At 38.8% G+C, this 72089-nt stretch overlaps 2 protein-coding genes across 7 annotated transcripts; one reads left to right on the forward strand and one right to left on the reverse strand.

The window, feature by feature from the left end:
* Window positions 1-1554: 1554 nt before the first annotated feature.
* TRMT44 (tRNA methyltransferase 44 homolog) lies at window positions 1555-18755 on the reverse strand. The gene is made up of 11 exons (XM_058024591.1): window positions 18353-18755; window positions 16043-16160; window positions 14959-15178; window positions 13755-13823; window positions 11456-11563; window positions 9996-10067; window positions 7231-7337; window positions 6409-6592; window positions 5369-5759; window positions 4436-4552; window positions 1555-2006 (listed from the first exon to the last, which is right to left on the reverse strand). Exons 1-11 carry the CDS (start codon window positions 18753-18755, stop codon window positions 1774-1776), a joined length of 2022 nt encoding a protein of 673 aa, XP_057880574.1. The 3' UTR covers window positions 1555-1773.
* A 22-nt stretch (window positions 18756-18777) lies between these two features.
* On the forward strand, window positions 18778-54909 carry ACOX3 (acyl-CoA oxidase 3, pristanoyl). 6 transcript variants are annotated; one of them, XM_058024503.1, is made up of 18 exons: window positions 18778-18846; window positions 21046-21212; window positions 22631-22864; window positions 23860-23931; window positions 24673-24762; window positions 25221-25364; window positions 26227-26315; window positions 35948-36044; window positions 36451-36633; window positions 37925-38047; window positions 39683-39803; window positions 40270-40389; window positions 41375-41488; window positions 42844-42959; window positions 45534-45708; window positions 46191-46258; window positions 46932-47018; window positions 54709-54909. In XM_058024503.1, exons 2-18 carry the CDS (start codon window positions 21057-21059, stop codon window positions 54733-54735), a joined length of 2016 nt encoding a protein of 671 aa, XP_057880486.1. In that variant the 5' UTR covers window positions 18778-18846; window positions 21046-21056; the 3' UTR covers window positions 54736-54909. The 6 variants fall into 6 exon arrangements, with proteins under 6 accessions (XP_057880486.1, XP_057880487.1, XP_057880483.1 ...); XM_058024504.1 differs by having other exon boundaries at window positions 54712-54909; XM_058024500.1 differs by lacking the exon at window positions 54709-54909 and adding an exon at window positions 50193-50611.
* The last annotated feature ends 17180 nt before the right edge of the window (window positions 54910-72089 follow it).

Consider the following 72089-nt stretch of genomic DNA (forward strand, 5'->3'; position numbering starts at 1 on the left):
CCCTGTCCCTAAATGCCACACCTACATGTCTTTTAAACACCTCCAGGCATCGTAGAGTGATTCCACCCTTTCCCTGGGCAGCCTGTTGCAATGCTTGACAAGTCCTTTGGTTTTTCCTCATATCCAATCTAAACCTCCCCTGGCACAAATTGAAGTAATTTTCTTTCAAGCTGTCACTTGTTAGTTGGGAGTATGACCCCTACCTGGCTACAACCTCTTTTCAGGCTGTAGAGACTAATAAGAGCTCTCTGAGCTTCTTTTTCACCAGACTAACAAGCCTCAGTTTCTGAGTTGCCCCTCACAGGACATATTCTCTACACCCTTCATCAGCTTCAGTATTCTTCTTAGGATGTGCATTTAAAAGTTAAACCTTTTAAAGAACATATTCTACCAAAGGTGCTAAAAGTTGCTCAAGGTGCTAAGTATTCCTTTGATATCAGATACACAGAAACCTCATCATCCTAATATTATTAAACAGATTTTCTACTTTTACTCCTTACTTTGAAAATAAGTAAAGGCCAGGTTGGATGAGGCTTTGAGGAATCTGCGAAAGATGTTCCTGCCCATGGCAGGGGAGTAGATGATCTTTAAGGTTGCTTACAACACAACTCTTTCTATGCATCTATGACAGTGTGGCCTACAAACCTTTAATAACCTACATCTACATCTGAAGACTTCCACAGTAATTTCCCAGAAAATTCTTCTTGCAAACCAATTACTTTGAATCAAAATAAAATGCAAGGAAAGGACTATGAAGGGTATTCTATATTATTACTGCATAGTAATTTGGAAAGGAAGCTATCAAGCCATGAAAGAGTGAAATCTCTCTCATTTCTGATTCCCAGACTCCCAAGAGCCACTATGAATTATAAGAAACCATAAATCCTCCTGTTGAGGAACACATTCAGTGCAGGTAGCAAGGTGAGCAGCTGCAGTGTGAACTGCAGGCTGAGCTCTGAGTGGTGGGAGCCCCAGGCAAGAGGCTGAGAAATGCCACCCTCCACATAAGGAAGTGCCTGGGGACCTGTGGCAGCATTGGACACTCAGAGATGAGGCACGAGCTGAGGATCCCCAGACTTTGTGTGCTGAGCCTGTGAGGGTATAAAAACCCAGGAGTCCCTTTGTACAAAGTTCCTCATCAGAGGCAGCAGCTTGAGCTGTTTTGTTGTTGCACAAAGTTTAAATTATTTTAAGGATTGAGACCTGTGCCATGGGAATCCTGGGGCCAGGGAGTGAAGGAACCTTGTCTGACTGGGTGAGCGTGGGGGATGTAGGGAGACAAGCAGGACAACCCTGGGCTCACTGGAGCTGCCTGCTGTGAAGGGGCTTCAGCCCCAGCTCAGGTGCTGCAGGTGTGGCTGCCAGAGTGGCACTCTGGACAGAGAAGTTTCTCTAAGACTCTTTGAAAATGTGGAACAAAACAGGCTAATTTTCAGGGCTTGAAAATGCTGCATCATGTACTTTTGATCTGATTAGGGACCATGAGGAGTTTCCCAGGAAATTAAGTTTTTAAACTTTTCTACTTATATAAATGCAAGCTAGACAAGCTGTATATCCAAAAATATATATGTATTTTACTATACCTATTAGCTGTTAATAAAAAAAATAAAGAATTAGAAATACAGGAGAACTTGTAAACCAACTCCAAAATAAGATGCACAGAAATGAGGAAAATCCCTATATATTGTACAGATGTTCACACACTAGGCAGTCCCAAAGTCAATCATAGATTCTCTTATGTACATAAATCTAAACACAAGTTGCAACATTTTATTACTGTATATGTTTTTTCTTCTTCATCATCTGAGACTGCCTTAGCTCCTCAGTCCCATGGGCATATGGGCAAGCTTCAGAAGGTAAAGAACAACCATCAGGATGATGAATGAAGAACCAACAGAGGCGTGTTTTAAATGCTTCAGCTGAAAGGCGCCGCTTCACTTCAGGTTTAGTTTTACTTGGTGGTTTCTCTTTCCTCCAGTCACGAATATGAACTCTCCCATTCAGAACTAAGATTTAAAAACAAACAAAAATCCAGCTGTTAATAGACATCCATAGTAATTATACTGGAAAAAATTGTAGTGACATTCTGTGAATAAAAAACATTCTACAAATGGATCACTCAGGCAAAACCAGATGAGCCATTTGCACACAAACAGAAAAGTAACAACAAATCACTACAAAGACAATGCAGACACAGTAAAAAGAAGACTTGATTGATTTCCCTGAGAGATGTTTCACTGCAATGCTGAATAGTTTGAGGCACCTTTGCATCATCTTTGTAGACATTTTTTAGCTCATTTTAAATATAGCATTTGGGATCATTGAGAGTAAAAGCATCTGAACTTAGATTGCAAGTTCTAACAAAAGAAGTTTTAACTTCAAGAACTGTAATTCTTCCCATGTTTTAAACTTTATGATTCCACATCTAAAATGTGATTACCAGCAAGTGTCTTCTGCTACTTTCACAGTTCACTGACCCAAAAACACACTGCACCAAGGAGATGACAAGTCTAATCCTTCACGTGAACCAGCACTCAGTTATCACTGGTTAATAAGGATTCAGCACTTTGGGTTTTTTAAATTCATTTGCTGTGTTAGGACCATGAACTGCACACATACACACTTGTGAATCTCTGTCAACTCCTTAAATGAGTAAACAAAACAGATGAAAGGAAGTTAGCCAGACAGGAAGAAAACGACAGATGACAAACAACAGTAAAAATGAAGAGGGAAGAATCTGCCACTTTTAAGTTGCCATGTTCTACTTTCATATACTGCTTCAATCACACCTTCTCTCTCAGACACTTGTAGCTTGGGATAGTTAACCAATACCATTCTGCATTCTGATCATTGCTATTCAAAAAGTAACAAGTCCAGTGGAAGTTGAATATCACCCAGTCTGCCCTGGATGAATTAATGTCTCCAGGTTTCCTTGTGATACACAGACAGATCTGAACTCATACTAAGCCAATCAAGAAGCAATTTCAGCTGAGCTTCCTCACAAAAGAGGAAGAAAAATTAACAGGTATTTATTATCAAACATAATTTTTTCCTAGAAAATCAGTCTTGTATTGGACAAGATACCTGATCTAAAGAAACTGCCACTGATCAATTATTCTAAGACCCACTTTCTGTTTGGTGTGTGTGTACATCCATCCACTTCCATGTTTTAAAAGAAAAAAAAAATCAGTAAAGATGACAAAAGAGCTGTAGCTATGTTCTTCTCTGTCCTCCTGGGCAGGAGCAATGTCCTTGGAGACCACCAGAAGTTTCTTGTTATGGTGACATGCTACTAAGGGAGCAATCAAGTGGTCTCTCCCCAGGCCCTGTGACATAAATTACTGAGATGGTCTGACTTAATCCCAGTCTTTTCTTCATATGTAATGTGCACACAGCCTCCAAGGCAATTTAAGATGCTCATTCCATTTACAATGTAACACATTGCAAAACCTATTTCAGCTATTCCTAATGATAGGAAACCAAATTCAGACATACAAAAAACTCCATGTGACCAACTCTTTAATGGATGGTAACTCAGGAGGATTCTATCAGCCAAGTGTACACAAATATTTAGTGGATGCTAAACTTGCTTAAGCTGACCACTGGCAACAAACAGGTTGCATACTCAGGATTACTTTCCATGGATTACTTCATCAGTATTTTACAGGAGACATGGAACTCTTAGGACACAACACATTTTGAAATTTGAAGCAGCTTTAATACTGATAAAACCTTGAACATCTCATATTACTGCAAAGCTACATTTTAGTTTTGCAAAACTTCACACTCACAAAAAAGCCCCAAAGCACAAATGACACAAAGCACACTGTCACCACACATTACAACAGGGGAAAAAAAAGCCAAACCCAAAAAACTGCTATAAACAAACTCAGCCAGCCATGGAGACTTGCTACTGAGCTCTTTCTGCCATGCTACCACAAACTACACAAACAGGAGCTTTATAAACACATCAAGCCTCACAATTACAGGTTCTTAGGGAGGCTAATTTTGCTTCATGTCAGCATTTACACTTTGAGGCTTGGTGTGGTCAGACTAAGCCTCAGCTAAATGCTTTAGTAATATTGCTCTGTATTTGACAGCCTCAAAACCATCAATATTTCATAGGAAGAAACAAGAATAAAAGGTCAAAGAATAGCATCAAATCAGCCACCTAAACTAAAGGCTTGTCTTTTCAGATACAGTCAGTGCAGAACACTTTGCTGATAGATGCCTTACCAATCTCAATTCATAAGAGCTTTACTAACAATATCTTGGAGCAATGGGCACATAAAGAATATGCAGTTTTTTGCGAAGATACAAAAAGCAGTTAAAAAAACCACCACCATAGTAATTTTTCAGTTAAGTTTAACTGCATATAGAGGAGATAAAATAAATAATTAAGGAGAAAAATAACCAAAACTCAAAACTCCTTTACCTTCAAATACTTGATGATTGTTCTTGAGTAGTGTCTGCAGGCCTCCATATTCACTTTTCAGTTTTTTTAAAACCTCTTTGTCCAAGTGTTCTGCCACTTCTCTCAAGGAAAGGCTTTCTGCAATAAAAAGTGGTAGAATTATTAAAAACTTCTCTATAAAACCTTAATACAATTCAACTTCTATATAAGGTAATGATTATGAGCAGAGTGTCAGAATTATCTACCAGGACTGCAGCAACTTTTTTCTCACAATATGATGTAAGGAATATATTTTACATGCATATTGTAAAACAGCAGCTTTCATTTTACAGGACTCAGGTCAGAATTTCCACAGTAAGACACACTTTTTATTTGCTCTGCTTTTTTTACAGTAGCATGTAACCCTCATTGCAATAAGAAGTGTTTATAAGCATGTAGTTAGAAGACCCAGTCAGTAACATATGACATACTACAGTGAGTAAATTATAAAAACAGATAGAAGAAAATGGAAAGATGGTAGTAGTCAGATAACTGACTGCTTATACAATTAACAGCAGCTTAACATTCTTTTTGTTCCTAAAACTAAACAAAAAATTCCTAATCGTGTTGTAACCTAATGACTTCTTACAAACTCTTACAGAAGTATAGCAAATTATTATGTTAATATTCTAAACCATAATACTGTCCCTAAATAGGGTAGAGTTGTGGGTTTAGCTGGGTTTGGTTTAATAAAAATCGATTCTATAATAGTATTTAAGGGTAAACCAGGAAAAAAACTCAAACCAATCTCAAAATATTCTTCTACATGCAATAAAACATAGTGGGAAAAAAGCACCTTTGATTGCTACTGTATTGTTCCCAGTGTTTCCTAAAAATCTATTCAAAAACTTGTAAACTTGCTGGAAAAGACATGTTCTGCCATCTAAAGATAGTGTAAAGGAAAGATAACCTCACCTCCTTGATTCCAAGTATTCATATTTCCACCCTGTTTATCAGAACATGATTTCTGGGGGGCTGCATTTAACAGCAAGTTTGCCACATTGAGAACCACTTCATCTACAAAGTCCCGAGGGAGGGAAGCACAATTTCTGACTTGTTCTACTTTTCCTCTGGGTTGAAATCCAGGCATCCAAATTGTACCAGCTGTCTCAGTCTCATCTTCAGGAGGTTCTGAGCCTGCTTCTTTGCACAGACCACCAGAGTGATGCTCATGGTTGAATCCAAGCCTTCTGTCACACATGGCCGCAGCACAGGTCCGACGACTGTTAATAAACTGTGTTATCTGCTCGTCAACCAGAGCACGCTCTGCAGCTGGGTAGGTCCTGCTTTTCCCTACAAAACTGACCTGTTTTGGCAGAAACAAGTAAATCACTAGCAGAGTCCTGTACTTACACCCAGCCCCACGAACTCCACATGTTTATGCAAGCTTCTCACTACTAAAATAAAATCCAATACCAACTCAATGCTCAGTAACACCTGAGGGGTTTTTAATTCCAGTCTTTGAATATTGGTGTCCCAGAAGAAATCCAGTAAACAAATCATAATCCATCATGCTATAAAATCACACAGCAAAAATATTGTTCCTGACCCTCAGATTATTTAGAGCTGGACACCTCTTCCCACTCAGAACATTTCACTTTAAATTTCACTGGACAAGAAAAACAGTAATAAGTACAAAAAAGTAGGACAGGCAGCTAGAAAAATTAAGGCAAAAAATTAGGTTTTAAGTTTTCCATCATATAGAGTGACATAAGAGAAAATCATGAAACATTTCATTTTTTCCTGTTGTTTTTTTCTTTTTTATAGGGACTGTACCTTTAACATTAAGAGTGTAATTCCCAAGAAAACAATGAGTATTTTTAATCTCTTTTTAGAGCATATTGTATCAAGTAATGAAGCTGACTATAGTCTTATCTTACAACAATAACAATGAACAAACATCCATACGCTTCAAATAGAGCAGATTTAAGAAAAAAGACAGAGGCCAAAATTACCCTTTTTGTTGATGGAATTCTAAGGCAATCTTCTTCCACATGAAAGCCACATACAAATCCCACTTGGGCAACAAAATCAAGATATTCTCTGTACTGAGTTTTCTTGCATTGTCTTCGGCTGTATTTTCCATGGAAATCAAAGAAGCAGCATGGCAGCACGAAGTAACAACATGAATAGGAAGACCTACAAGAAAGATAACAAACTGCTGAAGAGTAAGTTACTTCAGAAAACACAAAAAATTTAACAAACAACCTATCAAGTGAAAGCAACAATGGAATTTTTATTAAATACAGAGCTTCATGCAGTAATATTTATAACTTCCTTTTTCAATCAAAAGATTAATTTAGTCACAAATACCATTTCACAAAGTATTTCATGCAGCAACCTACTTTGCCAACTTAGTTTGCAGAAGTAAAACTAAATTACTTTTGCTGGTCGTAAAGAGCACAACAGCACGAGGGAAGGCAGAACCATTAGCTTGTATTTACAAGAAAAAAAAAAACACAACAAAAAACAATCAACACTTTCACATAGGAGGAATAAAAAACAGTTTTGATTTTTGAATTTCAAAAGCAAAATACTGCACTGAATTCTATGAGAAAGTAAATACTGCATCTGCACTTCTCCACAGAAACACTTTGTAAAAATAATCAACTTGCATCAAAAGCAGCCAGTCTTAAAAGAACAACTGGTGTGGAACCAAAGCTGACAGTTTTTATCAAGCCTACATATGTAATTATGGGTGGGGAATGTTTGGGTTTTTTCTGCCTGTTTGTTTTTTTAATTCCTTCCATCCCACTCCCCTCCCTCTGCAAAAATACCTAGCTGCAATTACAGGTATCCACGGTGTTAATTCATCTGAATGGTTTCCTATGACCCAGTCAGTGTCTGGAAAGAGATGACTGTCACCTGGAATGATTGTAGCTTCCTAAAAAACAGAACAACACAGCAAGTGAATCCTCTTACAGGTTTCTTTAAAGCATTTTATTTAAAGCACTAAGCAATAATATCAAGTAATACCAGCTGACAAATACAAGGTGAGTGAGCACCACAGACACCAACAATGTTTTCCTCAGTTAGCAATTTTTTATAGCTACAGAGAAGCAATTAAGCAAAAAACACCCACAAAACATGGGTCAGCAAAACAGTAGAATAGCAACTCTAATTAAGATATCTGGTATTTAAATATATATAAACAAAATATCATACACTAAATTATGATTGCTTGCCAATCTCTTTCTATCACTTGTATGCCTGAACTCAGTTTTTCAGAGAGACACTTAATTTGCCGTCTTGCAGCCTGTAGGACTCACACAGCAATTAATTAAAACACAGCTTCATTGTTATTTTCTCCTCCTTCACAGATGCTGCCCAAATCAAATCCTAGTATACAGAACACCACTCTTCACATGCTATCATTCACATATAATAAAACAATAACAAACAAAAGAAACCAAGAGGATGAATTCTTCATACAGGCTAAATTCAAATGCTCTACACTGGCTATAATGTTTATGCCTCACAAATACATTTTCTCACTTTGAACTAAGTTCAGAAGAGAAAGTACTGGAAGATGTTGACACCATGAAAGTAGCCACTCTTTCCTAAAAATATGCATGAACATTAAAATAATTATTGGGCAAATTTGAAAAAGTTTTAGATTTGAATTTCCACAGTCCTTTAGGCAAAGTTCTAGAATATAGAAAAGATATGTTCTCTTTAAGTTCTCTTTATAAAGTTCTCTCTAAAAGTTCTCTTTATATAGAAAAGATATGTTTTAAGAGCTTAGAATTCACACGTAAATGTGAATTTCACATGTAAAGAATAAAATAAAACAAAACCACTAATTAGGTAATTTCAGACTATCTTGGTTACTTTCTAAATCCCTCTTAAGGACCAATATGGTGATTGTTCACTTAAAATTGTTCTCTTTAAATACTAAAGCTCATTTTTAGATATGTAAAAACATTTCTAGATAATGAATGTAACAAGTTTTTTTTGGCAGATTACTGGATGTTAAATTACCAAGGCTTTGGTAAGTGTTTTCTTAAGGTTGATTAAACACAATGCTCATACTTTACATTTCAGTTTTGATCATTCAATTTAGGCATAGCATGGATTATCAGTGCCCCACTGCCCATTCTGACAGCCACTCCTAATCACATTAGTATTCACCGTGTCTGACAGCAGTTTGGAAGCACAGAGTGCCACCTGTTACATCCATTTAGGTTGTTAGAACTGTACTGAACCACACAGGTGGCAACATCTACCCTGCAACTCTGCTGTAAGTAAAGATCAAAACAAAATTAGCTTCAGGGGTAACAACAGGCCGTGGGCAGGTGCTTTTTCCTTCTGTGGCTCCTGTGGCTACATGAGCCTTGCAAAATCCTTTCACCCTTCCTGTTCCTGGTCTATCTCCTTCCAGCATCAATCATCACTTTCTTCAGCATATATTTTATAGTTTCTTTCTTTCTAGGCAGAAATAGGAACATGTAACACAAAGAGACAATGCTGTTCATCATGATCAGATGTTACTTAGTAGAGTACAACAGGAATGATGGAGCACCCCAGATTGATGGTCTGGGTTGCCTGTTGAAGCTTTTCAGGAAGATCTGCTTGCAGACTGCAGTAAAGGAATATGGCAGTTTTGGCAACTTGTACCCAAAATAGCAGGGTGGCAAAGAGAAGGCTACACAACACTGAAATCTGTGACCTCCCATCTGTGAAAACTGAGGTTCTTTCCTAATTTAATGAGCTAGCATCCTCATTGTTGAATGAACAATTCATAATACATTGAATGAACTTTAAATAACACTACTAGAGAATAACTACAGATGGAAAATTATTTTACTATATTGGGAGATGGCAATTTTGACAGAACAGAGCAAGAAATTTTAGACCTGCAGAACAAAAACCAGGAACACCTCACCTCTCAAGGGCAACTGCTCATTGGCACCACACTTTAATGAGTATCATATTAATAATGCTTGGAATCAAAGTGAACGTTCCTGCGTTCAAATTGTTCATAAAAATGATAACATGAAACTTGAAATATAATCCCTTTTGCAGACACATTTTGTTCATTTTTGAAGGCTTTTATTGCAATTATTTATGTTGCCTCCTTTGAGGTTCAACAACAATTTTTCCCCCAAATCAGAACATAGTACTAGAAGGTGAGAATCCCTTTCAACCAATTATCCCAAATTTTGAGTGGCTTTATTATCTTTTATGAACTAGTGGTGCAAACAAAGCTGCTTAATACTGATCATCTGGTAAACAGAAAGCTTGTTTCATGGTGTGCATGTCTGTACATGCAGTAAGAAATCATGCCAGTGGTTCTTGGCTGAGAAACAAGCAAGTTGCAAAGATGCAAGGGTACAACACAATATTTTTCTCATACTTTTCTCCCTTTACAACTTACTCCACCTCCAAGGGATATGGGTAGCAGCATAACAAACCCATGGGTCCCTTTAGACAACTGTGTGAAACCAATATGCTTCCTTACACTTGCATCAATACATCCTGAAACAATGAACAAATGAATAAATGTACAGATCAGTAAGACTGACATACATTTGCATAATACCTCTAAATGCGTCCCTGGTCCATACATGTCCCATATTTTTCTTCTCCTCACATCAATTCCTCTTCCTGGATGCTGAAATATTTGAACAAAAATACTCAATTTAAGTACTACTTTTTTCAGAAATTTCAAATAGGTTTAGTAAATGTACATAGTAACTTCAAACATTTCATTCATGTTAAAATTTAGACACATAACAAAAGCCAGCTTTGCCATTTCATCTGAATACTTTTATTCCCTTTCTTCCCTTTGAAATATGAAGGGAATAACTAGGAAACCTTAAGAATATATCTGGTTCAAAATTTTACCTGGGCACACCTACTGAGACTGTTCTTGAAAATCTCTATCTCTACAAATGTAAAAAAAGAGGTGTTGATTTTTGGTTTGTTTGTTTTTAAAATATCAAAGCCTTTCACAAGTTGAATACTGCAGCATCCACAGAGCTCAAAGAAAAATGCTACTCTAAGCAGTCCCTAGTGGAGAACCACCTTTCAGCTACTGAAACCCAAACAGTTTTTTCCCCTGTCTGATTTAAAGGGAAGAGAAAATAGACTGGAAACTAAAACAAGAAATGAAGAATGTGTAGTATTTGAAATCCAAGAATCTCGTGGAGAACTAAGAAAAATCAATTACTAAAAAAAGTCTCATAAAACTCTCATACATGATTTTTTGGACAGTCAATGTTTGTCAGCACTGAAGGAATGACTGACTGATTGAAAAATCCGCATGGAAAACAGCAGCTTATGTTACACAAAAGTTTTCTGGCCACACAAGAATAGAAACTTTGTGCTAGGAGAACTTGGAACATTTCCCTACTCCCCCACTGATGTCTCTTTATCTAATAAGAGATATTCATTTCCTCTATAAATTTCCCCATGTTGCCCAAAAGTGGAAAATGCAATTTTCTGAAACAGACAGACCCACCTTCAATGGGTTTTGTTTAGTTTCACTGTTTTTTCATTGCTATTTCAGAAACCGTGCCTCAACAAACTGAATTATGCTGTTGCTACATTTTTACTCCAAAAAGTACAGTATGCTGTTAGGCATTTTTAATTAAGAAATCTCAGGACTGCTTTCAAAGATATAGAAAAACATTTTGTGACATCGCAAGTAGAATTCAGTTTGGATAAAAATAAGTTCATGAACACATCTTGTGAGAGGTATGTTGAAATTTCACATTCCTTTCTGCATAACTAAAGTACTCCATTACATTTTCTTTTTCCTTTTAGTTTCTTACCTGAGAAAAAATAGCCCTCAATTTAAATTAAATACACTAACTAAGATAAATAAATGAATGATTTAATCCTCTGGTAGGATTTTCTGTTAGTAACTAGAGTGACAAAATCCAGTTTTAGCAACATGAATTAATTTATTTTGGCTATTTGCATGCCAAATAAAAGGAAAGCATAACAAGAATACTGACACTAGTTTTTAATAATTATTTTTAAAATCATTCTATTTACCCCTTCGTTGTTTAGAATATGAACCAGCAAACCATTTCCACATCCAAGATCTACAAATGACTGCTTCTTGGTCAACCCTTTTTCTTTTCTCTCTTCTTCCCAAAGAATCTAAGAAGAGTAAACAAAACATATTAGGCTTCTGCTCTCACGTTTCCCTATAAGAAACCTTATCAAACGTTATTTGAGATGAAAAAGGAAACCTGGAAATGCAGATTTGACAGAAAATGTTCACTGCACTCACAGGTAAAATAAATTTAGAGAAAAAAAAGGAAAACCTAAAAAAACACCAAAACAAAACAAAAAAACCCCACCAAAACAGAAACCCACTGTTTATAGAGTGAAACAAGAATTATTTTGCATAATATCAATAATTTTCTAAATGCTAAGCACATCCTCCACTCTGTTTTGAGTAATCAGGAGTTGAAATTATTCAGGGCTTTACAACTCTGGGCTAGAATGAACATAAATGTAAAATAAATTGCTGAAACAATGGATGCAAGAGCAGAACAGTGGAAAGCAAGGGAAGTATCAAGTAAACTTCATCAGTGTCTCTGCAAGAACACCACAGATGCATTTATATTCATTGTATTACAGAAAGTATTGATGGCAGAGCTGAAAATAAGCCCCAAAATATTCTTTGTAATCACTTAGTGATATACTGGTACATGTAACCTCCCTTTTACTGAACAAAGCAACAGTGTTACCTAGCAAGGTAACTGCCCCAAATTCTACACCAGCTAAGGGACCCCAAAGCATTTAAGAAATTCTAGTCCCTGATCTGTACATAAGTAGGTACTTTTACACAGATATATAGTCCATAATTAATAAGTGCCTGTTTTTCTGCAGAATATGGATTAACCTTCGCCATTCTCCAACTCTTTTTTCTTCAATAAGAAGTTAGAGATCACACATTTGTAACTCTGCACTCTGATTTTTCACTATGACTACCAAAAATCTTGAGGAGTACTTAACTATGAAAATAAGTATTTGTAACATAGTCAGTTTTGCTAGAAGGAAAAAAGCTCAAGATAAACACAGTCTGCTAATCTCATGGATTATGGTTTTAGATTTACCAATCATTGCACTGTGGCACTCTAGGCAGTATGCAGAAATCCCTAATTACCTCCTTCACAGATCCTACCTGTGCCCCAATTCCTGCAGAGGTTTTCACAACACAACAGCCATGCCCTTGGCCATGCTCCTGCATAGTGAGTGATGTCAATATGATTGGAAAATAAAATGATGCAGATGCCACTAACCCATAAAAACTTTACACTGGACCTACTTTTCCTTAGAAAATCACCTGTGTAATGTACTTCTTAACAATGACTTTCATATACCATCAAATAATACCTGAACATTTTGCAGCAGGTTAGGTAATTAATACCATACTTTAAGTTCTCATTTACATAAGCTGCATATTGAATGACTTTATTAACTCTCTGAAAACTACTGCTACATTAGCCAAAACACAACCACTGTAAACCACTGTAAAAAAAAATTACATGTATAAAAATGCTATCACTCTAGAATTTTCTTGTGGCTACAACTAAACTCCTAATTTTCAACACTGAATATTAAAATGGTGGTAAAAATGGCAAAGATGAGTCTATTATATAGCTCTTTCCACAAGCCAGTATCTAAGGTTGAATGTTAAACACCTAATTAACAAAATTAAATAGTCCTCAATGAGTACTATAAATGAGCTAACTTACTCAGAAATACTGATTTAGGTAAGATGCTACAAGTATAGCTCAAATATAGACATGCTCTTACCATACCCTGGATGGAAAACAAAAATACATGCCTGCCTTTTAAAAACCTGATGTTTCTAAGAATTGCAGGTGGCAAAATTTTCATAGAATCTCAAGCAGATAGATGCTTGAGAAAATTACACCAAGCATTTATCTGCACTTCTAGCATCTGCAGTTGACCTTATTACACTTGGAGATGGGATTTGAGCTGAAATTTTATAGAGAAAAGGCATTGCAGTAAAAAACACTACGTATTTATTTGTTCATAATATAAAATGAACAAGTAACAGAAAAATTTATAAAACAATCAATCCTAATCTCCAATTGATCCAATTTATCACTTCTACAATAGTGCTTTTGGCTTTTTCACTTAGAAAGAAATAAATCTTGTGTATGTAGATGACAAATTTCCTGTGAGAGAAGACTGCAAATCTTCATATTTACCAAGAAGTTTTTGTTTACCTCTAAAATGATCTTCTTTAGAGAGGTTCTATTATCATGAAATATAACCTTACAGCATATTATTAGGTAAAGCAGTTCCCTACCAGTAAGTAAGTGGCAATGGCAACATCTTCATAGACAAATTTCTCAGGGTCTGTCACTTCAGGCCACACCTTCAGGAAAAAAAAAAATAGAATGAAAAAATAGATAAAAATTTATTTTCTGCATCATCTGAAATAACCTTAAAAATGTTGAGACACAGCAATTTGGATATTTATTCACTTCACTATGTTTCTGGACTTCTGGACAGAACTTCAGGACTTTCTGAACAGATTTTGGACTTTAACCTCATTAAAATATACCCAGAGAATACAAAGACTGTTTGATTCAACCAAACAATAAAGTTTCTATAAATATTTTGGCTCCTCATGTGCAGGTCACAAGTAAACAGCTGCATGTGTTCTGTAACAGACCATGTATCTTTTGCTTAACTTTCTCACAGAAAAAAATCTTAAATTTCTTTTCACAAGGAAAAGACCTGGAATTATCCTGGCACAACAGAACATGAAGAATCAAAATCTGAAGTAGGAAGATAGAAAGTTGAAGTATTATTCCTAAGTGTTACTTTGTAAACAAAGAATTGAAACAATAACTAAAATGCTCAACAGCAGCAATTCTACTACAGAACTCAAGACTGAATTGTTGCCTTACCCAAAACTCTAATTCTCCTCTGCTTTGTTTCTTTCTGTTAGTACAGAAATATTAACAGTAAAACATTTCAGCATTTTCACTGTATGTTTTACAAAAGCATTGACCAATTTTTTTGTTTGCAGCTAGAGCCAAGTTTGCAAGAATACAGACATTACTTCATACAGCACTCTGTTGCTCTTCAGGATCTCCAGGATAAGAAAAAAAAAATTACAACACTGCTCCTCTAATTCAAACACATATTAAGATAGTATCCAAAGGTTTTGGGGAAGGAGGTGTTTTATTTATGCCTTTTAAAATGTGGATTTCTATTTATTCCACTGACCTACTTCTTCCTTTTTATCACAAGTGATACATCCAAAATATCCAAATATTTATTGTGAATTTGGCTCTAAATCCTGCTTTTCCAATTAAGTTTGTGCAAGTACTGAACCGTTGTATTCTCTATATATGCCAAAAAAACCCCTAAAACACAAAACCAGAAAACATACATTATAATTCAATTGCTTCTTTAATTAAAAAAATATTGAAATAAGAAGCTTCATTACACAAAGAAAAAAAAATAAGGACAACATCACTGCATTTACTGCTTAAACTTACCTTTACCATCTCTTTGTACTTTTCTTTGAGGTCCTGATAAACCTTGCTGTATTTTGCTACTGAAATGAGTGAGAGTGTACTTTTAAACTCACTGGGTTTTTGCTCCACAGACCATTTAGCCAGTTTGGACAAAAGTTCATTTCCAAGCCATGCTAGTTTGGGGTACACAATTCCATCTGAAAACCAATCTTCTGGAAATGGAGCTACAACAGATACAGACCTTAAAAACAAACAAACAAACAACTTAGTTTAAATACAGCATTTCATTATTTCAGCTATCTCAAGGACAGAGAAAACTGTCCTTGAAGTTGAAGTTGATGGGATGAAGTTGAGAAAATCAGCAGATCAGGGATATAAAACTAGACTGGAGAATAAGTAAATATGTAGACAAATAATAAACCAATGAAATTACTGAATAATGGAACAGTTTCCTCTGAATTTTGTTAGCTCCCAATTCAAAGACAGTACATAAGAGTCCAGCCTGCATTTAACACAATAAATGAGGACTCACAGATGATGAGCAACCTGACCTCACAAGACAGCCAAACACTACACAATGAAAGTCAACTTCTCAAATTCCTGAAAAATAACAGGCAAAATTAAGAGAAAAATATACCCAATGTCACAACTCATTATTTTCATAATCACTAACATTATTCAGATTTTATTAGAGCATCCCTGGATGCTCAGGACCAAACTGACTGGTCCACATTTCAATGACTAAAGCTCAGGCATTTACAGCAACTGTGGTTTGACCCTCCCCTTACTGACACCCACAGACCCTTTCTCACTGCTACAGGCACTGTTACATCCTCGTGATCACAAGAGGCATATTTTTTTCTAAATCACACAAAGGTACAGTCAATCTTTACATTCAAAGGTGAAACAAGTTTGTTTTACATCATTCTGGGTATTGTAGATGTTTCTTTTTAGAGAACACTGTGCACTCACATCACACCACTACTGTAATTTACTAATCAAGCAGAAAATTATAAAATCTAAATTGCCTACATAGCAATACTAAACCATTGTGTGACTCTTGCAATAACTTATTATTTGCTTCCTCTCCTCACCCCACACTTACCATTCCTCATCTTTTATGTGTTTAAGTTGAATTTGATAAATATTGGACTTTTTAATGAGGTATTTTCCTTCACTGTTTTCCTCCAAAGGCAGAAAGGTCACAGTTCCATTGTAAACATCTGAAAAGATATGCAAATAAGGGTTTATTATTCCATGGTGCAGCCCACCCTGGTTAGCACCAAAATGAACTTCTGCCTGCAAACCACTGAGGCAAGATCTAAAACAAGAGAGAAAGGAGCACAATGCCAGGAATAGATCTGTTTCTTGGTGTTCCTGACTTCTGAAACTACTGGATGATTTGAATTCTCCAAATTTAGCATTCTATGGCATGATGCTCCCAAAATATCAAGGGCTGACCAGGAGCATTCATTTTCATCACATCTATTTTAATAAAGTAAAAACTAAACAATAAGATTTTTCTAGTATATTAATATCCCACAGCAAGTCCAGAGTCCTGGGAAGCAGGTGTATAAGCAGTATTACTTCCTCTAAAAATTAAAAAAAATCTTTTTAGCTATTATTTACCCAGGGTGACTTTTTCAGACTAACTTCCTAAGTTCTCAGTTTTGAAAATCTTTTTAATTACATCAAAACAAATCTTCTTGCAAGTAAAAATGCTACACTGGCTACATAATCAATTTTCAATAGACTCCAAAATTTTCTGAGTTAGACAAGAAAAAATTAATTAGCAATAGAGTAAATGTTAAGTCTTGCTATCTCATCTCATCCTCAGCAATACCACTTCTAAAATATTTTAATTAAAAATAATTTTAAAACATTAAAAATATAAAAAAACATTTAACAATCTCCTAGGCTTTCTCTATGCTCTATAGGTGCACCTCAGGAGCATCTTCCCTTAGCATCAAAAGAAAAATTAAATCAAAACTGCAACATATAATATTTTTTTTAAAGGCACCTATTTTTTGAAGGCATCAGGTAAGAATCAAAGGCCTCAAGAACATCCCAAGTGTGCCCCATAAATGACTATCAGTCTTTTTGACTTGTAAGTTGAGCTGGACTTCTTTTTCTTTCTGGACTTCGGATTCTTTCCAAAACACTACTACTAGAATTTAATCCATACAACAGCTTTCCAAAATTTATCTAAAAACGGTGTCAAGTTCTACCCTATGCAAGTTTGTTTATATTAGCAGGATTTATTGGGGCATTTTACCATCATACAGAGAAAAATCACCACAAAGCAAAACAAAACCAAACAAACAAAAAAACCTCACACATACAAAAACATTAAAAAAAAACCCAACAAAAACCAACAAATCGAGATTTTTTCTTAATGTGAAAAACACTAATGACTTGTTTTTAAATTTTTAAAAGTTTAATAGTAATAAAATGGTTATAAAAATAGCAGTATATTTAGAGTAATAATAATTTGGATAATCTGGATTAGGACAATATGAGACAACAGAAACAAACGGTTACGGACATCTGGGTACCTTTTTCTGGGCAACCTAAGCCCGAAAAAGGACCCCCGTTAACAGAGGATTAACCCTTAAAAACAATAATTTGTTACATATTTATACACATCATACATGATGCATAAATTCTATTCAAACAAAGGATTTTGTCTGGTCAGCATCAACTTTTTCCTCTAAATCTTAACAGCATCTTCATGCTCGAGAAAAGCAGGAAGAAGTTAATTTCTTCTGATAAAAGAGCAATAAATTCTCTTTCTCTGAAAGATTCAGGTGTCTTGTGGCTGCTATTTCGCTGCGAGTCCTTTCTTCAAAGAAAAGTATCATCTTACATAACAATTTCTATTTTAACATTATGTTATAACTCTATTTAACACATTACTAAAAAATTAATACAGCATAATTTTCTAACATAACACATATAACATTCATTTTAATATTTGTGAAAAGCCAATCATAAAGTATGCATCCTTCACATTAAGCAATACTAAACATGAAGAAAGTCGATACAGACACTTCTGCTTGGCCAGGCAGCTGTCCCAGCAGCCTGCTCTGTTCAGAAATTCCGCATTTCCCAACACTCTCGTCACTCCTGGCAAAGCTGTCATTAGGCCTGCACTATGAGCGTGGGCAGCAGCTCCTGAGCGCCACAGCTCCCTGGACTCTCGAATTTGTATTTCAACGCTGAAATTTTAATGCTTCCTGGCGCAACAACGACAGGTAAAAAATAAACCCTAGGTACACGACAGGGACAAAAGTCCACCATCGTTCCCACAATCAGGGGGAAAAGTGGGCGTTTCTCTCATGTGCGAGACAATCTCTGAGGGGACAGGTCCGCGACAGCCCCAGCCCCTCACAGCCCCCAGCGCCGCCCCGCTCACCGTGCACCGCCAGCTCCCGGGCCGGGGGCGCGGCGGGGCGGCCCCGGGGCAGCAGCGTCCTCAGCACGGCGCGGAGCTCGCCGGGCCCGCCCCAGGCCACGAGGGGCGGCGGCAGCGCCAGCTGGCCCCGCACCTCCCTCCAGAGCCGGCCCAGCTCCGCGGCCCCCGCCGTTCGCCCCTCCTGCCCGCCGTCGCCCCCGCTTGCCCCCGCAGTGACGATGGAGGGCGATATCTCCCCGCCCTCGCCGAGCGGCACCGTCCCCTCCGCCTGGACAGCGGCGCCGCTCAGTCTCCTGTTGGCCACCTGCGGCTTCTCCAGCCACACGCGCACGGCCGCCCAGAAGCCGCGGGGCAGCGCGGCGCCGCCGGGGTCCCGCACGGCCGCCGTCCCCACCGGCCCCATCCGCCGCCCGCCGCCGCCGCCGCGCCAGGAGGCGGAGCGCGTCGCAGGCTGCTCCCGTCAGTTCCCGAGGCGGAGACGGCGCCGGCCGCAGGTACGTACCGCGTCCCCTGGCCCCCGCCTGTGCCTCTGAGGCTCCGAGTGCCGCAAGAGACCGCTACGGTGCCGTCCTGCGGCTGAAAACGCGAGGAGCTGCCAGCAGGGCGTGAGGCTGGAGGGTCGTCACGTCATGCTGCTCTGTTTAGGGACGGTCTGTGCCGCTGTGACAGCTGCGTGAAAACGCTCCGGAGGGCAAACTCCACACCGGGACGGCTGACTGACACCGGACAGTCAGCCCGGCCCATTAGGGAGACAGCTCGGTACACCATTTTTAGCAAATAACAGCACATTGTGTGGTCTGGGTTTGCCCTGTCTGAGCAGAAGCCGTGCCCCGCCGTGAGTTCGGGCCGCTCGAACAGCGGCCGTGCCGTGAGCCCGCACGGGAAGCGGTTCGTGCCCTGCCCGGGGGTGTCCTGCTCTGGGCCCCTGCCAGCAGCAGATTGCTCGGAAATGCAGAGCCGCTAGAAAAGAAAATAAAGTAAAACACTGGTTATATAACCTCTTAGCCGTGAGGGTACAGTATCATTATTCTTGACAGCTACCAAGTGTCTGAGCTGTGTCATTATTACGTGAGATAATTGAGGATAGTACCCTGGAAACTGTCCTTTGCCCTCTGATTTGTGACCCGTGTTTGGTGCCCGGGTGTGAATTTGAATTACTAGCAGGAGCGCTTTCCATGGAAAAAGGTTTCCAACCCAACATTTTGCAGTGAAACTGTAGCAGTTCTTTTCAAATTGAAAATAATGTGGTTTTTCCTTCCACCTTCTCACACGTTTCAAAATTTCAGAGCAAGGCTGAAATTAACGCTGAAGTTATTCTTTAGGACAGCCCGTTGTTACTTTCCTATTGCAACTACCTGTTTTGATTTCTTAATTAGGTTTTGAAACTGTTGACTTGGAGCCAAATTATATTAAACCATTGCATGAAGTCAGAAAATTTATAGTATATTTTATGTACAGAACACTATTTTAAATGAACTCTTAGGTTTCATTTGGGTAATATTGCTGATTTGCAATGTAGATAAAGTTAGATGCAATAGCTGCAATATTGCAATGTAATTTTTTCTTTTTTATGAGTGAAAAGCCTATTTTCCAATTACAAGTGTAAAGCCTATTACAAGTGTAGTATCTGTTTATTTGGCTGGAGGTTGAAACACTTTCTCAATGTCCTTTTTGTTATTTTTTATTTTCTTTCTTTCCAAACCTGTTGTGCAGTATTGGAGCTGCCTGCATCTTCTTAGAACTGATTTGGAAATCACATGCAGAAATACTATCCTGCTGTTCCCTTCTGCTGTGTTTGTACTGTTCAGAGCTAGAGCATGACCTCCATAAAAGAATAAGGTTGAAAGAAAAGAGAGGTATCGAGGAGATATATCAAGGTGATGGAGGGGGGAAAGGGGTTGAAAAGGCAGACTGCTGAAGTAGTTTCTGTACTTCATTATATTCAAAGTTTGTAGTGAGCCCTTGGCCAGCCCTGGGCCAGGATGTCCTGCCTGTGCCTTTGAGCTGCTTCTTTCAGCCAGTCTTTCGGCTGCCCTGTCCGATGGTTTCTGCTCCCTCCAGGCACAGCAGAGATCTCTGCCGTGTGTGATGGCAGGGATCGCTGGGAGTGCCCTGAGCAGCAGAGGGCTCTCCAGCACCAGCTTCTGGAAGCAGCAGAGGATCAGCCTCTATTTCTTTGGGCCAGGTTCTAATGAAAGGCACAATTCTCCTCTCTCTCCCGAACCAGTGCAGTTGTACCTCCTGACAGGGAAATCTTGCAGGGTCTGTGCAGTTCTGTAGTGCTCTTGCCTGACCCATAGATGCACACAAAGTTGCCAGCAGACTTCATGGGGCCTTACTGCATTTGCTGTTTAAGACATGCTATTTTCTCACTTTTATCACCCCCTTTCTTAATACACAATATGGTGATAACCAGTGTTGTCCCTGTTTCATTTTTAGCTCATATTTTAATAACAAAGATGATGTAATTCGTTTACATTGGGTCAAAGGCATTTTTTCTTTTTCTTTGTATCAAGCCAGCTGAATTAGAAAAGGGGAAGGACAAGATTTTAGTTGCCTCTGCAGTGCTGTACTCATACATTTAAACAAATCCATGGATTTAATCAAACAACTCTTTTAATTTCTTTTTATAACTAAAAAGGCGATATCTGTGGTGCTTCAGTTTGTGTTTTATCTTTTCTCATTTGCTGCAGTTTAGCTAACAATGAATCAGAAAGAAATGACTGGCAACCAAAACTCACGGGATAATTTGCTGGCAGATTTCCCTCAAGGCCCCCTTTCCAGATACCGTAAGAAAGCTTCCTTCAACTGGAAGGAGATGGCACTTTTCATAGATGGTGAAGATGTCATCCAGCTGAAGGTAAACTTGGCAAGAATTGTAAGCATGTTTTAATTGTGCAGATATCAGTAGAACTAAGTATGGTTTTTTTTAAAGGGAGTATAGTTAATAATGCTCTGTAAATATGGAGCATGAAGGAATTTGATTTGCACAGCTAATTTTCAGAACAGAGCTGAATTTTTAAGCAACCTATTCTGCTGTGTCATAAGACATTTAATTACAGAACATCAGTACAGGGGAGAACAGCAGGTGCTGCATTTCAGAATTTGAGTGTTCATTTCAAATTGAGAAATAACTATATTCTACCGTATTTCTTTACTGTTTGCTTTAAATCATAGATCACGTGATTTTGCAAGGCACTTATGCCGAGCTAAGTTCAAGCCACCATCAAACAGTATTTCTGTCTTACTTTGACCTAATTTCCAATGTTCTGTGCTTGCATTAATGTTTATGTGGCATTACAATTGGAGATTAGCATGTGAACCTTGCTGAAAGCTAATCCTACCAAGCAGCACAAGAGATGGTGTGGAAATGCATGACTTGGAGATATAGGAGGAGAAAGAACTAGCTTTCTGAGGGTGGTGTAGATTTACATAGATTTAAGTAATCTTGAATCTTCACCATAATTATAAAAATCCTAGCAGGTAGATCAGAGAAATTAGAAAGGCCCGGTTTTGTCTGGCTGGTGTGTGTTACAGCAGAGATAAAACCTGAAGTGTTCTGTGTCTGGAGTTTCAAAGCTGTGTGGGCATGTAGAGATGTTTACACAGAGAAAGGGAATGACTGCCTTTCAAAGGAAAGCACAGAAGGTCTGGGTTTCTTCCTTCTTATGTGAAAGACAATTAAGAAGGTGTGGATGTGTTGAAGACACAGGTCTGGGATAAATAATGCCATAATATATTACCTACTACAGAAAGGATCCAAATTACAACGTTAAAAGATGCACAGCCCCACGTTGAAGGGCTGCATATGGTGGTTCCATTAAATGGAGCCTTTTTTTACTTTCATCTGGGAGCAGAGCAGTTGTGGTGGCCTAATGGTTTTAACATCATGACATATTTCTAACTGACTGTAAGCCCTGGAGTTTTACCTTTATCCTCAGACTGAGGGACTTTTGCCTCTTGGATTCTGCCAGCAGCTTCATGTATTGAGATAGTGAAGCTGCTACACAAAGCAAGTAGGTTTTACCATACTGTTCTTGTAGATTTAGAGTGAATCACTTCATGGTGAAGGAGATGTCATAAAATTTAGCTTCATGAGCTGTATATATGACAGATAATTTAAATATATTTCCAAATTCTCTGGAAATTTTGCTTTTTAAGTTTGTACCTTGCAGCAAACAATTGTAGTTTGAGACCCAGTGTTACTTTGAAGGAAGTTAACAGGTTTTGTTAATGGTTTTAGGTCAATATGCTCATGTCAGTTTTTTCCTCTCCAAGAACAGAATCTTCTCTGCTCTGGAAAATGATCCTCTCTTTGCACATCATCCTGGAGAGGATTTGTGCCGTGAGAGGTACCAGGAGCTGACCTTCCTGCGCTGTAAAAAGCTCTTTGAGTACGAGTTCCTCACTCAGCAAGAAGCGATGGCGGACCCATTAAGGCTCTTTCATATGGTGATCTTTATAGGAATGTATGATTGGTCTCTGTGTCTCAAGTTTTTCTTACATTCTGGTGTAAGTACAGTTCAATGGCTATAGTAGTGTATGTTTGAATTTAAGTAACTTCTAATACCATAATTCTGTTGCTTTGGGCCTGTTTTATTAAAACTTGATCTTTTCCTCATTCTTTCTTTTCAAGAATGGTATTAAGTTTTAACTGTTTAGAACAGTTAGAGAGCTCTGGGTAATCTTTGTTGTTAAATCCCTGTCTCCTCTGGAATCCCACCTGGAAAGTAAAGGTGAAACAGTACAGACAGAGATACAGAAAAAAAAAATTTATGCTTTCTTTTGTTTACTCCTCTGCTTCCTCTTTAGGGTAGCCAAAGAACTTGGTTGTTGGTGGCTGTGTGTTTGCTAAAGATTTGCAGGTATCAGAAACTTACCTGCTTGAGCCCCAGTGTCTTACTGAAGGGCAGAATCCAGAAGGGATGGAAAGCAGTTTAAAATTTCTCACTGGCAGCAGTGGCTGAATTCTGTTAATCAGTTGTTTCCCAGATGGGTCTCTCACAAAGAATGCTCAACATAGCTGGTCAAATATTATCAGTTTAATAAATTAATTAATATTACTATTCACACAGCTGGGGACCATCTAGGAATTAGAGTTTTTTCCTATCTATGTAGGAAAACTGAAGGCAGCTTTCAAATCAGCATTCTTGTTTGATCCTGAAGCACCTACTTTCAGCTCCCAATCTGTTTGCAGTAAAATGAACTAAAATAGTCTTTAAGTTTTCCTTTGCTCAAGGGAATATCACTAAGGACAAATGGAAAGTATTTCTAAGCAATTGCAATGAAGGCTTGAACCAGTTAGAGCTGGGACAAGTTCAGTCATCTGTAAAGGGGCCTTGACATGATCAAATCCTGACTTACCTCCCCCAGCTATAGTCTAATTATAATTTACTATGCAGCCCACTTTCCCTGGTCTCTTTACTGGACATCACTATTAAAAGTCATGTGCAACTTGTGCTTTTCATCACAGGGCACTGATTTAATTCATTATTCTGTTTTTACAGTCATTTGCAGGTTCAATTATGAGTGCTTCTAAGAGACTTGCATACGTTTTGGAACAAGCTTATAGCATGGAGGTAATTTTTTCTAATAATTTGTGAGAAATGGACACTATTACAGCTGTGTTTGCACTATTTGCAGTTTTAGTGTTATTTCTGATCTCTTTACATACCTAGGTACCTCTAAATAGCAAAAGAAAAGGCCATGGAGCAAATTCAAGCATTGAACTCTGACTGTCCTTACTACTAGCTCATAAACCACTTCCTGATATGTTTTTGACTATCTAAGTTAACATGCAGAGAAAATTTGGGAACTTTTCCCTAAAGGCAGTATAGATAACATTACACCAGTTCAGGCTCTGTCCAGAGTCATTTAAGACTGTCCTACTAGGATACTCTTAACCTTGATGTGTTGCCATAAAAATTCCCTTCTAATGCTATAAACTGGAAAATGTCTTAATGCCAAAGAAACACCACATGGAGTTCCGTGGGGACTTGGGACCAAGCACTCTGCAGAATAAATGCAGCCTGTCTGATACAGAAGGTGCCAATCCTAAACATTTTCTCCAGTCTAGGCCATGTGGGCAGCATTTACTGTCTGGCCAGACCCTCTGATTTTGCAAGATAAATATTTTGATTGCACTTTAACTGAGGCTTGTGCTTCTTTTGTTGCTCTTTATCACTTCCTGTTTTGTTTTAGTTTGGGTTTTTTTGCCAAGTTAGTCTCTAATAGCTGAATTTGAACTCATTTGAAAGTCTTGCTGTTTCAATTTATGTAATAAAGTGGTCTTGAACTGTGCCCTCTGTCTCCTAATTTAGATTTTTGGTTGTTTTGCTCTGACTGAACTCAGCCACGGATCTAACACCAAAGGCTTACGGACTACAGCCACGTTTGATCCCAGCACTCAGGTTAGTCCTTGCTGCACACTGTCAGCCAGGCTGCCTTTCCATACTAAACTGTGTGAGAAGGAGTTGGTCCCTGCACAGGCTTCAGCTCTCACAGCTGAAACAGCTCTCTCGGTTCTTTACTTGAACTCACAGCTCAGTTTAACCTAAGATCTAGGAAATGCTTCCCAGTCCATTAATCTGCCTTTTTTTAAAACTCCTTAAATAAGCAATTAAAAAAGTTGAGTTTCAGTCTTTACAATGAGATAATGAGCTTTTCGAGCTCTAATTTTTTTCCCTTACTACATGTGTTCTCTCTAAAGTTGAACATGATAAGAGAGATTTCAGGTGCTGGAGTGCAGTATAGAATAAATCCTGGCAGTTAATGGATGTTTTCAGAACATTGCCAGTGTGGTGAAAAAAAAAATCTGTGACCTGATTTTTATTATTTATATAATTTTCTTTTTATTTGCTCATTACAGGAATTCATCATCAATACACCTGATTTTGAAGCTGCAAAGTTCTGGGTTGGTAATCTGGGGAAACATGCCACTCATGCAGTTTTGTATGCCCAGCTCTATACTCCTGATGGACAGTGCCAAGGATTGCATCCCTTTATTGTACAGGTAGGGTAGAAATATTGTTAATAATTTTATTCTTTTGAGGAAGAGTGGGTTCCAATTAAAGACTTGTTATGCTGTTATTTATACCTGACCAGCAGATTTTTTATTTAATACCTTTGCATTTTATTGGAATTGTAACCAGGGTACTTTTTTTAAATGTTCACTGATTTTATGAAGGTTGTAGAGCTGGTTTTATACTCTCAGTTTTCTGCAAAACCTTCAGAAAATATAGAAGAGCTGAAAAGTCTCCAGATGATATTGGTACTTGTATAGATAGAACTCATCTGTGTCATATGAAGTCCTGAAACTCTTGTACAGGACTTAAGATGATTTATGTGTGCCAGTGCTTCATGCTGATCTACATGAAATCTGCAAACTTCTACCACAGAAATAATTTTATAGAATTAAAGGCATCTGAAAATATGTAGAAAATATGTTGGTGTAGTACAAAACTTGTACATAGTAAAATGTACTAGACTAGCTGCAGACTGAACAAAGTTTATTACAGAATTGTAATATTTCAGAGCTGATTGTTACATAAAAATTCCAATGTTTTCTGCTTTGTCTGTTTCTGAAGGAGGTTTCAGTGGTAATCTGATGAGAGCAGTCATCATTGTTAAGTGATATTTAAAACAATGATGTAATTAATATATTCCAAATTAATTTTCATTAAAGTATCTGTGTCCTGAATGAGAGGATGCATAAGTACAAGTTATATGCAGGATTATGTGCTTGAAAGAAACAGAGAAGTCTCTTTATCATTAATATTAGGGTACAAGTTGGGAATATTTTCAACCTCGGAAAAATTCAGTCAATAGCTTTCATTACTCTGTTACTGAAATGTTTTTGTTTCACTTCTGTACAGATTCGAGACACAAAAACTCTCCTACCAATGCCAGGTGTGATGGTAGGAGATGTAGGAAAGAAAATTGGGCTGAATGGGTTGGATAACGGGTAAGTTTTGAAAGAGAAAACATTCTAGGTTATGTCATACTGCAGTGATGCAAAGATCCCCCTGTATCTATTCTGTCCTTACTCCTGAAATGTTCACTAGTGGTTTAAAATTGTTGATATTTCTGAAAAAAACCCCCAGATTGAAAGATCATGATTTTCAGTATTTTTTGTCTGAATATTAGCAGCCTTTCAGCCTTTCTCACTCTTTAAAATGTGAAGTGCTCCTGGTATTTTGTGAATATCCCCAGGTAGTCTTGCAGTTACAGACTCTTCAACAATAATAATGGAAAAAAATCTAGTAAGTTCTGGGTAAAGAACTTTAGCAGCTTCTGCACAGATCTGGATGTAAGACTTTAATTATTTTTTCTGTTGATTTCCAGCCCACAGGAAGGCTAATGGTGGTCCCCAGATAAGGTTTATTTTCAGTAAAGATTAAGATAAATGAGACCAAAGAGAGAAACTATGTCTCTTGTTTAAACCTTGGGATTTCTAGATTGCAGCCAAGAAATAGAATGCTAGTTATTTTCTTCTGTATTGTGTGTGTACAGTTGAAATAAAATTTTACCTGGCTCCATTTCTTAGTCGTGGACTCCAAGGGCCTTTCTGTGTCTGCTTTAATAACCAAAGGTGTTTGATGGGGAGGAGATACAGTGAGAAAACAAAGGTATATTTCTGCATTACAACAGTCATTACATAAAAGTTATTTAAACTGTTAGATTAGTTACATAGCCCTGTATAAAGACATAAACTTTAAATGGCAAAGAAAGGTTTCACTTCCTTATGCCTCAAATTTAATTCTTTCTGTTGATTCAGTTTGTTACAGATTTTTCTATTGTCCTTCAAAACAGATCATTGCAGTAAACACAGTATAGACATCTGAAAGTATCCTGGTTTCAAATATTATGGCATTGACTGTATTTCCAGAATGTTGTAGGAATTTTATGGTTATTTAGCTCATTATCATTGATTCTCTGTTTCCTGAAGACATGGAAGAAATAAATTTTAAAAACCTGAAACAACTCAAAATTAATTTGTAGAGGAAAACTGTAAGAAAGACTTGGAAAACAGGGAGATTTAAGGTTTGGTGGGTATTTTTTTTCTGCTTCTGCATTACAGACTAGTAGCCACCAGATGGCACAGCAGCATGGGCCTGAGTAATCTAAATGTTGATCAACTTCATATTTCTATAGAAGTATTTAAATTCTGCTGTTCATTCTTATATTGCAATATGGATTTATGTGCAGCACGGGAATGAAGAGTATGCTTGATATGTGACTTTAAATGTACATCATTTTAAATCCTTTTCTCCATTATCTACTGGAAAAAAATAGAGTGTTTATTCAAATACAGATAACAACTGATAAAATTTGAAATTATAATCCATAAAATGCTCTTTAAGTGAGATACCAGTGACTCCCTATCTTAATGTCAGATAAAGTCCCTTATCTATCATATGTCATTTCAAGCAATCATAGAGCATTCCTGTTTACTTTGTATATGTTGTTTTAAGAAAATTATTAGTTCAAACAGTAGTGCCCAAAGAACCCCAGTCATGGATATAGATCTCTTAAATATGCATTAAGATAGTCCCTGCATTAGAAACCTTAAGACAGCACTTGCAGATTAAGAAAGAAGTATGAGGGAGCCCAAGCTTACCCATAGATACCCCTCATTTAGCTAAAAACTCCAGTGTCCTGTGTTCCTAAACTACTTTAGCTGCTTTGTTTTTTGGAGAGGTCTAACACTGCAGGCAGGCCAACATTGTTGTCAAGTACTAGGGAACCAAGTTTTGTTCTGCAGTGTTCCTGCACACACTGAGAAGTCAGAAGTGTCAGGGCTTGGAGATATCAGCTCCCAGAGGCACATGAAGGTCTGGATGGGGACTGGAGAGGAAGTTCTGCATTTGTGTGCAGAGACAGCAAGCCATGCCACCCTAGAAAATGGACTCTTGGTTGCATGATCTGCAAAATGCCAGGATCCATAGGGAGATATTTCACCACATACACCTTGTCAAGGTATTCTCCTTGTCCATTTAGCAATCTTACATCCTCATTTGTCTCAGAGAAAGCACAGGCTGGTGTAAGTCTCCAGGTGTGTTGCCAGGTTATTTTGAATGTGTTGGTGAAGTCTGGTTCTGCTACCATGAGCACTTAGTAAATCAGGTCTTTTCCATGTAGTTACACTCAGGATGTGTGGTCACAGTGGGAATCAGAGTCTGACATCTCTGACAGATGTTTGCTTTTGTTCCTGTGCTTCAAGAAATTTATGCTAATAATTTTCAGTATGGATACAGGGAGTTTAGTTCTTGAACGTTAATGAAGGTCATGGGGAAGAAATTCCAGAGCCTCCTTAGAAAATGCAAGTTTGAAGAAAACAGAGTAGTAAGAAAACAGAGTAGATGATTGTAGTTGTCCATTCTGGCTTTGAAAAACAGTTATTGTCTTGGGTTGTTTGGCTGAAAGCTGGTTTCCTGCTGATGCAGAGTATAATTTTTTTAGTAAGAGAAAGAATGTCAGAAATAATGTGAAAATTTTTGCAGTGTGAATCCATTTCTAATATTATCTTTCCAAGTAATTCTCATAGTTTCATAATGTGGATGTCCAAAAATCACATGGTGTTTGCAGGTCTTTGTAACTTTAGCTGCCCTGACAAAAAAAGACAAAAACACTGTAAAATATTTTGAATTTTTTTTTCTCTAGGAAATTTACAATAATTTGTGTAATCAATGCATAAAGGGATAAAAATAGAACTCTATTTTTTCTTATGGAAAGGATAAATTGGGCTTGTGGTTTGTTACTGCAGTTAAATCAGACTGCCACCAGGGGATGCAAATGCTTCAGTCTTTATTTTATAATATTAAAATGTCCACCTGTTGCTAGTGCTCTGGCAGTCTTTGAAATATGCTGCTCACTGAGGACCCAAAATGGTAGTAGCTGAGGGAAAAAAAAACCTACTGAAAAGATCCCTGAGTATTTGGGATTTCAGGAGCCTTTCAGTAAAATGCGTGGCAGGCATAAGGAGTGGAGGGGTGGCACACACATAAAACAAGAGCTGGGCTATGTGTTGATGTGCATTTCTGTTTCCTTCCTTTGATGTGTTGTTTTTTGGGTTTTTTTTGTTTTTTTTTTTGTTGATGTGTTGGTGGATTTTTTTTTTGTTTGTTTGTTTGGGGTTTTTTCGGGGGGCAGGGTGGGGAAGGATGTACCTTGGGTACTGGAACATGGCCCAGATTGCCCATTAACTCAGTGCACATCAGTAAATGACACTGAATTGGTGGTGAACCATTTTCATGTCCAGTTGTAACAAGCAGCAAATTTCTGCTTTCCCCTCTCCAGAGATGGAAATGATGCCCAACTGTATCTGCATGGGGAAGAATGAAAATCAGCTATAATTGTATTTCTGAAGTAGTGCTTACCATGCCTCTCTTTGAAAAACATGTTCTGAGCTCATTCAGCTGTGTCCACTGATAACATGTATGCAGTCTGTTAAGCAGATCAAACCCTTTGTAAGGGAAGAACTAGAGAAATGAAATTGTCATTTTACCTTAAGCCTTTGCAGGGGAGGAAAGGGTCTTTCTAGAGGAAGAATTGTTAACTGGATCTAATGATAATTGGGGGCTTGGGAAAACTGATGTGGTTTATTGGCTGTTTAACAGCCTTTCATGTACAATTAAAATGTAATCAATCTTTGCACACATACAACACACTAAGATGTTCAGCATATTCTCTAGCAATCAATGAGGTCAGATTTAGTGTTCTGGATACTGAAAACAAAACAGAATGCCCAAGAAGATATGAGTAAAGGGGATTTATTTGATAGAAAAGCAATAAATCGCATGAAAGAATCCTTCTGGAAAGAGGTGGCTCAGAAAGCCCTCACTATAATTCCTTATATATTGACAAAGATAGGATATATCACATGACTTTCAAGCCTTTACCAGTTGCATTTAAATGGTTAATTGATACTTTATTTCTTCATTCCTATTTCAGCATTACTGCCAATAGTACATTATGATGCTGCTATTACTAGTTTAAGGACAGAACAATCAGTCTAGTCCTTTTTGTCTTCTACTATTTATCCTCTTAATGCTCATTTAGATTTTGCAACTGTTGCAGTTATTTCACCAGGAAGATAGGAGCTGTAATACATGGTTGAAGCCTAAATAGTCTTTGGAACTTCATCTTTCAATCTGAAACAGTAGTTCAGTGAAGATATCCATAATCAGCTTCTTTGGTTACTTGCTTCTACTTCCACGCTACCTTTTTCTTTCTGCTTGATGAACATTTATGAAGCTGTAGGGGAACTGGAACTGCATGAAAACTAATGAAAAAACCCTACCAGTTTTTGTAGTCTTCAGTCAGATAATTTGTCGGGTTTGGTTCACTGCAAGACCTTAGGAGTGGCTGTTTTGGTACAGGAAAAAGAACAGAGATGTAAGAAATCAAGTCTAAAAATCAGCCCTTCTTCCCAAATAAACAAGCTTGGGCTTGTTAAATATTTTTATTGACTTACAGCCACTCACCCAAGTATCAAACAGTTGTGATAGCAATAGCAATGAAGTGGCTATAGATGAAAAAAGAATGTTCAAATGCTTGTGCCTGTATTTACGTTATCTGAATACACCATGAACACTTCAGTCCTTGTGAAAAGTGCCACTTTCACAGTTAAAACTGTGTATTTTGCAAACACATCTTGCATGTTTACAGTTTAAGTTAAAGCTGTGCTTTTTGCAGCAGAATCATTGACATTTCCCTGCTTTGCCCCCCTCCTGTCGTTTCTGCAGTCAGAGTTGGACACTATGTGAGTATATACAGTGTTACTGGGCTGTGGTCACATTGCTGCAGAGTGCTGCCTTATCCCCTCATTTTTGTCATGTTCATATGCCTCAAAATTCTACAGCAATAGCTGCTTCACACTGAAAGGCACTTGATGTGGGTGAAAATGGGGAAATGTAGACTTAAATCTGGTCACACATTTGTTTTTTGATGCACAGAAATACAGCCTCACATCTGCAGTGAACTTCAACCAGCCATTTTTGTTCCTTAGCAGAGCTCTGTCAGCTCTTGACAGCTGCAAGAGTCTGCTCATCCAGAGTTCCTCACAACATGAGCTGGACTGTAAGATCTTAAAGTGAGTGAGTCTTTGTGTGCCTGTGAAGTCCATTAGATTAGGATTAGGAGGCCTATAAAATATGTTGTTTTATCATTGTTATTGAGCATTACTGTACAGGGCTGCATTCTTACATTACAGCCTTGTTTGTAGAAAATAAAACTAAAATACTGCCACACAATTTCACTGTAAGAGTAACTATTCTCAGCTCTAACCTTTCTGTGAGTTCAGTCTAGAATATGTGGCAGTTTTCTTTTCTTCTGCAAGTTTTTAATCAAACCTCTGAAATGTTACTCTTCCCAAGGTTTAGTGTATCCCATAAACAGCCGTGATATCAACTGACTCACAGCCTTCCAATACCATTCACCTGGTTTCTGTTTCTGGCTGGAAGTCTGGCATTAGAGATGATTGCACCATCTCTAAGGTAGTCAGTAACAAAAGCTGGCAGAAAAGGATTTTAGTGAGTCTGAAGTTCACCAAAGCATGTTTGAGCTATTTGTACTATAGGTAACAGTTTATTACTTTAGTACTGGCAAAAGGAGCTTGTAGCTTTTCCAGCTGCTCCTCTTTTATCAGCATTGCTGCAGACCAGATGAATTACTATTGCGTGATTTAAAGTCAGTGAGATTAACTTAGTTTGAAATGTTCCCTAAACTACTGGCCAAGGAACCCAAACAAGAATGCTTCTATTGGAATGGCACTTTCCTCTGCTCAACTGCTCTTGGTAGAAATCTATGTGACGCAGGTTTTTTTTATCTGTGGTAAAAAATGAGTCTACAGGATGCAAAATTGCACATTGCTGTAGAGGCCTGTGATATCTATTGAAAGTGACAGCTGTCTGTCTGTCTTGCTGAGAGGCCTTAATCCCAGTCACGCTATCTGCTGTGCTGAAGAGGCCCTAAGTAGGGCAGCTTTTAAACCTCTGGTCTTGTCATCACTGTGTGAAATTTAGCCATTTTCCAAACTTACTGGTACATGATATCCCCATGACTGTGTATACAGTTCCATTATTGTAAGATATTTCTTCAATTCTTTAAGGAGATTTTTCCCCTAAATGCGTTGACAGATGTGGGCCAAGTCCATGCTTTCTAGGCTAATAACCCTTAAAAATGTGATCATTGACTTCATTAAATCTTACTATTTATTTTTAATATGTTCCAATATCAAGTTCCAATTGGCCAGCATGTCTAACAATTCCCAATAGCAAAGTTCTTGGAGAAGGAGCATAACAGCAGTTGGCAGCAATCTCACAAGGTCACTTAACCCACCAGTCCTGTGAGGTTCTGCTTTTATTTTCAACACTTGTGCTTATAGGCAAAATATCTTATTCCTTTACACATGGAAATTTTCTGTTGAATTTTTAATTGCTAGTTCTGCTGCTCTGCTTTGCTTCTTAAAGTCTTTGCCATCTGATATGTATATCCACATATTTTTATATAATATTATCTGTAATGGATAATATCAAGGGAAAAAATCTAAACTTTAAAAACCTGTTACTTGAATTCATTTTGACTTTAAGAAAATAGGCTACCATATAATGAGAGGAAATTCAATATTCTGGTTCACTAGCTGTGGGTGAAGTTATTAAAGAAGGATGTGCTTGTACTTTTTAATCATAATAATTTTAGGTCATCTTTTATGTGGTACAGAATTAGCTTCCTTATATTTGTGTCAGACAGATTATAATAAAACTTTCTTGAATGTTTTTCACTCTTTCCAACAGAAGACTTCCCTTAGATTTAACTGTTTGGGATTGTATTACAGCAAGTGAAAGTGGATAAAATCATTTAGGTCATTTTGGGAGCTGTTTTGTTCAGCACACATCTGTCACATGTTTATTATGAGTAGGCTTGGAATTCCTGAAAGTAGGCAATTGGTATATAGGTTTAGAAAGTAGTAGCTTTCAGTTTGCTTTTTATAAACACTTAAGTCTCAAGCACAGGTCAATATAAAAAAATTTCTACAACTGCACAACTTTGCTTAGTGAATACGCACTACAGTGTAAAACACAACACATAAGAGACGATAATTTGCCATTTTATTAATTGTCCTTGTCTCCCAGGTAACAAATGACAAAACAGAAGGATGTGTCCTCTAGTAGTACCAGGCAAGGTTTAGGTTAGATGCTGGGAAAAATTTCTTCACTGGAAGGGTGTTAAGACACTGAGATGGGCTGCCCAGGGAAAAGAGGTGGAGTCATCATCCCTGGAAGGGTTCAGAAGATGTGTGAATGTCACACTTGGGGACGTGGTTCAGTGGTGAACATGGTACTGCTGGGGAAATGGTTGGACTCTGATATTGAAGGTGTTTTCCAGCCTAATGATTCTATGAATGCTGCCATGAAATCTTACCATTCATCACATACAAGGCTAAGCATGTTCCAGATATGTATTTGCAGAGAGAAAGCCTAAGAACTGGAGCCCTTTGAAATATGGTCTAATATGTGCCCCAAAGATTGCATCATCTCTCTATAATGTCAACTCTTCCTATAGTCTGGCTTATAATTCCAGTTTTTATCACCCATTCAATAGCTTTTTAAAATAATATTTCATTGCTTCCTTCCATGCATCCCTTCCTGCTTGGGAGGGATCCTTATAAACATCCATGGAGCTGTCTTAATTTCATCACTCTGATTTTTAAAATTCTCATTTGACTTAATGGCTTGTAAAAAATGATGAGCTGCTGGTGTGCTGTGACTGGCAGGCATCCTGTCAGGAAATTATCCTTCAGTAATTAGTGTCTGCTTCACTGTTTGAACATAGTTGTAGCTTCCTACCTTATGCCTGGATTGTAAGATCCTAGGAGGAAGCACCTTCTTGGAATTCTGTGGGTGGACAGCAACTGTGAAAAATGAGTATAAACTAGAAACCTAAACCTTGCCACACACACACTTCTGTAATTAAAGTAATGAGTAATAATTTAAAAGCTCAAGTTCTTTCTAAGGTTCATGCTATTGCTTAAAAATATTGGTTGTTGTACAGTTTTAGTTGTGATTCTTTTTGGGTTTTAGGGAGCAGAGAATGTGAATTTCGCCAAAAGATCTTTCTGGAAAGATATTTTGTAGTTTCAATGATATGAAAAAAAATTTAACATAGATGGAAATCAGATTTTTGGAAAATCTGAATTTGCTTCTATTACTAAGTAGTGTAGTCTCACTGAAATTGGCATTTAACAAAGCATTTATTGGAGTTGTTGAGGCAGCTGGTGCTTGGCTGCCTTGGCTTAGGATAGCATGCCTTTCTCTGTGTCTAAGTCTGAAAATACTGTGTATCTCCAAGGCTGAATAAATTCAGTATTCAGATATGTTTCCTTGGAAACAACTCATAATTTAAAAGCACATGCAGCAATGCAGCCCTTATGTAATTTATTAATGTGAAAGACCTGGCTCTCGTGAGCCATATTAAACAGATCAGCCTTTATTGGCAGGAAAAAGGAATTTTCTTTGATTACAAATACAGCTTTTCAAGTACTATTAGATAGTGAGATCTCCGTGAGTGGGGTTGATACCGCTGCTATTGTGCCAAATTGTGCTGCCCATTTGGATGAAAAAATTCAATCACTTTCTTCCTGAAGAATATGAATACTCAGGACATTCTCCCTATCTTAAGAACTTCCATCTTCATTGCTGCTAGAGTGCTGCAATTTAGAAGGGATTATGCTGCTCTTCCTTTTCTAAGATACCGCATTTCAGGGAATAGAATTCCTAACTTGAGTTTAAACAAAGGAAAATTTTCCTTTCAGTTCCTTCTCAGGACACTATTTCAGCTATGACCTTATTTGTATTGCAGTAGAATGAGTGATCCTCACTGTCTATATTTTAGACTCATAAAAATATATAGTGTCTCTATTCCAAAGCAGTCTCCAGACTGGAATAAACAACACCTCAGTTAAGAATACAGTTCTGCAGAGTTGTTTGAGGCAGGGAATTATTTGGAATGAGAATGGCCCAGTCCTGTTGTAGGTGGCAGAAGGAAGTTGTTCATCTTCCCAAGCCTTTTAACTGCTGAGATTCCAACCTAGCCAACCTAAGTCATGCAGCCTGAGAATTCAGTTCAGCTTTCTGAGGTGTCAGTGAAAGTACCTGTCAAACTGCCTGTGTACAAGGTCTCTGATAAGTAACTTTACTTGTGTCTTCTCTCAACCAGAATACATTACTTATCCTTCCATTCTTTTTTACTTCTTTCCTTACAAAGCTGCTGAAATGGTCTCCTACAGTCAATGAAGGGGGTTTTGTTGGTTTTGTAATCATCACCTTTTAAAACAAAAGATCAAAAATCAGAAGAGTTATAACAAATAATTTCTGTTCTTGAATTTATTGTACTGCTCTGAGTCTGAAAGTCTTTTTTGTCCCAGGCATACTTCCCTAAAATTGCCTATTTGGCCTGATGGGCCTGTTTTCAGTTCACTGATATGCCTGAGATAATTTTGCAATCCCCTCTTTCTTGTGACCTTTTTTCTGTAATACAAACACCTCAGACTATGTAGACATAGATTTTATACTGTTTGTGTATTTGTTTAAACAGATTTGCCATGTTCCACAATGTCAGGATACCAAAAGAAAACATCCTGAATATAGCTGGAGATGTCACAGCTGAGGGGAAGTACTCAAGTTCTATCAAGGTATGAAACAAGATCTTGTTTCATTAAATATACAAAGGTATAAGTAGGTTGAGAAACTGTGCAGTGGGCCTCTTATGTTAGGAAGACCTGAACTTAAGAAGGCTGTTGGCAATTTCACATGAGGTATGAATGTTGTTTTTTTAATTGAATTTCAGAGATGTCTCAACTCACCTTGCTGACCTTACTGAACTTTGTGGTTTCTACATGACCCCACTGATCCCAAAGAGTTTAGAGTTTGACTGTGTTCAGGCAAGACTATTCTGAGTCTCACCTGAATGCCTCATCTGAATTAGTCAGGAGACAAAATTGACAAAATTGCTTCTTCTCATGCTACCAAGTTGCATCTTTGTGGGGGTAAAATGAAATGTTAGCCTCAGCATTCATTCTGTGCCTTCTATTCATTCAGGAGGTTAAAGAACGTTTCAGTGCAGCTCTGGGATCCTTGTCCAGTGGCAGAATTATGATCACAGGACTTTCCACAACCAACTTAAAGCTTGCCTTGGCAATAGCCATCCGCTTCTCAGCAGCTCGCCGTCAGTTTGGACCCACTGAGGATGAAGAAATACCTGTCCTTGAATACCAAACACAGGTAAACACTTTGGAATTCTATCTACAGACTTCTATGTAATGAGACTCACATTCAGAGCTACTGCAGATCACAGTACAGACTCTGAAGTTAGTGAAATTAAAGTTGTCTCTGTGTCACCTGAAGCATCATTCCAGTACAGCTGTGGGGGTTCATTCCAGCTCAAAACCTTCTCCTTGCATGACCAGGCTTTTAGAACAAGTTCTGGAAGAGCAAAACCAAAAAAAAAATTCATGTTTTCTCTGAAGTAGCTGGAAGCATTTGTCTTCTAAAATAGTAACCTTGTAAGAGAAAGGCTGTCTTACATACACATGCAAAAATACTGCCAATGTAGAAAGTAGAAAGTAGCATTTGTTTCAAAATATCTGTGCTTCTTTTGTTTCTATGCTGTTTCTCATTTGTACCCTGTATGCTTTAAAAGTATAGAACTCAATAACATTCATTGTGGAAAACTCTCAAGCTAATAGTGATTTAAGAGGATTATAACCAAGGTTTACCTGCAGTTGATGCTAATGAGAAACACTTTTTGCTCTGAAAAAAATAAAACAACTGTATGTAGAATAACTGGGAAAACTCAGTTCTGCTGAATGACAGAGGTTATTATATAAAAAATAGCGAAAACAAACCTGCCCAGTTGGTCCTTGCAGTGTGGGTGCCTTTTTCCAGGTCGACACTTATCTTGCAATGTTGAACCATTTCTTGAATTTCTGAAAACTGGTGGAAGGTGCCTTCCTTCCACTATTTCTGGAAAAGCCAGGGTCTGCTTTCCACTATTCTTTGAGTCTCTCAGTTTCTCCCAGTTTTGGCTTGTTCTGTGTGTTCTGCTTGCTGAAACTCTCATTCCCTTCTTCCTTTACAGCAAAGACTTTCAAGCAGCTTTTCTTTTCCTTCATGAGCCCCATGAAATGGTTACAACCTCTGTATGTTTGTACTGAGGAAACTTATGAATCGTGACTGACCCTGACACGCCAGACATTATATATACACATGGCAAAAGTATGTCTTTGGTCCCCAAAGCTTCGGTGAACTTTTTCCCTGGTTTAAAACAATGCTTATCACAAATTCATGAAATGTGAGAACTAAAACAATATAACTTGTATAGAGAGAACAATAACCACCTATAACATAATTAAATGTAATTAAATTATATTTTAGGTGGTTGTTGTTCTCTTCTCTACTAAGCAGATTTCCATTTAGAACACAGTAAAAATTAACGAGTTGGTTTAATATAATAACTATTAAAAACATATATCAATTTGTAATCAAATCAATTTAATTATTTTTTTTTTTCCAGCAATGGCGTCTTTTACCTTATCTGGCTGCTGCATATGCCTTAGATTATTTCTCAAAGTCCCTGTTTGGGAACTTTGTAGAGTTTTTTGCAGGTGTTTTGGCAAAGGACAGGAATCAGAGACAGGTGAGATGTTTACATATTTCCTCTTCACTGAGTTCTTACTATAATAATCTGGGAATTGTTCAATGGAAGACCAATTTAGAAGTCTTATGCTTTCTTGTGATCAGGAATGATAGAGCAATGTGTCAGAAATATAGGGCATTTAAAGTACTGCTTGAAGTTGCATTAGAAAAGCATTCAGATTAGTTTTGATGGAGTGATTAACATTTTATTGATTTCTGTGGGATTGAAGGTTGTGTTCTCTTGCAGAATTTTTTATCATAAATATATTATGATATTGTAAATTCTGCTTATAACTGTTGTAAATGATTATACAGGGAGCGTATATCAAAGTGAAAATTTCTGAAAATAGCTTAATTCCTGCACAGACTCTCTGAGTCAAACTCCGCACAGACTTGAGTTTGAAATTCAAATTCATGCATTAAAATAAATATTTTTAGTGAAAAAAGTTGACTTCTGAGCCTTAGTACTGAATTTTTCATCCACAGTCAGCCCACTGGAAGTCATCCCTTTACAGAAGAAATAGTTTAATCTATGAGTCTCTGTGCAAGGACTGATTCTTATCAAATTAACTGCAGTATTGTGTTTTTACAGCATATAAATTTTATATATTTTTATAATTTTTGGCAATAAAACATTTTAAGGCCTACGTACTGCTGTGTATTGCTCAAGTCTTTCTTAAGTCCTCAAGCTTTTTTCAGCTAAAGCTCACTAAATAATTTGTACTAATGGTAGTGTAGAGTATTTTAATTTCTCCTCTTTCCACAAAACACAGAAGAATCTATTTGACTCGGGTTTGATATCGGGTTTTTACCTGATACTTCATCTCTGGATGTCTGCAGTGCAGTCACTAATCTTAGGGGAAACAGTGGCTATCAGGAAAAAGTCATGATAGGAAAGAATCTTGCTGTTAAAATTTTTAAGAATATACTTGTATGAATTCCTTTTGTTCTACAGGAGATCTTAAAACAAACAACATCAATCAGGGAGGTGCTCTTAAATAAGCTTTGGTTGTATCAAGCCCCTATGTCCAGAAACCAGAATTCCAAATGCATTTTCAAAAGAAGGTCAACAGAGTTAGTTTAAATTCAGGCCACTATGATTCTCTGGAGTCTCTGAGGGTGTACATAAGAATTTTCCTCCTCTTTGCAAAACTGATGCTTAAAAGATCAGTGAGAACTGTGTAAGGCAATAAACTTTATAACTATCCTATTGCTGGCTAGGGAGAGAGATACTGCTTATGTCACAGAGGGAATAGAAGCTTTTTCTGGACAGGCCGCCCTCAACCACCTGCTTCTCCATGTTTGGGAGGGAAAGCTTGGCAGGTGGTGAATTAACTCACTCAATGCTGTGCCTGCTGGTACAGCTGAGCTAAGATGCACCCATGTGCCCATTACCTGACACAAATTATTGCTGTCTCATGTAGGAAAGTTGGTGCTGAAGGTTCCTCAGTTGTGGCAGGGTTTTTCTGTGTCACCAAAGAATATGCTTTGCACTTACATAGATCTCAGAGACTTTTATGTCTGTATTGCCAGTTATTGTTCATTATAAAGCAGTACCTGTATCTATGGCTTTAGCTGGTCACCAGCTTAATTTCTATGAAAGTTATTCCTCATTTATAATTTGTTTTTCACAAAGGCTGATTTGGGACGTGAGATTCATGCTTTATCTGCTGCCAGCAAATCACTGGCATCTTGGACTGCTCAGCAGGCAGCCCAGGAGTGCCGAGAAGCTTGTGGAGGTCATGGTTACCTTGCCAGTAAGTTACAGACACTGCATGCACTGATCAGAAAGAGAATGGTTATTTTGATGTGTTCTTTGACTGCTGTTGTGCTGTGATTTCTGAATTTTAGCAATGTGTTTAGAAAGTATTTTATCCTCATATACATATTTTTAAATGTTATTTCATACCTGAAGTCATAAAAAAAACCCCTAAACCCATACAGGATCTGCACCAGCATTTAGACATACTGTACAAGTAATTCAGTCTCAGTTTCAAATCTAAAGATGCAGACTTTATAGATGAAAATTTCTCTTGTAAGTTTAATGCAGCACTTTTCTAAAATCTTTACTGTACAAGGTAATCAGTGAATTTTCAAGCTCATCTGTTTGTAACAGTAGTTTTACTTACGAGAATAGACAGAATTTTTCACAGAATAATTATTTAATCTCTCTTAGCTTCTACTAATATGTTGCAATATATTGAACTTGCACTTGTTCTTAAGTGAATCGTCTGGGTGAAATCCGAAATGACAATGATCCAAACTGCACATATGAGGGAGATAACAATGTCCTGCTTCAGCAAACCAGCAACTACTTAATGAGCTGGATGAATTGCATAAGAGGTATGTTTTCATTGTGGAATCTTAGTGCACCTAACAGTGTGTGGCTAATGGAATTAGGAGGTATTTTCATACTGAAAGCAATTTACAGTCATTTAATAATTTTGTGGAACATAAATAATGTTCTTCAGACTCCCATCATATGGTACATTCACAATACAGAAATATTTGCTGCAAGAAATATTCTTTCTCCTGTCTTGCAGCAGCTAACTAGATGTTTTGCCATCCCTAATCAGGTTAAGCCATATCTTACTCCCTGAGAAGTGCAGTTTAGTTCAACTGAATTACCTCAGCACTGCATCCTGGTCTGAAGAGCTGTCTATCTACATGGGCAGAGAATCATGGCCTTTGGTTTTAAACTAGAAGATGAGAGATTCAGATTAGATGTTAGGTAGAAATTCTTCTCTGCAAGGGTGATGAGACACTGGCACAGGTTGATTAGAGCAGTTGTGGATGCCCCATCCCTGGAACTGCTCAAGGCCAGGCTGGATAGGGCTTGGAGCAACCTGATCTAGTGCCCTTGTCCAGGATGGGAGGGTTAGAACAAGATGATGTTGAAGGTTACTTCCAGCCCAAACCATTCTATGATTCTGTGACTCTGTATTGGTAAAGTCATCATAAGTCTGTTTATTGTACTTGGAACAGTTCATATCACCTGACTTGGTAGCAATGTCCATCACCACATCTTGGAGTTCTCTAGATTTTGTTTCAGTTTTCCAGCAGTGAGTTTCACTAGCATCTTACAGAGCTGGAGAGCTCAGCAGTTGGAGTTGAATCTTATGGAGAATAATTACAGGCAGTGATGTCAGGTTTTTCCACACTTGTCTACCAGTCCTCTTTTGGCTGGACCAGGCCATAATAAAATAAGTATTATGGTCTAATTGCATTTGGCCTGTCAAGTGTATGCATGGCTTTGTAATAGGCTTTTAGTTCCAAAAAGTCTGATTTCTTTTCTCATAAATCATTTTTATTTTCTCTGGTATTTCAGATAAAGCTCCTTTTGAATCCCCTTTGGGAACAATAAACTTTTTGCAAGACTACCATCATATTCTTGGCTGGAAATTCACAGCCATTAGTGTTGAAGATTGCATGGACTCCTCAGGTAGGCTTCTGCTGTTATTAGACTGATTCTAGAACTTTAAATTCCTTTCCAATGGAAAGGATCCAGAGATTTGAGATTCAGCCTCTGCTGCTTATTAGATATTTGTCATATTTGCTGACATTTCTTGTATTACATGTATTTTTATTTACTAAGAACATAGTTTGCATTTCAAAATACATTCTATTTCCCCCAAATTCATTTCTGGAATGGAGGATAACATCAGATATTATTTTTTCTCTTTTGTTCCCTTAAAATAGCATCTCTGAGTTAGGGTTTTTCGCTACTTTATTGCTGTTTTCTGGTTCTAAGGGGATTGATTGCCACTATCTTCTATCACTAAAATAGCTTATTTTAGAAAACTATACAAGGGATTTACAAGCATGTTGAAAAGGCATGAAGTTCATCTGCTTTTGACAGGTGCTTTTTGTTGTGTAGTGAAAAATTAGTAATGGTGGAAAAAGAGTTTCCTGTAGTTTTCCTGATTTACTCTGCTATAATCAAGTCAAGTATGACATGAGATGCTGTTCCCATTTGTGTATCACTGAGCCCAGATTGGCCCTTGGACACAAAAGTTAAAAAGAATACCAAAACCTAATAAAAGAGCAACAGCACATGTTCTCTCCTCTCATGCAATACCTACTGAACCAGACCATAGTTAAAAATGTCTGAATCTGTTTCTTGATCCATTCTGTTACAAACTGGACTGTTAATCTAAATGCCTTAATTTAGGCAGCATGTGAACACTCCCTATGCCATAAGGTATCCTCTACATGAAATCTTCAGCTAAGAAATAAGCTGGATTCATGCAAGGACCTCATGCTGAATAACTTTTTACCTTAATAGTTCTAGGCTGCTCTTAGAAATATGACACAATTATGTACAAAGCTAGTCATTTAAATATGATTACATTCAGCCACCAGTGAAAACAGTGTTGCAAGTCACATGCTTCCTGTAATTGTGGAGTGTCTTCTGTTCTTGTATTCTCAGAAGAGACTTTGTACCTTGCAGGCCTAAGTCTTCATATGGGGAAAAAAAAAGCAGCAAAAAAATTTATTTAAGTAAGAAGTGTAAACTGAGCTGTGGATACACCTTGTCTTCCAGCTTGGGATCAGTTTGAAGTAGTGTATAGCCAGACATGATTATGTCTTCAACTGTACCCTCACAATCTGACTGTTGTCCCCAGATATTTATTGTATCTACATTAATGGAAAAAGTGACATGTCAATGGATTGATTAATTGATGGTTTGACTTTTCATCTCAAGTAACAAAATCTGGGGCTGGCAATAGAATTTTCATGTGACTTTTTGCATCATAACTGTGAATGTTAAAAATTTTGCTTTTTTCTTTTTCATAGTTCCTTTAGCAGCTTATAAATGGTTGGTTTGCTACCTGCTCCGAGAAAGTGACCTAAAAATGAATAAGGAGAAGCAGGCTGGACAAAGTGATTTTGAGGCAAAAAACAACTGTCAGGTAATACTTAATAATCTTTCTTATTTTATTCATTTCTTTTCATCCAAGTCTTTCAGTTTCTGTTAGTTTTATCTTCTTCTGCCATAAAGTACAATTTCCTGAACCATAAAGCAGCAAGTCAGATAACTAATACTTAATACTTATAAAACTTAATACCTGACCATGTGCATTGCACAGAACGTGATAGCATGAGGACAGTTACCATCAGTAGAAATCTTCCAGGATATATTCAGGATATATTTCCCTTCAGAAAAGTTGCAGGCATGTGCTGTGTGATGTCTGCAATTTTGGTAGCATAACTTCTGAAGACTAAATCTGTTAGTATTAAATACACTGCAGCATGTGATTATTACTTCTCCATCTGCATTTGTGGCCAAATACATAGTGTAGGAAAGAATCTTGCTCTGGCAGGTAGGTAAACTAGATGACCTAATAGGTCTTTTTCATCTCTAATTCCTATAGTGCAAAGTACTCATGAAAGATACCAGACTGACAGCATTGGAACCTGAAAAGGAAACATTGACAATTTACATATAGCAGATCCACTCTCTTACCAGAGAGTTTTAACAGCTAGGAATGGCTTAACTCCAAATTTCAGTATTTATCCCCAAGCTCACCAGATTCCTCTACTACCTCCATGAGAAAAATTGGCTCACATCCAAGGAATGAGCACTTGTCATTTGTCACTGAGAAAGGTCAGTTCCCTGAAGATGGTTGGTGTCATTTACTTTATCTGCAAAGCTAAAAAACAGCAGGAAGGAATAGTCAACATTCAACTCTGCACCTAGAAAGTCCCAGCTCGGCTTCAACAGGGGATGATCTGTGTGAAACCACTAATAGGGGGGAGAAAAATCTTTCCTGCTTTTACCCTAGAAGCAGCTTATAGAGAAATTCTTCAGGGTCAAATCCAGACTGGGAATTTCCAGAAACTCCAGGCTGATTGCCTGTCAGTTAGCCAGGTTTTGGTGAAGCTGTTGTTTGGGCCAGTGCATTAGAATGGTGAGCTCAGAAGTGTGAAGATTTTCTTATCTATTATATTTAAAATTCAAAGAGGTTCAGGCACACAGCTGCTTTTGGGATAGGTGTTGGTATGCTTTAGGTCATTAGTTTTTCTTTTCTACCTACAATTCATTCTCAGGACAGCAGGACTTTTTATTTTAAATGTCATGCCTCAAAAACATTTGAAAATTATTTACAAGCTATGCTTTGTAGACATGTATATATTAGATTTAAAACTTTCTGGGCATGAAGCAACACTTTTCTGTCAGCCCAGTGGTTGACTAATACAAAATATTTGTTCATGCGATGGGGGATCTGGAAGAGATTCCTAGCCTATCCCTAGGTTATTTTGGTTTGGGCTCAGCTTGATAGAAACAGTAGAGAAGTGTAAGCAATGGGAAAGAGGAAAATAGAATTATAGGGGAGAACAATAGGAAAATAATTATTAATGTTTCATTTGGGATGTTAAGATGCATTTCATTCTGACTAGGGAATTAGCATATCTCAAAAATACATCTAGTAAGGGGTCAGTCCTCCTTAATGCTGCAGAGACTAGGGGATGTGTATTTTGCTGTAAATAATAATTTATAAATGTTTTTGAGCTTGGACAAAAGTGTGCCACTGGGCAGCTGCTGTTGAGAGAGACAGTGATCTTTGGAATATGCTTTCTTTACAAGCTGCAGTGGATCTAAATGCAAGGGTATTGCAAGTATTTAAAAGAAAATAATTAAAACTAATCAACTGATTCTACATGGAAAAAATTAAACACCTAAACCTTAACAAAACAAACTTAAAACAATCATGAGTTACATCATTGCAGCAAGTCAGCCAGGACAGGAATGGCATCATATTCCCCTGCTGTTCACCAGTTAGAATGTTGTCAGTCTGTAATCTATTCCATGGCAGCACATATAGCAAAGCTGAAGTATATAAGTGAAAGAAGTGTTCCTGTGTAAGTACATACAATCACTTAAGGTTATGTACTTTGCATTAACAGTAACTGGTGACTTGTCTTTCTCATCAGATAGTTGGGAAGGACTAGTTGAATAGTTCCTTCAAAACATACTGCAATCTATTGCACTCCATCTACAGAATCCACTCATGCTGACATGATCAGATTTTTGTTTATTATTTGAAGGGACTTTAATAATTTTTCAATAGGAAGATTTGTATCCTCTTTATAAAACTCTGGATCATATTAAATAAATATAAGCCTACCTTTTTCTTCTTAGATTCACGTAGGTTTCTTAACAATCCTAAAATCAGCAGACCTGATTTTACATTGTCTTCTCTCTCATGTAACTTCTTGATCCCACAAAGCCTGGCTGAAACTGCCAAATTAAACTGGTAATAGGCATCAATCTTACCTCTAATAGGCATTTCATGAGACATTCCATAACTAACCTTTGCACAGACATTGTGGAAAGTGTTTTCTCCTACTGTTAGAATTTCTCCAACTAGGTCATCACACTGAATCAGCAGAACTCCACTAACTTCACCAATGCCATTCTGCACAGGCTGAGGGCTGGTTCTTTGTGTTTTGTTCCTCAGTGTTTTTCTCCCCTGTCTCCTCAGGTGTACTACTGTCGGTCTCTGGCTCTGGCTTTCATTGAGCAGACAGCCTTGCAGCGCTTCCACGACTACAGCCACGATCCCAGCGTCCCAGCAGCTCTGCAGCCAGTGCTGAGGCATCTCAGTGCTCTCTATGGGCTCTGGTCCTTGAGTAAACACCTGGCTGTGCTCTACCAAGGTGAGGTCAGCTCCCTGAATGTGCTGTGCATGTCACTTTTATAAAAAGTACAAAAAATATTCCCTGGACAGGGCAGAGAATCCTAGTGATGATTTATGTTACAGCATTTTCTTACTGCTTGTTTAATACAGAACAATCATTCCTGACCAAATTTTCAGGAGCAGGAATCTGCAGTGAAAAATTAACCCGAAAGTCTCTCTCTTACCTCAGAGATGATGGAGAGATAAGAGATTTTGCTGTGATCCAGTGCTTGTGTGACAGGATGAGGGATAGGCAGCAAGATGCTGTAGTGCAGCTCATTCTGCAAAAGGCTCTGCATAGCTTAGATTAAGAGTTCTGTAGTCAGCTCATTAATGAAAGACTATCAGTTCAATTACACAGGTGCAGTTACTTACTCGTGACTACTGAACTCATGAACTTGGCAAAAAGTTTTTAGCAATGTAATCTTAACTAGTATAAGCTTCTCTGTGAATATTTTTAAGGTGGCTATGCTTCGGGGGAACAACCTGGGAAATTTATTCAGGACGCTATTCTGAAGCTCTGTTACAGGGTAAGCCTGTTTATTGTGATTAAATATAGAGTACATAAACACTAAAAATGAGATACATAGCTTACAGTCATCAGATTATTCTGTACTTCATGGGGTAAGTTAGCATGGTTTCTGAATAATTTTCTGTAAAGTTTAGCAACTCACTCACCCTGAATCTAGTCTTAATTTTATTTCAATAAATGGAAAACAATATGTCCTACCAAACAACACCATAGCATTTGTGGCCTTGCAATCTTCATTGGAAAGCCAGTGAAATATTTCAGTGCAGTTCTTTTTATTTCATTTCTGAGTGAGTTTGTGGGGTTTTTTTCTTAACAATAAAGCTTTCCAAACTGCAACATATTCTTTGCAGGTCAGCAAAACTTCAAAGAAGAATCTGGTCATTATATTTTTAAAGTCCAATATGATATGTGTTTATATGTGTAAACAACACCATATTGGTTAAAATGTGTTTAAAACCCCCTATGTAAAGGAGGAAAACATTTGAAATACAGTCTTTTTTGGCAGTTACCCTGGGAGTGAAAGAAATTGAAATAAATCTAGGCTACTAATTGTGGATTTCTCTTAAATTATCAAAGCTGGTACTTTATGAAAGTAATTTTTATACTGCTCTGTAGTTCAGCCATAGACAACTGCAGAAGTTTTCAAATGTGTCTCTTTTGGTTTTAAACAGTTGAAAGATGATGCAGTTGCCCTGGTTGATGCCTTTGCTCCTTCAGACTTCATTCTCAATTCTGCCATTGGTAAAGCAAGTGGAGAGGTAAGAAAACCCATTGTAAAATTTGTAACTTTATTCATAAAGAAGATTATTGCCTGCAATTAGCCTTAACGTATTCAAGACATTTCACAAGTACAAAAGAAAAGAAAGACAATTTTTCAGTGGAAAATACTACCAGAGTTAAATTGATGTCAGCAGAAGATGAACTTTTTCATTTAGTGGAGATACGCTTCAGTGGGAAACTTTTATTGCTGTAGTTTGCTGTTGTGGGCATCTGTGCACTCAAATGAAAAAGGGCTGAGAGAAATTTTTTGGTGTAGTTACACAAAGTTAGAGTTAAGAGCATAAGAAGGGCCATACTGGATTCACTTCACAGAATACTCTGTGGCTGACAGGGATGGATGCCCAAAGAGAACACTGGGAAACATGAAAAAGTGAGGTGTTCTTTTCCTGATGTCTCAGATGTTGGCAGTTTAAGAGATGTCTTATGCCACAGGTTCTGTTTGTATCATTCTGTTTAGTAGCCACAGATGTAGCTATTCTCCATTTTCTCCCATCCATTTTCAAATTCAGCTGTCGTTTGGTTTTTATCACACCATCATTTCTACAATTTAATTATGATTGCTGTTAGAAAATACGTTCTAGTCCCAGTCCATATCTATTTACCATCTATGGGAGCCTTTTCATTCCTCTGACAGACCTTGTTTTCCTTCTCTGTGTATTTTCTGCTTCTGCCATATCATTTCTGAAGTGGCATAACCACATCTATAAGCAGGACTCGGGGTGTAGGTGCACCATGGAGTTGGCTACAACAGCTCCTGGTCTCTCGGTCTCTCCCTTCCTTTTTTTTTTTTTTTTTTTTTTTTTTTTACATATTTCAAGATCTGTCTTTATTCCAAAATCTCAGCGAACCAAAATTCTTGCTTACTGAGCCAAACCTACTCATCAGGGCTGAGCTGTGGGATAACTATTCTGCAGAGACCAGTGTCACAGCACAGTAATTTGGGTTGGTGTGGATGGATGCTGCAGACAATCCCTGGAGCCTGGGGAGCCTGCCAGGATGTTTGACAGGAATGCTGCATCAGACTCCGTGGATTTCAGTGTTTCGTGTAAATTCTTGTCTGAAGTTGCCCCTTGTTCCCATGGTGATCCAGCAATACAGAGGGCAGGACAGATGTTTCCAAGCTGACCTAACACAAAGATTACTTTGTTAGCAGTCTCTACAAATGAGGCAGGAAAGGCTGGCTCTACCTATCCAGCCATCTCCTAGAGGGCTTTAATCATCACTGGAAACTTTGTTTCCATTTCTATGTGGTTTTTTTGAGGGTTAAATTAATGCTAGAGGTCATGGGAGGGAAGCTCCAAAAGTAACTCTTCAGAAAAAGAACATAGTTTGTTAGAATGTTAAGAGTATCTGTGTTGGCCAAAAGCCCATTTTAACACATTTTTCTGTCCCTAGCAGAAGTTGTGAGCAGATGCTATAGGCAGAAATATAAAATATGGTACAAGTACACAGTGATCCATTCCTAGAATAGTATCCCCTCTCTAGCAGTCACCTGGAGATTTCTTATCAGTAGCTGATAAAGCTGTCATGATGGATTTGTCTGGCTCTTCATTGGGTACCTCTTAGCTCTTGCAAATGCAGAAGCCATAGAGACTTATTAATATTAGATACTAATATTAGGAGTATATGAGAAATGCATGTAGGAATCTAAACACTTCCTTATGTACTTACTTTTTTATAAATTCATTGAATCATTGAGAAAATAATTTTAATCAGTGCTATTCAACCCATGTTCCATAAAATTCAGGAAGGTTTTCTGAATTGCCTGGCTGAATTGCCTGTAAGTCTGTGATTTTCAACTTGTGTAAATATTTTCAACTGAAATTCACAAAAGGCTGCCAGTCCCTCACTCAAAATACTTATTAAGGATCATTGTCTCCTGGCTGTCTATGTTTAATCCTCTATGCATTGATTGCTTTGCACCTTCTAAGAACCAAAGCAAACATTTTAGTAAAAATTACAGTATTTTAAAGAATAGATTATCCAAGGATAACAAAAAGGAGAATTTAATTCAGGATAAATTGTGTTGTGCTGCAGTGGAGTGCCTTGCACTGTAAGCCACAGATCATAGTTAGAGCTGAGAAAAGGTTTCAAATTTTTTTATAGGCAGCTTTAAGCCCTAAAGAAGAATTCAAATTCTCTTTAAATGGAACTTTTGATGGTGTGGATAATTTCTTCATAAGAGTGAATCTTTATTTCTCCATAAAAGTGAATCTTAATCTCAGCCTAAGTCTGTGAAGGTATTGCCACATTTATTTCAGGATTAATTAAGACTTGTTAGACAATATTTAATCAAAATTAGAATGGAATAAGTAGTTAACATTAGCCCATGTAATCAAGGTAAAATATATTAAATATTAAATATATTTCAATATTTATTTAAGTCATCCCAGATATTTAGGATCACAGCATCTTTTGATGAAGAAAAATGGCATTTCACTTTACCTCACTGACTACTTTTATACTACATTATTATTTTGTTACACTGTTCTATCTTACTGCTGAAAATATATTCTTTCTTTCCTGGTTTTCCAATAAAGTTATTTAAAGTTTTAAGCTTTTGTTAATTATGAATAAACAAATATTGTTAAAATTCTACTTTTGCAAAATTTTCTTCTTTTTACCCTTCTGCAAAAAAATTGCAAATTAGTAAAATGACAAATAAGCAATCTGCTCTTGAGAGAAGAATTTCTTAGGCTCAAATCAAACATTTCACACTGGGAAAGAAGTTCTGTTCCTTTCCAGAAGTGTGTTCAAACAAAGATAACAGCAGCTGTCCGTGAGTGCTTTCAGACACAGCCCTCAGGTTTGGACAGAACAAAGATTGGCTTAATCTAATCTTGTTTCCAAATTTCTACCTTTGATAGTACAACTCCTGTCAAGTTGAAAACCAGAGATAATAAAGATTTCTGGTTTCCTGCTCTTATGCAAGGATGGTCTTAAATGATTTACACAGAAATCTGACGTTTACAGTACTTTGAAATTTTGTGGTTATTGTTCTGTTTGTTCTTGCCTGTACATAATTATTCACATTTGTTATCTAGAAATTCAATTAAAATCTCATTTCAGCCAATAAGTTAACTTAATAATTTATCTTGCAGATGTTTTGTTTCTTCTCTGTGCATTAATCCTTTTTTATTATTATTTTACAGTTATACAAAAATATGTGGGGAGAGATCCTTCAAGGCAACAAAGTTCTGAACAGACCTTCATGGTGGGCAGAATTTTGCATGAATAAACCTGTTATAGGCAGGCTGAGGTCAAGATTGTAAACCAAACAGCTTTTAAGAGTCTGGATGGGCCTGAGATGGATACCTTGTGACAAACATCAGGAGGAAATGAGGCCATATGAATGATGAAAATTGAAGGGATTTTCACCAGGAGGTGCCAAGTTATTTTAAAACTTTGAAATCAAGTCCAACTTGATCTGAGGGACTGTTAACATAATAATGACAAGATCGAGAGCAGCACATCTGCACACTATACATATTTACTTAATTAAATTTTAAAAAATGAAGATTTATTTTAATCATTGATTTGCAAAGTTTATATTAAAAAGATTTTCCAATCACTCTCTTGTTGATATTTTCATATTACAGAAGGTAAATAATTAAAAAAAAAAACATTTTCCACCAGGGATTATGAATAAGCTGATAAAGGCAAAAAAAAATTAGGACAGTCTGGACAAAACCTGTACTGACTATGATTATAGTGAGAGAACATTGGGAGAGCATCTTTCCCTCTACTCCCCTGTCCTCAGATTGCAGAGAACCAAGCTGTATTGCCTTTCAGAAGACCAGAAGGGAAGAGGTCAGGAGAAGCAATGGTTTCAGTGTCAGCAGAGGCAGGTGTCTGTCCTGGGGGGCACAGGATGACTCTGGGAGCTCGCTGGCTGCCCCAGTTCTGAGGAGCCAAACACTAATGTGGCAGTGTGGAAAGATGGCTCTGATTAGTGCCACACCCTGTGTTGTCTCAGCTCAGAAGTGGGAAATTGGAAACAATCACACTGTTAGCTTTGAGCTGAAAGGAATGTTCTTTCAGTAAAGATAACTTCTTAGCCAGACTCAGAGCAGACTTAAATGTTAATAATTTTACCACGTCAAGTTCAAGGTCAATTAAAAATGATCACCCTCAACACACTTCAGTTTAGAAACAAAAAAGCCAAAGAAAAAGTCTGAAATTCTATGGCTGTTGTTTATAGTCCCGTTGGAAAAATGGATAAAAGCTATCCTGTTAAACTGTATTTTTTTTTCCTTAATTTCTTTTTCTTCACCAGATATAGTCAGTGTTGTCTGTGGTTTTTCTGCCTCTATTCTTTCTGCTTTTCTAATGAGGTTCCTTAGCTCAGGATGTCCTGATAGAAGCTCTTTTTCTTGCAATTGAACTGTAGGGAAGTTTAACCTTCTTTGCTGATAAAAACAACCCAGTATAAAGTGTTCATTTTCTTTGAACTGTTTTGGCTCTTTTTATAAAGTCCAATAGGTGGCATCATCCTATGGAATAAAATATAGATCAATACAGCTAAACACCTATCATTAGATGTTATGGAGTCATGGGGTGTCATGATTATCTTTAGGAATTTTCCATATCAATGGGGCATCCAACAAGTGTCTCAGAAGGAAAGAGGCAGAGCTTGTAATTCCCAGTATCCAATGTGAACACCAGGAACTCTGGCAGTGAAAAAGGCAAATGGAGAAGAGATGCCATGCTGCATTAAATGTAGTAGCATTGATCTGTCAGTCCCCATTCTGCACTATCAATGCTGATCAGCAGCATTGTTCTGCTGTCCTACATGTGTGTGATTTCACCATCACCTCTGAGCTCTCCATAAGTGACTCAGTCTTTTCTTGCCTCCTTCCCCACAGCTGGGAAACAGCTGTGTGTAAATCTTGTGTATAAACTGTAAGTCTGTTTATGAGGCCTTGGTAGCCCAGAAAAAAGCACAAAGGTGTTTGGCATATAACTTAAGCCAGCTTCATTCCAATAAAAAAAAAAAAAACACAGCAAAAGTGTGTCACAGTAGCAGAGACCTGGAGACCTGGTGAACCACAAGGATACTCACCAAGCACATGACAAGATAAACAGACATCCTGTAAAAATATATCCCTAAGCCCTTCCTGCTAATCTTCTTTATTATGACTATTCTGGCAACAGCCATACTCCCTGATACAAGCTGTGCCTCTCTCTGATGATAGGGACTGTACAAACTGGCAGGGAAAAGTGCTGTTTGTTCTGAAAAGCTCCTAACTTCAACTAGAGCCAGCACAGCAGAGGCTGCACCAGCAAGGACCTGATTATGGGCAGGCAAAGTGGGGTACTCAGTAAAATAGCACGGTTATGGACCCTAAATATGAAATGTCACAGCCTGCAGTAAGCTTAGAGCCTCATGGGACCCTTGGGTACCTGGTTGATGGCAGGAGTTACAGACCTGAGCACCAAAGCTGAAATAAGTACAAGCACTGTGAGGCCTTGGGCATTCACTCTTTAAAAAATCCTGCATCCCCAGCCACTGGGTGCTGGTGGCTGCTCACCAGGGCTGTTTGCAAGCTCAGTGCAGGTGTTCAGCAGCTGTCAGGATTTGCATGCTGCAGCAAAGTCTGTCACTCTTTACTCTGACACCCAGTACAAAGCCATGGTGCAGCAAAGGCAGGCTCATTCTGTGGGCCAGAGCCACTCTGCACTCAACATTACCAAAAGTAGTACTTCCTGTATGAATACCTGGGTAACTGTGATCAGGTTTGACTATGAATTTCTGGTCTGTATTTTTAGCCAGATCTGTGTAATCAAATGAGAAGAATTTCCTCTGAAGTCAACAGCCAAAGGTTCCAGAGATCTTCTATGTCCAGCTTCTCAGAGCAGGAGAATTTGAAGCTTTGAACTTGCAGAGATGCAGCATGGAAAGAGGGAGATGTCATGAAATTTGGCATCTGGTTATCTACTAAATCATAGGGCAATAATTCAACAACTACCACAAGATGTCATTATTATATGCAGTTTCTTCCTCTTTGTAGAACATTAAATAAAAGAGGCCTCTGGCAGAACAGAGAAGTCATTTCCCTCCCATTTCAAATGCTAAATAAAGTTGGATGTGTCATTTTATCTTGGTTAGGGAGCTGGGTCAAATTCAGTCAAAGAGCTTCAGTCCAAAATAACTTGGCCTCGGGGATCCATCCTTTTAAGCTGCCACATGAAGGCACCAGAGAGCTGAATCCAAATAGGCCTGGAAGAGCCTTAAAACTGCTTCCCCAGGACCCTGTGCCCTGCTCCTCTCCTGGAGAGTGGCATTGTTCTGCTTTGTGACCACCTACCTGCCCAGGGTATTTCAAGCCAGGTATGTCTTCTGTGTGCTGATGTGACTCAAAGCAAAAAGGTTTTAACAGAAAGACTGAAATTGTTTACGTGTGCTAGAACACTGAATGCACAGGTCTCCCTTGCTGATGTGGCAAGATAAATCCATGAATATTTCACATCACCTTCTCAGGAGTGGTAGTTTCAGGAGGAGTGCTTTCTGGGTCAGGTGGAAGCCGTGCCATGCTTTACATCTGTGGATGTGGATTCAGAAGTGCTTGTTTTGTGCTGGAATGAGTAGACTCATATGCTGCTCTTTCTGTCTGAAAGCCTTCTTCCCACTGTAATTAATGATTTATCACACATTCTGCAGGGATGCAAGTTCCTCTTCTGTTTGCCTTTGTTCATATATTTTCTTTACTGAGTTAATGTGTTTTCAAACACAAGTGCTGAGGTCATACCAGCCCATGCTACCAGCATGAGCAGTCTGTCTCTCTGGACATCACAGGGTGTCCTCTGCTAGCACCACACCTTCACTGGCCTCAAGGGTTTGTTATTCCCATTTCTCATTAGCCTGAGATCACAGTGAGATCATTTTAGCTCGGTTCAGCGGCCTGAGGAGCAGCACAGGCCAGGGGAGCTGCGGCATGAGGCATCCATGTGATGGTCTGAGCTGAGGCACGCGCTGCAGCCAGGTGGGGTCAGCTGGATCCCAGCAGGCTGCACACAGCACTGGCACTGGCTACCCAAGCACAAAGCTGCCCTCTTCTCCAAGAAAGTCAAGTCACAGGTTAATGAGATACAGCAGAGCACTTCACATCAGTTCCTTTCAAGGCAAAGAGAGAGGTAAATGCTGAGAACAGCAGTTCTGCTGACTACCTTGCCTTGTTTTATTCTCAAATGTTTGCAGCCTGGTTGTGATTGTTCAGCATTGCCTCAGCATGAATCTCTTGAATAAATTCAAGCTCTATCAGGAGTTTCTTCAGTGTCACATAATTTATAATTATTTGTCACATAATAGACTAGTAAGAGCATGGCTAGAAGAATTCCCAGTGTATTTCCTGAAGGCAATTTCCACATTTTTACATTTTTTGTTTGGTCAGTCTTAGTGTAGAGCATCTACTGAGCTTTCCATCAGTCTCCAAAGACACAGCACCATTGGGCATTGCCTGCCTTCACCTGCCCATGTTCTTCCATCCTCCTGCCCTTCCCAACTCATTTCATTTGTCATCTTCTCTCTACTCAGAGCTCTGCTAAATACTTATTTTTGTCAACTTATAAAATATTCATTGTTAGTCTTTTTTTTAACCAAAGGATATTTTTAAATTACAAGTTCTTGGATAGAAAAAATGCTTCAATTCATAATGTCCATTTTTTCAGCAGGGCAGCATATTTGCCATGAAGTGATAACCAGGAGTTAAAAAACAACCTGGGAGGACCAACATGGATCTGGAGTTTGTCCTGTGGCTGTGACTGGGACATGATTCATGCTTTCCACATGTGCTCCATGGGCCAGGACAGCTTCCAGGGCATCCAGAGGAAAGCCACCATGCTGCCACTGTACTGTAGAGCATATCCTGCACTTACTCTGATTTTTGCATATATGTGACATGTAACATAGACATTTACCTCTAACACACCATATTTTGTGTCTCATGACACTGAAATGAAGAAAATCAGCATTCTGTCTATCTGCAAACACACTCAGGAAGCCATCAGTGGAGAAATCATTCTCTGTGCTTTAGGGATGTTGTTAAAGATAATCCTAGACCTACCACTGCTTATTATTTTCCTCAGTGAGCTGGAAATAATTTTAAAATCTCTTCTATTAAATTGTGCGTAATTGGTGGACTGGTAAATTAGGTGAGCAGAGATATAACAGATATAATCTGAAATAAGTTTAAGCCAGATTGGTTTTGCTGACCCAAGTGTGCAACATCTCCTTCAAAAATGGAGGGGTAAAGAGAGATTTTGTCATCCTAGGCCAGACAGAGCTGAGGGAAGGTGAGTGCCTTTCTCTCTGCTGTATTTGGGAGAGAATTGAAATTTTTCTAAATGACCCAGGAGTGTCATGAGAAGAGTAAGAAAATGCAAGATCATTATAACCTTAATATGATCAGAGAATTGATTCTTGTCCAGTTCTCATGCTGCAAAGCCAGCTCCAAATGCCAGCCTGCCTGGAAAATGGAAACTGTATTGTGTGTGAGAATTCATCTGTGCCTGCAGAAACCACATGACAAAATCCTGCTTTCCTTACAGGGCACAAAGTAACAGAAAGGAGCCAGAATACTGAATTCAAAGCCAGAGAAAGGTGTGGTACAACAGGAAACTGAACAAACTCAATGTTTAGCATGTCAAAGAGGAGCTTAAAATTTGGAGCAATTGCAGTATTATAGGCTTCTTCAAAGTGGAGCAAAATGTTGTATGTCAAAACAAATATAATTTGTGTCTGATCACTGGGGAGAGATTTAAGGGTATGGTTTACTTTGAAGGAGGTTTGTGCACATACACATTATTTAGGATGACCAAACCATGGTCTATGGTTTCATTACATGCTGTACCAAGATCCTTTAAATCAGAACAGCTGGTGCCACATGAACTGCTCTCCAAAAACATACTTGTCTGAGTGTCATTAAATAATGATTTTTTTTCTAAGCCCACACAAACACTTGGCTTTTTCAATCCAGTTTATCAATGATGAGTGTTTGCAAAGTCCAGAACTGAGCACTGGCTGTGTTTCACTAGCGTGAGGGAGAAGCCAGGAAAAACATATCTCCTGGGGAGTATTCCCAGCTGTAAATTTATTTTTGACACATATAGGATGGAATTGGGTTTCTGTGCTTGTTTTGATCTCCTTACAAGTTCTTATTAAAGGGATGTCTTCCAGCCCTGCAGAACTGCATATCCTGTTCCAGTCCTAAATCTGTGTGTGAGTCCTGCAGCCAGAAGTGTGGGGCAGTGGGACAAACACACCAGTGCCTCAGACACTCAGCAAGCAGCAGCCCAGTTCTTTGCTCAGTACATAAATATTTGCCTGGTTGCACCATGCTCTAGGGCAGATGAAAATCATGTATTTTTTTCACAGCCATCAGTTGCAATCAGTGCTGTTCATCCAAGGCTCAGCCCATGGGCACAGGCCCAGCCAGAGGCACTCTTTGCTCTCCCTGCTGGGCTCTGCTCCTGTGGCAGCCACCAGGTGATCCTTGGGAGGGGGTGCAGGGCTGCCCTGCTGTATCCCACTGGAGCAGAGGGAACAGGTTCTTACCCTGCACAACCCATCGTGGTTACAGAGAGAACATGTCTGCAGGGATTTTCCCTCTCTCTGTTTGGATCACTTTTTGCTTTGGATTTAATTCAAGCAAGTTCTTGAATGGGGAGGAGAGAATTAAAGAAAATTTTACCTTTCTAATGACCAGGTTGTTTTTTTGACAATAAGGAAGGCAATAGCCATGGAATTGCTTAGCTATGATTTCTCCTCCTCAGTGTCCAAATTTCTGGTGTCTTCTCATTACACTTCAGTTGTGAGGACAGTTCAACAACAAAAGCTGGAGTATTTGCAGTTTTATTTCTGTTGCCAGGCTCTCTGTTCATTGTGGGAGGATTCCATATGCAACCAGATATGATTTTCCTCTGTGTTAAGAAATAGTCCTGGCAGTAAACGGTTTGAGTCATCTTTCTGTTTGCTTGACTTCTCCCATAATAATATTATTCAAATCTTGATTCACCCCCTAATCTCACAAGACAGGATTTTAGATGTTTAAAGAAAAAAAAATCTTTTCTTGTTTATTTTCTTTTTCATTTTGACCTCAGAAAGCTCAGAGTCGAAAGGCTCATATTGTATTTTGCTGTAATTAGGTAGAGAGCAAAAAACATCTTCAGAAAGGCACATTCCTTAGAAGGTTAGTCTGCAACATGATTGATTACAGCTTGTTTCAGTGGGGAGGGATATGGTGGCATCATCATTAGAAGTGAGGTGTGTCTCACCACTTCTCAGAACCATCATTTCACCTCTGAACTAGCAGAGACATTCCCTCATGTGCATTCAAATTCCCATTCAGGGATGCAACCAAGATAAACAATCAGCAGGTCCAGTAAAGACTCACTCATAGATGTTCCTGCATCATAGGAGCTGAAGCAACTCAAGTGTCATATGGTCAAGTGCTGTTCGTCCAGACAAGATTAATAGTGGCTGTGTTAGTCCTGAAATATCACATTTTCTTCAATACAGATCCAATGTTAAATTGTAATTAACTTCTTGGAGCAGGCAGGCATAGATCTTGTCTTAAAAATCTAATACTTTTGCAAGAAATCTAATCTTTTGCATCACATGTTTTTGTGGACTTTTGGTGGACTTTTAATGAATGTGAGGGGAAATCACAGCCCAGGGTCCCACCATCCTAAGTGCTGTACACAAACAGATCTCCAAAACACTGCAACTTAGAGAGAAGACAAGAAATTATGCACTTTGAACAAATCAATATGTCAGTGCTGGCTAGCACAATGTGCAGCAATCTCATTGCTCCATTTGCCATTTTTAGCCAAAATTTTCTACGGCCTTCCTAATTTGGAAAAGAAGCTTTAGATGAAAAAGAGTAGCCAGTGCTCAGCATGCAGAATGGCATGATGGAGTCTGGAGTAAATATCCTATAAGCAAATACAAGATTTCAAAATTAGGATTACACTATGAGGAGTTCTGAAGACCAAGGGTTTACACTTAATGAAGGAATGAAGTAGTGGAGAGACAAAGAAAGCAAGGGGCAGCCAAGCCAAGTCCTGTGCTGAGAGAAAGTGCAAATAATGTCTCATATTGGCATGGAAATTATAAGGACAGATGTGCATTTTCCAAGGACAGAGAAAAATAAATAATGGGTACATACTTCTATAAGTATGTTTGGCTGTTTGAGAGGGAAGTCAATAGTTTTTACAGAGAAATCAAAAGAGTTTTAAAGTCTAGAGATAGTTTGAACATAAGAACAAGGCTGGCTGATGATAAGCTTTCATCCACATTGGAAATCTCTCCTTGAGCCACTGCTTTAAGTAATTACATCTGTTAAAATTTTTCTTCAGTTATTTTTTGCTTCCATATGTATCTAGGCAACACCTGGAATAATATTATTTTCCAAAAACTTCTGAAATGCAGTGGTTCACTGCAACATGCTGCAACGTTTCCAGATACAGATTTCATACACACACAGACACACACTTATTTACAAAACAGCCCACATGAGTGCATTCAGAAGCAAAACCAAACAATTTTAAGCAGACTTATGCAAATTATTCTCTTTCTGGTTGCTAATTCTTTCTGTCAGAATTCAGCCCAAAAAAAAGTCTAAATGTAGGTTAGCATGCATATTTTTTTAAGAGTCATAACATTATCACAGTAATCATCTCCTCATGAAACCATAATGAATGGGAAAGAGATAATAAGAAGCTATTTGTAATATGGCATATTAATTAGAATCATAATAAAAGTTAATAAAATCATTATATCAAGAGTTACACTGTAAAATGTGGGAAAGGGAATTCTCCTATTACATTCAAGAATTACAGCAGAACTGTGAGCATACTTTACATTTTAAGTCCATACTAAAAAAATTTGGTAAATCTAATTTTTGTAATGAAGTTGCAGATATATTTTTAAGTCCCATAGGGGAATTCCTGTTATTTTATCAAGTGCATCTTAAAGAAGATATTACCACTTTAATTACCTCAAGATGTTTAGAGACATTGCCTCTTAATTAAAAATCAGAGGACCTAATGGCAGTGGTATGCCTGAGAGCCCAGGGAAATCATTTGTTGATCTGTGGTTGCTATGAGCCTGTTGAGAGCTATAGATTGTCTGTGGATTAACATATAGCTGTGTAAACTATAAATGGTTAGGAAAGCTTGAAGGCTTCATGCAAACTCCATGTCAACACATACACCCTCTCTGATTACTGAGGCAATAAAATGTGGTTTAAATTATTTCATTGTACCGTTTCCACACTTCAAATCCAAACTCTGCCTAAACCCCATGCCTTGAATTTGTGACCTATGCAAACTCTGCCATGTCTCATGCAGGTTATGATGGGTGTCTATGGCACAGCAGATCAGAGGTTAAACCACACCAAAAAGACCCAAACCCAGTTGTGAATACTCATCAGCAAGCAGTGGTCTCTGAGCCAGGGAGTTTCAGCTCATGAAGCTGAGAGAAGCAGCAGCAGGCAGTGCCCTGTGCATAGGAAGCACCTCCCCAGCACCAGGGAGGCACTGCCTGACCCTGTGCCACAGGAACCTGCAGGCAACATCCCCATCAAAGTGTCCCCTAGTGGGCCATAGCATAGGACAGGCCATGCTGGTGGGGCACCTGGATTTACTGTTTGGGAAATGTCTTGCTGCTTTGTTTTCTTCTTTGAAAATGTCTTTGTTTTCTTGTCTTTCTGTCATCAGGTATCTGAGTTAAACTGATCAATTCTGTCAGAGACCACAGGTATGGGTCAAACCTGGGCAGCATTTTGGAAGACACAAGGGGAGCACTGAGAGGATGGGCTGTGCTCCAGCCTGGCACCAAGCCTAGGTGTGAGGCACAGCCTGAACCCAGTTTGGCAGCACCTGCCCTGCCCCAGTGGTCACAACAGCAGAGCATCTGCACGGGCTCCACTGGAGCATCAGCGCGCTGCTCCACAAACACAGCTCACCAAACTGCCAGGGCAGCTGTGGCTCAACAGCAGGGCTTAGCTGAAAGCAGAGGAAGAGTGCTCATGAAAAACCTTTCTATTTACAACACAGTGCAACCAGAAGCATATTTATAATTGCTTTAAATTGTTTACTCAGCAAAGTAACAACTGACGCAGCTGTCTCCTCCTCTCACCACTCCATTTCCTTTTTTGTCTTTTTGCTATTTCAACATTTGGTTATTTTGATGAAATACATTCTACCATATTGCTTTACTGTCTCCCTTGTTTTGCCTCAAGATTTAAAGATCCTGTGAAATGACTTAAGGCCCAAATGTGGATGAATTGGCATCTGTACCATCCTCAACAGAGATTTATAGGTGGAATATGTCCTTTGCAGGAAGCTCTGCAGAACACAGGAAGAAAGTTGTGTTTAGATCTGCAAAACTAAGCAATGTCCTCCAACAACATCACACCAGAGGCTCTGAATGATGAAACAAAGTCCTGCCTTGACTACCACCTCTCTTAAAAATATTCTCATCTCCAGGAAACAACATCTGAGAAAGTGCCATGTATCTGTTGCCAGCTGGCATTTTTCACTCAGTAGAAGAGCCAGAAGAGAGACAAAAAGGCAGAAATTCAAGATTTTTGATCTGTGCTCAATTTAGGTCCAATTTCAGCAGTTACTGTGGGTTTGTTTCTTTTTTGACTTCCCACAAAAAATTCCTCAGAAGATCAGCTGCAGAAACAGTGCTATGTGCCATTCTGGAAACTGCATTCCAGAATCCTCCTACTCCTTCAAAACTGCCTTGCTGTGTCCAGGATCTCAAAGGTTTTACATCCAGGTGAAATGTGGGCATGAGAGAATGTTGTTCAGCCCCTTTCTCCTCTCTTCCCCTCATCACTTGCATACTCCCATCTTTCTGTAAGCTCATCTTCCTGTCCCCCAGCAATGCAGAGGGCAGAGCTGTATCCATCATTGTCAGTAGCCCATGCTGGTGAGCCACAGGCCCATGCAGCTTGGCTCTGATCTTTCTTGCAGCAAGGTTTCTTCTGCTGGAACTTTAATCCACCCTGTCACACCCCACTTCAGACCTCTAAATTCCCAATACAAGGCATTGGCATGCAAAATCACATAATGAGGTGGCAGCACTAAGCCTCAGAGCAGGTGGCAAGCTCACCTATGAGCCTGCCTAGTCACAGGGGACCAAGAAATCACATCATGTGAAGATGAAAGGGCATCACAGAAGGTTTGTAATGCTGCCCTGAGGTTTTCTGAGATGCACTGCCCAGAACACAGATCCCTCTGAGTGAGTGTGTCAGCCTGGATTCCTGTATTGGACCTGTGTTCTGTTTCAGGAGTTCTCATGCCTGGCCTGTATGAAATAGAAAAGCAAGAAATTCAGTCACCATAGGGTTAGCAGGTGCCACAAAACCACTGGCAGGCAGGCAGGCAGTCACACTCTTCAACTGCTAGCCCAGAGGCTTGAGTGTGTGCCAGCAAGTACAGCACACTTGGCATCATCTTGCTTTATTTTCCATGAAAACAAGTCCTCTTTTCAAGATTATGTGATGCTCTCAGCCTCTCCTCTGTGCCTCCAAGCCAAGCCCAGGGTTCCCACAGGTTCCCTCTTGTCCCACAACTTGTTTCCCCTATTTTCCTCTGCTCCACTATGTCCCCTATCCTCCTCCCCACGAGCACTGATGTCTGACATTCACTCCTTTCTTGAGCCACTCTGGGTGCTGCTGTAGTTTTTGACACAAAATTTGAATCAAATTAACATACTTCAAATTCTCCTTTGACTCAAGTGCATTTCCAGCCAGAGGCTTTTTTTTCCTTTCCTGTCTCTGGGATTTTGCCAGTGGGACAATTAACATTGCCACAGGTGTGCCAACATTGTCCCCTTGAGCCAGAGGTGGCCTGTGCCCTTCTCCACTGCCTGCCAGGTGAGCATTGAGCTGTCTGCAGCTTAGCTCTTCCCTGTGTTTGATGTGATTCCCCCAAAGAATGAAAGACAATTATTTATTCATGTGTACATCACCCTGCGCAGTAAATAAATAATAATGCAACCTGTGAAGAAGCCATTTCCATTTTCTTTCTACTTCTACCCAGTGTGAGCATCTAGCAAAGGAAGGACCTCCCAAATGTCCTTCTGCAAGCACTGAGCAAGCCTTATCCTGCTACAGATCTTCCTCATATTGGAAGTTCTACAGGCTCATTGATCTAAAATATGCACTCCCATTTGAAAAATACAGGCACTCACAAGTCAGATGTCTGTGCTGAGTGGCAGTGGAAGCTTTACCATCACAAGAGGGGTTTTTCAGCATCTTAAAGGAGCTGATGTCTTGGGCTAGGAGTACATAAATTGATAGTTTCTATGGCAAGATGCTTTTTTATCCAAGATAAAGGTCAAGCACATCTGGAAGATATAATAACTGTGTCCTATAGAGACTACATCAACTATCTTGCTGCCAAAATCTTCTATAAACAGGCACAAAGGGCCAATCTGCTGATTTTCCCAGCTGTCACTGGTTTATTTAAGGGGCTATGTCAGTTTTCAATTATTGTTCAGTTAAGAAAAAATGAAATGTATTGTGTAAGTTCTGTGTCAAATTACCATTGTTGCATGCTATGATTCCTTGAGATTTGAAAAGCTGCATTTCTCTTCTACTTATCTTCTTGGATTGTACATAATTGTTAAATGGTCCCTAAAATCTTTTAGCCATTTCACACACAAATTAAACTTACTTTCATGAAATAATTATAGGAAGAAATCTGCTTAAAGTGGGAAAACCATTTGGTGTCCCAATCCAAACTGTCCAGTGCATGTCTTAAATGTACCAATATGAATTTTTACTTTATTTTTGAAGTGCTAAACAAACTCACTGTAATCACATTTCTCAAAACTTCATGGCATAGCTATAGGTGAAAATGCAAGAGCACAAGCATAAGCAGGTGAATCTATAGTGAGATTCTATAAGCAAGAAATCTATTGTCAACAGAGAGGTGCAGGAGTTGGTGGCAGGAGGGACTCTGCAGACAGGTGCATCTAGAGCCCTGCTGCTCTCTGCAGCTCCCAAGTCCTGTTCAGGATGGTGAGGAACACCCAGGAGAGTGCAGAATCCACAGCCCCCCTCTGTGGGTAAGGCTGAGCCTTTTTAGCCATGCTGCCAGCAAGGAGGTGACTCAGAGGATGCAAGGGCAGCATCCAGCTCCCTTCTCTGCATGACCTGCACTTCCCTGGGAAGTACCTTCACCACTCACTTCTGAATGAAGCAAGTAGGAATCAGACCTGGATGCATCCTAGGGTGTCAGAAGCAAAGCAAAGCTCAGCAGTAGAAGTTTAGGCCTGGTACATGGTTCCCCGCTCCTTCTGTGCTCCACAAAGCCCCCAGCCCAAAAACTTCTGCGATGTCCTTGGCTGAAGCTGAGGAGGAGGAGTGTGATCAGCTGCTGCACCACATCCTCATGACCAGGGCTTCTGACCAGGGCTTCTGACCAGGGCCTCACCAGTTTCTGCAGCTGACAGTTTGTATTATAAGTTTATGTTCACCACACTGGACACTTTCTGGGCTTAAAAGGAAAGTTAGCCTGATATTGGGTTGTCCATTTCATTAATCACCTTAATTGCTGCTTGAGAACTTATATTAGCAAAGAGATATTAAATGCAGGTAAGTATTAAAAGGGCTGGACTTGTAGCAGCTGATTTGAATGGACAGGCAGGAGGTGAAGCATCAGAGATTGTTTTTTGTCTTTATCCTGGAATCAGAGGAAGTGAGAAACTTACACTGCTGTTGTTTCTTTTGCACAAGTATTCTTATTCTTTAGAGACCTAAGTAAATAAAGAAGTAGAGAAATGAAGAGACAAATAAAGTTCTACTTGTAATTTACTCCACTAATTAAATGAAGACACAGCATTTGGTGATAAAGCTGCACCAGAGAGGGATTTTTGTTAGGGAGTTTTTGCTAGAGATTTGCACCACTTGGCTGTGCAGTAACTGCCTTCAAACTTACTTGCCCATAGTTTCAACTAAGTTTTAGAGTGCTGTCTCCTTAATTTAGGCCTTAATTGACTTTTCTTTATCCCCAAACTTAATTGCTTGACCAACCTTGTAGATATAAAGAAAGCATGAACACACTGAGAAAGATTAGATAGATAGATAGATAGATAGATAGATAGATAGATAGATAGATAGATAGATAGATAGACAGACAGATATATAGAGAGATAAGGAACAAGCTTTCTACTAAGTACCATTCAACACCTCTCTGCTTCTTAGTTACATTTTGCTAAAGCAGAACAAATTTTTGGACATGTACAGTACGCTTACAAAAATATTTTTCTACTCTTATCCTTTTTTATAGGCTGGGTCAAGTTAAACATTTGTGAAAAAGATGATTCAGCTCCTTCATTTACATGGAACTTTTGTAGCTCACCAGAGGTGGAGGACAATTAAATGCTTGTCTTATGAGGTCATTCATGAAGGATGATTTGTTTTGCTGGGAATCCAGGGCTATTAGAGGTGATAAGGTCTGGAGAAACTCCAGGACAAAAGGGGGAGAGTGCTCCAGCATACAATGGGAGAGGCTCTGATGAGTCAGCACTTCTGAGACAACAGAAAGCCAGAGCACAGCCAGGATGCTGGCAGGGACCTGTCTGAGCAGCAGGTGCACGTTAGTCAGCATCTACCAGGAATATTCACAAAGGCAGTCCCCAGTGAACTTCTCTGGGCACAGCCTCAGCTCTTGAACAACTTGAAAATGCTGATTCTGGGACTGGAACACGTAGGTCTTCCTAAAATACAAATCAGGCAGGCAGTAAGGAAAACCTGGGCTGAGCCTGCAGGCTGGACATTGGCCAAAGGGTGCTCAATACACGGGGGTGGAGGGAGACATGTAGGGGAAACAGAAGGTTTGATCTTAGATTTTTGCTCTGTAGATAGTATCTGTGATACCTCATCAAGTGGTGAGCCAAGCAGCCCCCACCTAGACCTACAATGAGCAGGGGATTGGTGTCTGAACCAGCCTCTCCTGGCCTTAGCTATCTATTGAAGGTGCAGCTGAGGTGATCATTTAGAATGCCCTTATAGTCACTGAATAGAAGCGGGGTCTTGCAGGGTACAGCTCATAGCAGCTGTTTCAGAGGTCTGTGGTGGGGTGAGATGAGCCACATTTTCTGCAGACACTAAAAAATTATTTGTTTCCAGACTGGAATATTTGTTAGGGCACACACCTGTAGGTCTGTTTCACATGTCCCCAGATCTGCTGCACCCAACCAGCTTCAGTGAGATCCAGAAACGAGCCTGTGAGTACCCACATACAGCCTCTGCCATTTCCAGCCATCACAGGGAGAAAGGAGAGTATCCCACGGATGGAGTGGTGATGGTCCCTTTCCTCCTGAAACACTGTTACTGAGAAGAAGTATAACCATGAGTAAGAGAGAGAGAAAGAGGATAACAACCATGACATTTTAGATTAGGTAACTTTCTGTGTCTCAAGAAATGAAACTTTAGCCAACAACTAAGATTGTTTGGATGGGGGATATTTATTTAAGTCCTACACTGGGTATTGGACACATCAGTCCAACTGCAAGTTCTGAAGGAAACATCCTGTTTATGCAGAGTCTAACACAAGAGGGATGAAGCAATGCTGCTCCTCTTTAAGTGATGCTGGAGACAGAAGTGAAGAAGGACCACAGCTCGTACCTGCCAGTGAAAGGTGCCTTGGCAGGCTCTGAGGTCAAGCCCCAGCTGGTAAACTGAGCAGGTTCAGAAAGGCACCCAGGCCAGCAGGGACAGGGCAGGCTCTGCCACTGAGCTCACCTGTCCTCCAGCTGTCCCTGCCACCCAGCCCCACTCAGCCAGGAGCCATGCCCAGCAATGCCTCAGTTTTTGTAGGAATTTAACACACGGTGAAAATAGGCAAGAAAAATTTAGGAAGAATTAATGAAATTCAAAATCATACTTTGACATTTCCCTTAGACAATAACACACACACAAAAAAAAAAGATTTAGGCAGGAATTTTCAAAATTTAGCAACCCATGGCAGATTGGCTTATTCTTTAGAAATGCTGAAAAGGAAAATCTCTAATCCATAGAAATGCTCTTAAATTCACTGAGGTCATCAGAGATGGCAAAAGGTAGAGGAGAGTCTTAATAGAGTTCAAAGGTGCCTCAGCTTAAGAGCTGGAAAAATAGCCAGTACTCCAGATGGGAAGCAAATTGAAAAACATTCTTTGTTTATATTTATTTATTCAATTTCATGGTGTCCTTGGTTGCCCAGAGGAGCTACTGAGAGTAGTTTCTACTGTGCTGCTGGTTAGAGTTAGGTTACACACACGTTTAGAAATTCAGCTGTCTGCCACTAATGAATTGTTCAGTGCAGCTTGAGGTAATGATGCAATTAGCAAAAGCAAGCCAAATCTGTCCCAGGTGAAGCTCTACTGATGTCAGTGGCTTTATTTGGGATGATGTGCTTATTCCAGTGTGTGTAGGGACAGTGTGAAAAAAGAAGAGCCTTGAAAAAGGACTTGCATGGATTTCGTTTTTCTTTTCCGATACTAATCCTGCATTACATTGAGTAAAATGTCAAAACACAACATTTGCATTTCTGGGGGCCCACTCACAGGCCAAGTGCAGTAATGCAGGAACCTCATCCAGTGGGTGCCCATGGTGGGGGGAGGTGGGACAAGATGATCTTTAAGGTCCCTCCCAAACCAGACCATGCTACGATTTATAATTTTCTGATTCTGTTTAATTATTATTTTATATTTGTTATAAAATTTAAAATTTATCCATAAACATGTAAAAAACCAGGTTTTTTCATTTCCCAATAACAGGGTTTCCATTCCCTGCTGACATGCTGCCTTTTTGAATTTGTAAAAGTAAAATAAGTACTTGAAGTCCTTATGTCCAGCTATTCAGGAATCAATCTGCTTCAGAGGAGACCACAGTAAGTGCATGACAGACAAAAGAAGGGTGAATTTTGCCTTCACTCCCCTCCTGATTGGGACACTGTGAAACACAAAGCAATAACCTTTCCTTGGCCAAAAGGCTTTTAAAGTCTGTTCCACCAATTAAAGATATATTTTACTGCAATGAAGTTACCAGGGCTCCATGACTGTTGCCCTGATAACTAAGAAAAAAAATAAAGATTAAAACTGAAAGAACAAACCAGCCATTTCACCCAGGTTGCACAGGAAGTCTGTGTCAGAGCTCCCAAATCATTCTGATTCAGGGTTGCTCAATTATTTTTTTCTGCACTTTGCTGGAAATTGTCCCCTTGGTAGAAAGTGAAGCCCTGATGCAGGTCTCCCCAGCCAGAAACCCTCTCCAAGCTGCAAGAGGCACTGGCCTGCATTAGCATGGGAGACATCAACATCTGTGACTGAAAAAATCCAAGTGAATCATGTTCCTGGTCAAGATCTTGTCCAGAAATCATCAGCCCTAGTTGGTGTCTTAAATAAAGAGCCATCCTTCCTTCTGTTGCTTTGAAAACAATGAGAGCAAATTTATGACAAGCAGGAAAGTCCACTTGATAGCAACATAAAGAGTACAACAATACCTACAGTCCTCAGCTTTATTATCTCAAAAAAATCCAATGTTTTTTTAAATGAATCTGCTTAAGTGTGACCTCTTAAATGATCTCTGCTAGTGGGTTGTAGCAACAGTTCCCCAGCTGTGCTGTTATTCATAAGTAACCATAGAAATCAAAGTGCTGCCAAGTATGTGCTCTTTGTTTTTTTGAAGGGCTGAAAGATGATGCAGTGATGTCTTTGCCCCTCCTGACTTAATTCTGAACTCACCCCCTGGCAGCCCTGATGGAGAGGTGAAGATGAGACTTGCTGTTATTGGAAAGCTCTGCCATCAGAGAGCTCAGTCAACAATGTCCCTCCTGCTTCTGGGATGATGGTGCATTTTCAAAAGCCCTGCAGCTAGAAATAAGATGTGGTGGGAAGTTATATCCTGTTGTTATTCAGTAATTGCTGTTTTTAATGAATAATATATTTTGTTTATTTCTATTGAGATTGAACTGAAGCAGTGTTGGTATCTTTAGTCAAATAGTTTGCTATGGAAAGAAAAAGTTGTATAAAATCTCTTCTATGGGGAGACTTCAAGTTATTTATTAGCCCACACTGATCTTCGAGTTTTTCTTGGTAATTTTGTTCTTTGAATGAGATTCTCTGAACTGGCATCCAGGCTTTTCCAGTATCCACAAGAGTAGCACAATTCCAATGGGCAGCGCTAATCCTGTGTTAGGATGGGATTAATCTTCTTTTCCCAGTCTTAGAAGGAGCAATTAGCTGACACCAGCTCCTGTGTTATAGGCAGCTACAGCTGGGTGAGAGGACCACTCATGATGTTTTGCTGCCCATTTACTGGACAATTTAAGAACTAAGAAACCTTGGTGTTTTGCTTTTTATTACCCCAATTAGTTTTTTGCCACACCCTGTACTGCCCACAGCAGCCAGATACCCATGAGCAATGACAACCCAATGTGCTTTGGCTCTTCATTGACTGGGCAACATCTGCCCTGCAGGAAAGGACACAGCTTCCCACCTGTCCAGGAGAACTTAGAGACCATCCAAAATGTGGTGCAGTGATTTCTTCTGGAGCTTTTCAAGGGGGAAATCACAGAAGAGGACTTTCTAGCTTGGCATGGCAGCAATAAATTGTGCACAGCAGACTCATCTGTCTGAGCACTTCTGGCTTGGCATCAGTGTGGAAGTAACTCATGTCTCCCTACAAACACAGTGAAAGAATCACCACCCCAGACCTGTTAATCAAAATTAAACAAAATAATAGATTTGGCAAAAAAAGTTATTATTTCCCTCTGTCACCCTTTGAGGGGTTTACTACTGCCCAGTTTGATTTCACCACAGGAACTTTGTCTAAAGGAAAAAAATCCCTTAAAATCTGGCTTATGCTTGCCAGATATTCCATGCTGATGTGTACCAAAAATGTTGGATCATAGAAATGTTTGCAGTCTGAAAAATAAAAAACAAAACCTCTTCATGTTGGTTCAAATAAAGAAATCATACAAATACCATAAAGACAAAACTGCCAACTCCAGAGTGCAAATGAATTTAAAAGTCTATATTTAGCTCCTACTATTTCTGTTACAATTATAAAACATTTCTTGTTAAATACACACCCTCATCTCAAATGCTACACTCAGTGTAGTTACTTGCAGCTCCATAATTCATTTCTATTTTTAGTTTTCTCACAAATAGAGGAATGGCAAAGGACAGCAAGTAAATGATTTAGGCTGATGTTTTGACAGGACCCTCACTGCTGCTGCACTAGGAATTGCTCTGGAAAAAATCCAAACTTGCCCAACTCCTGTTAAACAACTTCTCTTACAAAGTGTCAGTTCTTAAGCAACCCTTTCCCTGCTTTTGGGAAGGGTAGGAGAAAAGGATACATGAATCCTTTCTGGAGCAGAAGGAGTGGATTTTCTAAGTGTGCAAATGGCATTAAATGTTGTTTTGTGGCCATGGATCACTCCTTGAAAGAGAGAGGTCTTTAATTTAAATGCCAGGCCTGGATGTTACCAGGGGCATTAGTCTGTTGGAATTTTTTATCCTGACTGTTTGGATTTTCTTGAAAGATTTGTAATTCCCTAATTGCTCATTAGAAACAAAAGTGTTTCCATCTTATAATAAATGCTAAATTTCTTTCTAGAGTCCATTCAAAATGTTCAGCATATGTTCCATATGCCCTGTTGCCTGCACAGAGCATTTCAAATTTGCCAACAGCCTGGATTCAGGAGGTGAAAAAGGGAGGGAAAATGCAGAAACATGATTCAGTCCCACTTGTGGTAAATAACAATGGGCTGAAAAGTAGAGGTGCTTATTTTATTTTAAATAGAAAAAGTGTTAATACTTAACATTTTCAGCAGGTTGTAGAAAAAAGAAATCAAACTGATGGAAGATGTGGATGGGCGGTGGAGATGTGGGGCCAGGCTGTTGACTCTCCCTCAGGCTCACGCCAAGGTGTGAGGGGTCAGGTCTCAGCAAACCCACTGGACGCTGTTAGGGGAATTTCTTTGCTTTACCACTCTGTCACACCCATGGTGCTTTTCCAAGCTCAGGGGGAGTGAGACTAAGCCAACACCAATTTGGCTGAATGAGAATTGGCTTATTTGCTTGTTGTAATTAAATGGGCTCTCACAGGATGAAGTTTGGGAAAAGGAAAATTTAAACTGGAATACAATTTACACCACTTAAACGAAGGAGGATGTGAAGCCTTGCCATAAGGAAAGAGGCTGTTTCTTGTGTCCAAAGCCTTTCAAAACTGGACCACACAAAATCCTAAGTACTTCTCCCAGGAGCAATAACCTACTGGTGGAAAGATGGAAGGGATGAAGTAATATGAGACAGATATTAAAGCCTTCTTTGAGGTACAAGGAGGGAGGTATATATCCTCCACAGAGGGGAAAAGACAGGCAGAGGGGTAAAGGCTAACTCCAAAAAAGTCAGCTATAATTGAATAGTAATCTAAGTTTTTAAGTGTGATGTGGAAAACTCTAATTTAGCTGCTGTAAATCTTGGAAGAAGTTACATTTTACTGGTAGCACATTTTCTCTTTAAAGCCTCCCACTTGCACATCCATGGTTGCCTCAATGCAATGGCTTGAGGCAAAGCCCAGCCAGGAGCCCTCCTAGGCTGCAGGAGTAATGCAAAATCCCCAAAATAATTTTAAAAAATTAAAAAAAAAAAAAAAAAAAGATAAAATCACCCAACTTCTCTCATTTTTTTAGCCCAATTTGTAATCATTAGAACATGACATAAAAGGCCAGTTTTGCCTCAGCCTTCTTTCCCTCCAACTGTCCTTTAAATGCGATCTCTGGGTTGAGCCATTGAAAAGTGTCTGTGCTCAGGACACAAGTCCAGATGAGGCCCCTGGGTGGGATGATGGGATGACAGCTGGTCCCAGAGCCCTTGGGGCAGCTGCCAGGCCAGGCTGTGCGTGAGGGCTGCAGTGACTGCTGGAGCCTTGTAGCCACATCTCTCTTCACAGATGAAAGCAAGGCACGACTTCCCAAGAATATTTCCAGGATTCACATTCTCTGAACCTCCAAGAAAAGAAAAAATTTCTTATCTCATTTACGGCTCCTGTGTTGTTCACAAGTGGAATGCATCATGGAAGATTTTTTACCTGAAGGGAATTGATCATTGGATTCCAGTGTGTTTTGATTCACTGACCAATTGAATCCAGGTGTGTGTTGGGACTCTTGGCTGACTGTCACCAGATTGTGTGCAGAATTGAATTGAGTTGAGTGCTACTCTATCAAGAGCTTCAGACAGGAGCAGACATAGCATTGTCATATGTTCAAATTCAGTCCCAAACGCTAAACTAGTTGATTATGCTGAAATATGTTTACACAAGCTGACTAAAAGGTAGAAGATAAATTTTCATGTCTTTGTGTTTATAATGAGAGTAACATCAGTTTCTTCATGCATGGAAGTTTGAAAGCTGCAATACAGAATAAAAAATTATCACAAGCATGAGGATTTTTAAAATTAAATATTTATATCAGGAGATTTTCCAATTTGATTAGAAGGATTTTTGAAAGTAGAATTGGCTTGAAATAGCTGCACATCAAACAGCTACTCTCTCAAACTAAATTAATGAATAAAATATGAAGTCCTATACAGCACTGTGTGACATACATATGGTTCAATATGAACCATAAAAAATGGCTCAGTTTTTCTCTTCAATGCTAGAGAATATTTAAATACAGAACTATTTTTAAAACATTGAAAACAAAGAGAGGTTTGACACTAGAGCACTTTGCACAGCAATACTCTTGCAGCAGCATATCTCTTGAAAATAGCAAGAAAATGAGAAGAGTTTCTAGGAAATATCAAAGACAATGTTAATAAAAGCAACTCAGAAAAAAAAAAAGAAGGAATAAGGGAAAACAAAACTGACAACTTCCTTGTAACCGCAAGCTTTGATTAAATGCTGAATTCACACTTGCAAAGACATTTGTTCTGCAAAGTATAAAATTTACTGCCTGTTCTGAACTGCCTGTGTCCTGTTTTATCAGCATCTGATGTTGCTGATCCCTTGGAAGATATTTGTTTCACACACCCAGTGATG

The sequence above is a fragment of the Melospiza georgiana genome, chromosome 5, assembly GCF_028018845.1.
Source record: "Melospiza georgiana isolate bMelGeo1 chromosome 5, bMelGeo1.pri, whole genome shotgun sequence".
NCBI classification, from domain to species: Eukaryota; Metazoa; Chordata; class Aves; order Passeriformes; family Passerellidae; genus Melospiza; species Melospiza georgiana.

Coding starts and splice junctions, on each gene's coding strand:
- TRMT44 (XM_058024591.1), bottom strand. CDS start 18,755: ATGGGGCCGGTGGGGACGGCGGCCGTGCGGGACCCCGGCGGCGCCGCG. Junction 11,564..13,754: donor CCATTGCCACTTACTTACTG/GTAGGGAACTGC, acceptor TACTCTTCTTAG/ATTCTTTGGGAAGAAGAGAG. Junction 10,068..11,455: donor ATATTCTAAACAACGAAGGG/GTAAATAGAATG, acceptor CAAATATTTCAG/CATCCAGGAAGAGGAATTGA.
- ACOX3 (XM_058024500.1), top strand. CDS start 21,057: ATGAATCAGAAAGAAATGACTGGCAACCAAAACTCACGGGATAATTTG. Junction 24,763..25,220: donor CGTTTGATCCCAGCACTCAG/GTTAGTCCTTGC, acceptor TGCTCATTACAG/GAATTCATCATCAATACACC. Junction 47,019..50,192: donor TTGGTAAAGCAAGTGGAGAG/GTAAGAAAACCC, acceptor ATTATTTTACAG/TTATACAAAAATATGTGGGG.